The sequence below is a fragment of the Lycium barbarum genome, chromosome 6 (assembly GCF_019175385.1).
Source record: "Lycium barbarum isolate Lr01 chromosome 6, ASM1917538v2, whole genome shotgun sequence".
Lineage (NCBI taxonomy): Eukaryota > Viridiplantae > Streptophyta > Magnoliopsida > Solanales > Solanaceae > Lycium > Lycium barbarum.
In genome coordinates this window covers 121,274,688-121,344,894 of record NC_083342.1, presented here as the reverse complement: position 1 = coordinate 121,344,894, position 70,207 = coordinate 121,274,688, and the positions used below count along the sequence as shown (strand labels likewise).

Genomic DNA, 70,207 nt, shown 5'->3' with positions numbered 1-70,207 from the left:
ACATTCTACCACTAACTCATATGGATAATGAGGCATAATTTCCACTTTCTTGATAACCATTAACGTGAGAATATTGCAGCAAAATGAATTGTGTCATGATGCACTTTAATATAATATTATTTAATATTAAAATGCTTACAAGAACTAACAATCCCCCACTCATTTTAATATTACAATGAGAGTTAACACCAACTTAGTTGAAGGGAGACTATTATGCATAATGAACGTGTGCTCTGCATTGAACCTCCACTTAGTAAAACAGTAACCTTTGCTCCAAAACCGTAGTGGTCTCAGACTTGAACTATGACTGCTTAAGAGAAATACAGTATCACTGCTTATACATAATAATCAAGGTGTTGACATAAGCTTTATTAGCCAGCACATTACGGTCTTGTGCTATCCCGATTTTCATGAGTGCTTTTGAGACAAGCCCAATTCTCACAGGAAGTAGCCTTCTTCCACACTCACATTGGTGAAATCCTGTCAAGGGTGCTCCTGTAACTTTAATACTCACTCATACGAGCTACATATTTTCATTATGAGTTCAGAGACTCAACCTCCACAAATCATTACAGGATAAAGCACTCACACCATAGGGATGGAATAAATAAAATAGTACATTTTCACAACAAGTCATATACGATTCGTTTTTCCCATTGAACCTGGTTATTGGATCTCTAGTCCCAAGTTCGGGCTTCCTCATATATGACTCCAAAATTTTCGGGGTTCAATCCATCTCCCTCGATGTGCTCCAGACCCTTTCTCTTACAAAAGCCTTTGTCTATAAATCTGCAAGATTTAACACAATCAATATTTATGGTATACCACTTTCAGAAATAATATCGCAATATTATACTTTCTCCTCGTGGGTCTGAATTTACCGTTGTGATAACGGCATTGAACTCTACCAATAACATTAGTGCTATCATAATGAATAAATTTCTCAACCAATTCTCTTCTTTTGTAGCTGAAACTAAAGCAATTAGTTTAGCCTACATGGTAGAGTTAACAATAATAGTTTTTTTTATTTCTAACACATAGCAGAAAGTTTTCTCATCTGCATCAAAAAATCTTTGAGTATAACAGGATGTTTTTTACTTTTTTAAAACCAGTCATGAATTTTCTTACCAAATAAATATACCTTGTTTGCTTGTATCTGCTAAGTACTTCCACTGCATAGCTAGTATCAAGCAAATGCAGTCAGTCGCATATATCATATTTAGGCTAGCATACTTCTTTTTGATTTATCACAATTTTTCACTTTGAATTAGAAATAAATAAACACTTAATCAAAAGGAATTGCAACACATGTACAATCCACAAAACTACACTTCACAATTTTCTCAACATAATGTGACTGGTTAAGAAAAAATTTATCACATTTTTTTATATTCTTAATTCTAAGAATGAAATTCGCTGCATTTACTTTGAGTTTAATTTAACAACACCAATGTTAGAGCCAAAGATCAACAAATGATCAACCATTGAGGCAAAAATAACATGTCAATTTTCAAAATTAATACATGCACTTGCCACACTTTTTTAAAACATTCTCAAGGATGCAGAAATCATTTTTCATGATATATAATTTTCTCACTTCTTTAGCCCCCACTATTTTGAGAATTTAAATAACAATTTATACTATTCAAAAGTAGTATCACTTTACTCATAAAAATATTAGGTAAAAAGTTTTTTTTAAACTTTTCTCCGCTTGAGTTGAGTAAGTAGAAAAATACTTTACCCTTCCATCTCTTAAAGAGATCTAGCAATGTCGAAGCGGAATTATATTGACATCTCCTATCTTGATATCCGTGATTTTTCCAACTGCAACAAAAATAAATCTCCTTAAAATTGTTGGTGAATATACCTCAAATTACAATTATAGTTGAAAAAAAAAATGAAAGTGAAGAAAAATAAATAAGTAATCTTCAGGCTGAGGCGCGAATATCTCGCTTTTTTTAAGGAGATTCAAGCCCACTGCGGCATAATCTTCACCGGTCCAGCAGTACAACTCTGACTTGTCCCCTCTAGGACACAATAGCCCTTCAACGTCGTGTGATTCAACCAACTCCGAACTAATTGAACAGTCCAATGCTCCACCATAAGAATACCTTCCTTCAACTATATAAAACTCTTTATTTTTCATGCACTCTATATTTTTTCTCTACCCACCACAATATAAGGATGACTTCTATTTATAGGTAAAAAATTAATCCTTGAATTGAATTGAATGAAAGAGTGGCTTAATGGGGTAAATTGATAGTAATATGGAGGATATGGGTGAATAAAGAGTTGGAGGTTATACGAGTTACAAGGGATATAATTGTCACATTCTACCAAGTTGGATGTTATAAGAGTTACAAGGGATATAATTGTCACATTCTACCGCTAACTCATATGGATAATGAGGCATAATTGCCACTTTTTTGAGGACCATTATCGTGAGAATTATTGCAGCAAAATGAATTGTGCCATGATGCATTTTAACATAATATTATTTAATATTAAAATGCTCACAAGAACTAAAACTTACCGTAACTCCAAGCGAGTTTAAGTTCAATGTATTGATGATGTAAACAAATGAACACAATCATCCGGAATATGCTGGCATACCAATGATTGTCGTCGCTGAATCAGTCTCTAGTTTTGCAACTGTAAACAACCATATATAGACCATCTTGTGAAGCAATTAGTTTAACAAGGACTATAATCTAATCCATAATCAGAAAAAGCATTATAAGCCGCCATGGGTTATAGATGACAGTGTAAGTGTTTGACGTCGAAAAGAATTAACTTGTCTAAAGTCATGATTGTCATGTGGTCACTAAGTACCCTTCAATAAGGATCCATTGTTTCAGAGTTATTTTAGACACATCAAATATATACTCAATTTCAACAGTAATTATCACAAGAAGATTTATTGCCAACTAGGCCCCTGCAACTAATGAAGCAACTGCTCTGCATGTATATATATTACACACTGCATCTATTAATTTGGCTCTTAGCATGTCATAAACCAGATATTATGATTAATTATTATATCTTAATTGCACAACGCTAGGCTATCCAAGTGTCATTAATGTAATGTCGATCTAAGAAAATTTTAATTTTGGGTAAACTCAGACCATCATAAAAATAGCAGCTCATACTGAAATCTTTAAGTTAATGTATTTGGTAAATTTATAGTATTCCGATAACTTAACCCTTTCCAGTCCAATCTCTTTTATTTCCACAAAATAAAAGGGGATTTGGATTCTAGTCGTTTAATTTGCTTCTTTTTTTCTTCCTATAAAGGCATTTGGCAACTTCTTCTAGCCAGTGCCATATTAACAATTGCCAACTTTGAACTAGAAGAAAAGGGCCAACTTTCAGACACATATAAAAATTCTGGACGCCAAATGTATAAAGTTATGCAATAAGTTCTGATCATGGCAAGTTTATATATATATATAAGATGAACCAATTAGCAAATCTCATTTTATACTAAAATGGAATCTTAACGAAAAGACAGAAAACAGGCCAGGTGATGTCTAGGTTAAAAGTAAAAGGGGCACACACAACAATACAGGTTATAATTAGTAAGATAATGATCAAATTAGTGCTCCACTATTCTCATATTATTGGTATCAAATAGATTATTCTTTTTGTAGAATCAAGTGCTAGCTTCTTCAAGCCAACGGGTGGCTGCGTTACAGCAATAAAAAAATCTTATGTCACCACATTGATCCTACTTTATTTGTTCACAGCTTTAAGGACAATATTACCGACTAGGTTGGTTTTATGACTTATTACAAATGTTCTTTTAATTATTATTCTCTATTCAAATTGTTCATACAAAATTATTTTCTCGTAGTTCAGCTAGATCATAGCGGACAGAAATGTTATATGTGGGCAACAAATACTAATTGACATCTTTCCTAAAGTTCTCAAATTCAACGTAAATGCTTAAATCAAAGAAAAAGAAATAAAAAAATCGTAATATATTGCTAAATCAAAGTTGCTAATATCAAATGTTTTTTCAAGTAATCCTTCAATTGTTAAAAATATTAAAGTCTGAAAAAGAATAGCAATTAAAATATCAAAATATTTGATTTCCTAGAGTTTTATTAGTTACCAGATATTTTGATTTCTTATTTAAGAAATCTTTAATTGATTTTAGTTTATCGAAAATGTATTGAGGATGTAATTACCTACCCCTTTGGTGTTTCGTTTGGGTCCGGAACTTTTTTAACCCAAAAAAAAAAAAAATTGGAACCAAACTAACCTGTTAAAAAAAAAAAAAAAAAAACCAAAGTAGGCTTCACGCACAGAATCTGTGCGTGAAACTCTGCCCCCCCCCCTCCCCCCGCCCCAGCCTTTTTCTTTGTAAATCAAACTCAAAATTAAGTCTTTCTCCGTACTTTGACCGAAGATTAGTCACGTTTCAAAACATCGGAATATAAATATTTTATATAAAACTTAATATTTTTTCTAATGTACAATAATATCGACTCATTACATCAAGTATACATATACATTTAGATCGTTGTTTTAGAGGTTGTAAAGTGCTCCGAAGTAAGTTTGAAAACTTGTTATACATATACATTTAGATTGTCGTTATAGGGTTCTAATTAATATAGGACGTCGCACGAGTTATTATTGATCGACAATAAATACTAAAATAACTAATTATCATTAAAAAAATAATACCCAAATATATATATAATATTAACATAAAATGTACATTTTATTTACAAATATACAATCTCCTAAGGCCTAAGGCCAACCCCACCACCCTCACTATCATCAGGATCCTCTCTCCTCCTCTTAGTAACAGGATAATTTATGTCATGATCATCCTTTCTTCCTTTCTTTAGGCCCTGGGTAAAAATATGCTTCCTGCGGGAGACGGCAGAGGTCGAAATCTTAGTAGCCTCATTAGATGCCTCAGGAGATGACTCAATCGAAGGAGACTGGACCACATGAGCAGAAGAATGAACCTGAAATAACATATAAACAATTTAATTTAGATTTATCATAAACTAAACATGAAATAACATATAAACAATTATTTCATTGTAAAAACATAAACATGTGTGTCGACGGCCTCCCGAGATGGCCGGTCAGAGGGCTCCTTAGCTGGCTCCTCAACGGTCTTCTGAGCGCTACTCGGAGCTGTAGCTGGAGGTGGAGACAGGTCAATCTGAACAAGAGGAGACGGGTCCACAGGCGCAGAAGAATGAACCTATAATACATGAAAATAAGTTAGTTTAGATTAATAAAATAATTTATCAATATATTATTTTATTGTAAAAAAATAAACCTGTGTGTCGACGGGCTCCTGAGATGGCATGTGAGAGGGCTCCTGAGCGGCCCGCAGAGCCGGAGATGCAGATGGTGCCGTAGGACGAAGAAAGTACTCATCGAAAATAATCTCCGAGTCTAAGTCCTCATGTCCGTCTCCCATATGTAGATCACTAACTGGCACCTGTGGAAATGATGACCAAGGATCATAATGTGCGAATATCTCTGGCGTATATCCAGGTCTTTGTGAAGTCGACGGCCTAGAAGAAGAAGTAGACGGGATATCTGTAGCTGACGGAGCTTGACGGGCTATATCGTCAGGCTCATCTATTAGACCTCTGCCAGCCCGACTACCTCTGCTAGCCCGACCACCTCTATCAGCCCTACCACCCTCTGGTACAAGCTCTGGAGCAGGCTCTGGAACATCCTCATCGACACGATGCCACTCCTGTGCCCATGTCTTACCAGTGTCGGTAAGCGGAACTATCCTTGCTGCATATGCTGCTATCCTGGGGTCGGTGGACTCCGTAAGGGGAATGCTCTCATGGTGTATCATCAGAGTCATCCGTAGCTGCATATATTTGCAAATTTTAAGAATTGAATAAATTCGCAAAGTAATACATAATAGGACGATGGATTAAGTTTAAGACTAATAAAACTTACCAGCGCCTCATACGCTCCTGAGAGTGATGCATATCCTCGGCCATCAGGACGAGGCGTCGAGGGGTTAGCAATCAAGGAGAGAGTGATATGCATGTACCATGTCATATACTCATGGACTGGAGTGGCATGTCTGACCGCCGCTAGAGTCTTCATCCTCGCGTTCCATGCATCGACTTCCTGGTGCATACGCTCCTGCCATGCCGCATTGTCGATTGAACGCTCGTCCCTGGTATAGTGGGCGTGCTCCCAATGTGTAGCCACTGGTATGTTCTGTACATGCCCAAACTTCCGTAACACGCGGTCGGGCGCGTGATGCTCAACGATGTCCATATGGATTAATGGACACCGTGCCATCCACATGTGCTCACCAACCCTACAAAACGCCTGCAGCTGACCCAAAATCTGATCATACGGTGTCCATATGAAAGCCTATAAAAAGAATTCAACTAGTTAACAATAAAAGACTAACAAAAATAACAAACTAATGTTAAATCAAAAAAACTTACCTCCGGCGCTTTAACTGATCCCTAAACGGGAGAATGACATAGTGCGTCTCCACACCTCTGGTACGGCCTCACGACCATCTCCGCGCGTATGGCATATCCTCAGCAACATAGTCATTGGGAGGGTGAGCAGCTATCGGTTGAAAAGGTCTCAACTTAGTCCACACCCATATCTATCATAATCATCAAAAAAATTATTTATTAGTCGTCGTTTCGAAAAAATATATTTAGTGTTTTATTACACACACTTAAATATATTACCGGAAGAAGAGGGCTAAATGCAGCGACCTCAAGCCTCTCGCCCATAGAAGCTCGATCAAATCCTCTATACATGTAAGCCAGGACAGCGGCGTCCCAACTGTAACATCCGAGCTGGTCTAAATCCTCAATAAAGAGCAGATACCTTGTGCTCATATCCGCACCCGACGTGTTCGAGAACATGATGCCCCCAAATATGATGAGAAGATATAAGCGAGCACGTCGGTCAACATCAGCCTAAGGCGTCGCCTCGCCAATCGGCTGCTGCAGATGTACGAGGCGCAAGTGAGCATGGAGGGAGGACCGCAACAACCGACTCCGTCCACGCATATCCCTCTGCTGAGGCACGAAACCAGTGAGCCTAGTCCACTCCCGGGGATACGACAGCTGCGGAGGCTCCACTCTATACAATGCCTGTCCATCAATATGTGGACCATAAATCACCTCGACATCCTGCAGATGGTAGCCTCGCCAGTGCAAAGATGAAATGTATGGGTCTCCGATCGCCAGCGCTCAATCATGGCCGACACTAGAGCTCTATCGTGCACAAGCCGACCAACCTCGATGCACCGGTAGATACCACCCCGACGTAGTATATCTATGACACGAGGATGTGGGGGAATAGCCTCTAGAATATCCCATGCTGAGTCCCCCGAACGGGTACAGACCACTCTACTAGAGGATACTGGTGCATCCCATACATACTGGGACCTATGCTCATGGTGTAGATAAAGTACCCCTCTGTTGTGGAAGGGCCCCGGTTTTATGGAGGTGTCCTATCTATTTTAGGCATTTCAAATTAATCATTAATACATGAAGTAAGGATTAAAGTGGTATATTTTTTACGCATTTTAAATTAATCATTATTTTTTTAATTAATCTCTAATACATAGTATTAGTTATGTAATCTTTTACTAAGAAATTATAAAAAGGATTGAATCCTTAAACTAAGGATTTTCAATTTCTAATTAGCAAATAAATAAACTAACAATTAAAGATATAAATATTAATAATTAACAAATCAAAAATTAACAATTAGCTAGCAAACAATTTGCATATAATTAATAAATAAACAATTAACTAACTAATCAAACAATTAACAAATTATTAGAATATAATTAATAAATAAACAATTAACTAACTAATCAAAAAATTAACAAATTATTAGCATATAATTAATAAACAAACAATTAACTAACTAATCAAATAATTAACAAATTATTGGCAAATAAACAATTGGCTTACAAAAACTAAATAAATAATTAGCTAGTCTAACAATTGAAATAACTAATCTAACAATTAACAAATAACAAATACTAAATAAACAAATAAAAAATTTTAAAAAAAAATAATGAAAAAACGGGCAGAAACAGCCTCCATTTTGTGCACAAAAATAGTGCGTGTTTCCTTAGTCTTTCTTGTGCACTTTTTTTAGTCTACTTAGTCTATCTGAGTGGGCTTGGTTGGCAGGGTCAGGGTCTTTCGCATTCTTATCTAAAAAAGAGTAAGAGGGCAGTTCCCTCAATTGTGGCATCGCCTTCATCATCCCTCGGACAGGTTGATGAGCTTTTGGACAATTCGATATAAGCGAACTCCAGAAGCATCAGACCATCTGTAATGGCTCGTCCCTAGTGCCTTTGAACGAACTGAAAGACCTCTCTTCAACTCCCTCTGAGGTTGCGTAAAAGTTTTTTTTTTCTTGTCGATATCCGCAAATAATACACAATAGTAATGCTTAGGTTAATAATGTAACAGAAAAATCGTAGTAAAATACCCAGATTGAAGCTTTAATTTTGAGTTTTTGAATTGAATTATACGCCGCTTTATTGCGAAGAAACTTGTTCCTAGACTTCAATATACCAAAAATATTGACTTTTGGGTTGGAAATCAACAAGAAAAACGATGTTTTTGATCACGTGGAACCTCGGAAACGCACCTTTAATGGCTTATTTTTCTTTTGACCTTTAATGGCTTTTTTTTTTGTTTTGATCGTGGGGGACCAGTGGTGGGGAAGATGAAGCCGGTATATTTAAGAGCTTTTACGCACAAAATATATGCGTAAAAAGACTTAAGTGTAAAACTACACTTTGGTCCTTTTATGCACAGATTCTGTTTGTAAAGCCTATTTTTTTTTTAATGGGTTATTTTAGTTTCAAAAATTTATTTTTGAGTTACAAAAGTCTTGGGCTCAGTTTCGTTTCTCTATATGCCTTATGGGTCTGCGCACATGTCAGATGCCTAAAAAGTAAAAACCACTACACCTATAACAAAACATTTTCTTAGGTTGTTAGATTGGTAGCTACCTTGTTATCCGTAGATTCGGGGCTTTGGGCAAACCCTTAGATTTTGTGATGTGAACACCTTTAAAAAATTCAAAGGCTAGAATACATTATAAATTTCAAAAATCATTGCTTTAAGCAAGAATAATGTTTAGACTTTTAAGTATAAATTAAATTTGTTTCCATGTTCTGTTATTCATAAATTCTCCAAGGTCAAATGTGAAATGTCAGCTAAAGTCTATCAATTATAGCCCAATACAATATTGAATGCAAAAACAGAATTAAGTTGACTTCATGATTCAACTCCTTATATAAGGAGAAGTGCCTTATCTCTTAATTTTCTTTATCTATTATTTCAATTCATATATCAGAAGAACATCTAACAGAAAGAAAAAAGAAGAAGATAAATGATGAGCTTAATAAATGGTTCATCTAATATTTCCACCATAACTTATTAAGCTAGAACAATGAATCTGAGGTATAATGAATCATAAAAGCACATGAGATTAATTAAACCGCAGATGATCTTTTAAAGAGACATGTTATACATACTCCGATCTCAATCAATATGAGACTAAGTTGGTGTTTGCTAATAAGCCGGTCGATCCATGGCGTTGTAATTAAGGAGTAAGGTTCCAAGAAAGAGAATAATGGTTATTACTTCTGAAGGAAGATCAAATTAATTTTATTTACCAAGAATTGCGAAAATAATGTTTTTGTTTGATTCACTACATTTGATTCGAAACCGAAGCGATAAAAAATAAATTTGAGTTGAAAATGAAGAAATACAAAATAAATTTGTTGTATTAAATCCTTTAAAGGATGGAAGACAAGGGAATTGGCGTCAATGCTTGCCACGATGCGAGCGCACGTTAAAATAATTCCATCTAACAATAAAATACAAACATTAAAAGGTGACTTGAGAAACTATCTCCCAAATAGATTTTGAATAGTTTATTTGGGAATAAAGAACTACTTAAACTAATCTTTGGCTAGACCTCTAACCTTTATTGTTAGATCCAAATCCTAACTTCTGTTTGGCTAGAGGTAATTATAGTCCTTAAATATCCAATAATGACTTCTGTGTTATTTTTCAAGGGGTGGATGACGATTGACGTGACATATACTTTCAGTCTCTGTTATTGAAATCAAAATTTTATTAGAATATGAGTATTTAAAGATCCAAAATCACATAAAACGGCTAAAAAAGAAAACTCTGACGTTCCAAACTATTCAAAATAATTGTCTGAAATATAGTATTTGGACTCTCAGAGAGCTTAAACTAACAAATTTTGAATGACAAAGAGAAGCAATTTCTTCAAAATATCGTAATATCCGGATCCATCACATCATAGAAAACAAACTGTTCAAACTACTTTTCGGAATTTTGTATTATGTTCCCGAATTATATCCAAGCGGTGATCAATACATCAGCTCATTAATGGAAAAAGAAAAAGAATTAAAGAACCCATTGGCATTGGCTGATTTAGGATAACTTCGAATAATCGAATTATGTTCTTTACATGTACACATTTTTATTTCTTCATATTCATGTATATATCTACATAAAGTACGTACGCACGTGTGTGTATATATGAATAACTAGATGTTGTAGGTTCAACTAAAACCGTTGTGTTGCATCTATTCTAAATCGGTGACTGCATTGAGCGAATAAATAATAAATAAAAATAGTACTACATTAGAAAAGGGACTCTTATATAGGAAATACATGGATTTATATAGTACTTCAACACCATAAGAAATATTCACAACTTAAAGACACGACAACCACATAGACTAGAAATTAAAGTTGCAACATACGTAACATTATTCTCAAATTATTTAGTAGTACGTAATACTCCTGTTTTCATGGACACAATACGAAGAAGTCTTAACGACAACAGGATTTAAGTTACTATGAGAATAATGTTGCCCTAATTTATGTTACTCGGCCTCTTCAAAAGTATAGTCGGAAGCGTGTTGGATACTCCAAAAGTGATGTACCGTTAAAAGATCTAATACGGACACGGTAGCATTTTTTAGAAGTTCGAGCAACATAGGTTGATGCATGCTTAGCTTGGGGGTATCCACTGTAGCTCAATGCCATAGCGCCATGCATTAATAGACTCTTCCGCCTTAAAATTAACCAAAGAAATATAAGCAGTGCAGCCTTCACCCCTAATCCTAATTCTATGGGAAGTCATCGATGCATCTTTCAAGTAACTGCAACACAATGTGTTCTTACAGTTCCTTCCTTTCGTACTCAACTCAAATTTCCTACAAGGGCTGCTCGAAGAACAGTTCAGTGGGGATAAAAGGATATTATCAGAGCAGTTAAATAACATAATCGTGTTTCGAGAAGATACGTTGAAAGGAGAAGTTTCATCAATCTTTAAGCCACCTAAAGAAAGATCAGAAGATTGGCAAGAGTCTTTTTGTATGGAAGGAGGGCTAATAATAAGACTGGAAGTATATGGACTGATATTGAGGATTTTGTAGTAAAATCCTACGGATGACAAGAACTCTAAGTTGTCATTATTGCAGTAAACCTTATAGTTAGGGTTACCACAATTATCACTAGTACTAAGGGGGTATGGTACGCCCATTGTGCCACATTTTGGGCAATTATTAGGAGATGACGAGACAGAAGCAAATGGAAAGAGAAAAAGGAAGAGTACCAAAGCAATCATGGTTAATTTTAAGTAAACTCTAAATTGTAAGAAGTTTTTCTTGATGAATAGCTGGAATACTTCTACACCTATTTATACAAAAATTTAATGGGCGGCTAAGAGCATGCATGTGTCACGAATTAGGCAAAATGGTGAGAATTATTGTTTAAGGAAACATAGAATCCTTGCCAATATTTGAGCATGCTCTTATCTTAATGAGCAAAATGCAATGGTATCCAAGTGTCACGTAGAACATAAGAGGACATTGTTTTTTTATGACAACCTAAGAGGAGATTTTATTGGTTAAATTTATACCATCACTAAAATTAAATTTGTTCGGAATTCCAATTATTGAGGTAGTTAACATCAGCCACTGCAGTTTGTTTCATTTCTTTATCTGACAAACTTTGATATATACAATACGTTTCTGAATTTGCCTCCTCTAATCTATATTTTGATTTTCAATTACAGCCAAGCTTGCATTATATTTAGAGCAACTTGTATTTTTAGTAGTACTTATTTCCCAAGGATTCATTCTGTAACTTCTGTCACAATTTTTCACAACTCAAAGTGGATAGGATATACTTGATCAGTCTCAAGATGGCAAAGGTATGAAATAGACTTTTCCGTAGTCCTATCATTCATTCTTTTTGGTGTTTTAATATTGGCACAAAAAAGTTTGTGTTGTCCACACATAACTCTATTTGTTGAGTCGCTCCTTTTTCTGTAAAAGGTATTGGTACAATTTGTAGCCAATGGTATATGAACAATTGCCAATTCAAAAACGGGAAAGTGGCCAATAATTCAGCTAGATATAAACACATGCTAAAAGGCACCACTACAACACAAGGCATATATTGCTATAAAATACATTGTAGCTAAATATAAAAAAATTCGTGGCTAAACACTTTAGCTACCAAAAAAAATTTCGTAGCATTCGTAGCAATATGTAGCGTAGCTAAAAGTTAGCTACAAACTTTACATGATCCGTGCTAAGGATTAATACTTATTGCTACGAATTTTTTGTGTTGTAGCTATGATGGTAAGAAATTTTTGCCACGAAAAATATATTTGTAGCAAGTGATTTTATTCTTTTGCCACGACAAAATAAATTCTGTGACTATCTTTATGCTTTAGCCATGAAGTGATATATTGTGGCAAATGATGTAATTTATTTTGCCACAAAAATTAAAATATATAGCTATGCATACATATTAGCCTCTTGTTATTAATATGTATTTATGTCTAGCTACACACTCAAAATTTCATAGCTACAAATCGGCATAAGATCCATGGATATATTTTTATTATATATTAAATTATAAATTATTGATATAAATCTATTTATTAGTAGCAATAAAACTTTTCATTGCAAATCTATTGCTATTTTTCCAGATTAAATATTTTCAATGGTTCCATATCCATACATATTATGAACATTAACAACATAATAAGCTTAAGGTATGACTTAATTCATACAAAAAATACACAAATATATAACTAAAGCTCAAGGCATTCATAATACACAATACTTCCAAATCATACATCATGAGATTGTAGAACAAAACTAGATAGGTTGGATAGTAACAAATATTACAAATTATGTACAATATGTTATACATTTCAACCACAATCCGTAAAATTCTAAAGTTTCTCATATCCAAAAAAAAAAGGGGCATTTGTCTGGGATTTGTGATGCTGCAACCCTCCCGATGATCTTCTTGCATTCAGGGGAAGGATGAAGTAGGTTTTACCTACATCAATATGCTGAAAGCCTGAAACAATGAACCAAAAATAGTTTGTCACAAACTTATATGTGAATCATAAAATAAAAATAACGGATATAAATACATTTTATGTATCTCCATACCATTAACAAAAAGGCTAAACGAATGTCTGCAAAGTCAATTTTCCTCCTCTCTAACTCTTGTCTTTAAAATGCATCTGTAAATTCAGAAATTAAACTAACAATCAGCACAATAAGAATGAACCAACCCCCCCCCCCCCCCCCCCCCCCCAACCCAAAAAAAAAAAATTAATACAAAGATGAAGTTTGCTAAGTAACGATAATAGAATCTCAAGAAAAAAAAAGATTATGTCTTGACAATTCTTTTACAAGAATCTTAACATATAACAAAATGAAAAAACAAAAAGTACAATATACAGATCTTTGTAATTGGAAGAGAGAAGCGCCGATTATCGCTAGTCGAAGACAAAAAGGGAAAAGTAATAGAGGGGGTGTGGAGGCTGGAAAGGGAGAGGATTGGAGGAAGATGTTTAGGTTTTGAAGATTTTATTTTGGACAATTGCCCTAGCCTTTATGGCCATTTAACTTATTCACTACTATATTTTACTTTTCTTTCCTTCTATAATAGTGTACGTAAATGAAAGTAAATGCAAGTACTAACAAATATTAGTAAGAAAATTACTTCTGAAGATATCATAAATAATAACTACGTATAGTTTGCATTATGTAAAATAGGAAAAACCAACTACTATATGATATCGTTAATCTTTGCATAGGGTCCTATTTCAATTATATTAAATTCTTAATTTTATATTCTTAATTAGATTTATAACGATTAAGTTTTAAAATAGTACTTTCCTTCTATAATAGTACGTAAATGTAAGTAAATGCAAGTACTAACATATATTAGTAAGAAAATTACTTCTGAAGATATCCTAAATAATAACTACATATAATTTTCATTAAGTAAAATAGGAAAAACCAACTACTTTATGATATTGTTAATTTTTGCATATGGTCCTATTTCAATTATATTAAATTCTTAATTAGATTTATAACGATTAAGTTTTAAAATAGTACTAGAAATCCAACCTTTATTCTTATTTAAATTGAATATAATTAGTAATAAGTATAAAAGATACATGGAAAATAGTTAATTTGATATCTTAGTTATTCAAATGTAATTTAAATTAATTATATGGAACATATATAAAAATATATATAATTTGATTAATGATAAATTATTGAAATAACAAAGGACCATATCATTATAACGTTTTTTCTCATCTAGATCAAATATAATTAGTTGTACAATATAATTGGGTACAAGCTTCTAATTGTTTAAATTCTAGTATATAATTAGTTATAGTTGTTTACTATCAGTTAGATATCATTCAATTTTTCTTTTAATTATAATTGGAACTTACGTGTAATACTTATTTAATAAGAATTTATAATATAATTTATGTTTTGATTACATGTTTGGCCAAATTTCTAAAATACTTCACTTATTTTTTAGGAATGTTTTTGTCAAAATAGCTTTTCAAAAGTATGTTTGGAGACAAAGTTATTTGTATTTGAACAATTCATTTGATAGGTGCTTTTTAGTATGTGATAAAAATATTGTGTTTGACGAATCTTTTCAAAAAGTGATTTTACGTATTAAATTGTGAAAATGATACTAGAAAATGATTTCTAGAAGAGTTTAAGGAAGTTTTTTATTTATTTAGGAAAAATTTAACACATAAATTAAAAAAAAAAACATGTTAAGGTATTTAATCAAATATAAATATAGTTAAACCCAAAAAGGGAGGAGAAAACAATTTGTATTTATATTTGAGAGATATATTAGCTATATTAATGATATGTAGTTTTACAAATATAATTTTCTTGGACGGATAATTTTGTCTTGAAATAATTAACTTTCTGCTTTGCTTTAAAAAAAATTATAACTTTTTCCTAAAATAAGAAAAAATTGTTTCTATTGTTACTCCAAAACACTTTTTGATTTTGGCTAAACACCTCAAATCTCTAAAAAGAAAAGTGTATTAATATCAAAAAGTACTTTTGGCTCGCTAAAAGCAACTTGCAGTAATTATTTAGAGATGAGTTCTTAGATAAGTGAAATTACTTTAAATTATTTAAGATAATTAAGGTCGACCCATACATAAATTTATCTACAACTAATAAAGTCTTCAATATATAAATACTTGTCTAAAATAAGTGCTTAGACATATAAAGTTATTCTAAATACTTATTTAAAAATTATAAAGGACTAAGAAATACATAAATTTATAGATATTAATAACAATTTGAATTTTACATAGAAAATCATAGAAAATATTAGTAATTGGAACTTAGAATTAATACCTATTTAATAAGAATTATTATATAGTTAGTTTCTTATATGGACTTAGAGATTAGCCATATTAATTTCGTAATACTTAGTGTAAATTAATAAAATAAAATTATGTAAGAATTTGTATAAATAAAAATATGAGTGATAAAGAATATTGATGAAAAAAAAAAAAGATATTTCGTCAATATTTCGGCATGCGTTAACGCAAAAATTAGCAATAAATTTCATTTTAGTCGTAAATTCCTCATTATTTTAATATTTTTAATTTTTCTCTCTCTATTTATTGAGTGATGCAAATATATTCAATATGCAACTATGAAATGTCAATTAAAACTTATTACTATAAATTTAACAAAACTAAATGCACCAACACCATCACAAAAAGTTTCAATTGTATGAGCACTTATTTAAAATCAATTTTTTTTATGTATATGAAATTACTTTTAAGTGCTTATTAGGACTAATTAAGGATCATATACATAATATCTCTACAACTATTAAATCTTCAATACAAATATACACTTTTTTGAGAAAAAGTGATCACACGTAGGAAATTACTCTATTTTAAAATAATTAAATACCAGATATATAAATTGATTTTACATGTAAAATTATAAATTAACATAAAAAATAACAAGTTACAATGAAATAAAATATGCATGATAAGTTTTGAATTTACAAGTAGGTACAAATAATCGTTTAATGAAGATTAATTTTTTTCATTTTATTTTTTTTATTTGAATGTTAATTCATTGTTTAATTTATAGACAGTAACTATTTTCTATCATTTAGAAAATATCTAACTTTTATGTTTAATTTCTTTTCATAACTTAACCTTGTTAGACCATCTCTTATAATGATTTCGTAATCAATACAAACATATTAATTTTGTATAGTTAATTTATTGTGGTTAAAATACGACTATTGCAATGGTTGTAATTCCTGTTAATCAATCTTGTAATCTGGTCATAAAGTAAAGAACAATATATTTATTTCGAGCCCACAGAAAACTGTGTTTCCTTAAAGAATTTAATCCCCTCACAGTTGCCAAAGGTTTGGATTAATTCTTCCCAGGATAGAACGAAATTCTATTCTGCAATACCGGCAATGGAAATTGCAGAATTTCAGCGAACTCAACGAATGGTAGTAATCACACGACACTTACTGATTTTTGGTTTTGAAAAGAATGCAGTATGAGGGAAAAGGAATTTGCGTTTTTTTTTTTTTCAGAGAATTTTCAGTGTCTAAAAAAAATGAGGCGAAGCCTCTGAAAATTTAAGAAAATGGAAATAAAATAAATTTGGTCCAATCAATCAGATCACTTGACCAAATCCGAAGCCGAAGCCGAAGCCGAAGCCGAAGCCGAGCCGAGCGACGACGACGGCGCGAAGGGTGGTCCTCTTCTCAACCCTTTATGATCTAAAGAATGTGTTGCTTAATATAAGCACACACATAACACTTTCAAACACCAATATGGGAGAAGTGTTCACTTGAAAGGTTGTATTTTTCAAACTTTCATTTCCCGCCACTTTTGTTTCCCTCCATTTCTCAATTCATACTTCACCTTTAACGTCCCTCACTTAATGCATTTGTGGACTTTAAACTTAACAATCCCCCACATGAATGGGGAATGGCTATATATGCAACATGCCAAAAAAAAAAACTTGTGTGATTACAGGTAAGGATTAACCGCATCTGGGTAAGTAGGTTTCCCTTTGAACTTTCCATAGTGAACATACATCAGATATACTCAATCAATCGGTAGATTTGATATCTTTGAACCGTCTATCTTTAATGTATATCTAGACAACATATGTCACACACTTAACCCTTAACCATTCTTGGTTCTCATTGTTGTGTTCGTTTTAGCCTTGAACACCGCCTGGTTTCATCAGTGTGTAGAGAACTGGCCTTATTCTAATTCTCCTTGAAGCGGCTTCTACTTCACGCTCATATAGGTGATTCCTAAACGTTTCATCCTATAGATACACAATTTGATATACTTCGTATCAAACTTAGAAACCATTAAAAAGCCTTTGCGCTTTATCTTTGCTCCTGAACATTGTCTTATCATGAGAATGGATTGAGTTTGACGACAATGTTGAACTGTCATTCATAACTTTGTTTGATCTCCTTGAACCTAGATCTTGGGATTTCCAGTCAACTAGGTGGAGTTACCATTATTATGACTTGTTCTTGGCCATAATCCCATTCCCTTTGATAATTTATCAACCGTCTCTCTAGTTAGGCCTTTTGTAAGTGGATCCGACACATTATCCTTTGACTTTACATAGTCAATTGTGATAATTCCACTAGAGAGTAATTGTCTAACGGTATTATGTCTTCGTCGTATGTGACGAGATTTGTCGTTATACATGACGCTTCCAGCCCTTCCTATTGCAGCTTGACTATCACAATGTATGCATATAGGTGCCACTGGTTTAGGCCAAAACGGAATGTCTTCCAAGAAATTCCGTAGCCATTCAGCTTCCTCACCAGCTTTATCCAAAGCTATAAATTCTGACTCCATTGTAGAGCGAGCAATACATGTTTGCTTGGACGATTTCCAAGAAACTGCTCCTCCTCCAATAGTGAAAACATATCCACTTGTGGATTTGACTTCAGATGATCCGGTGATCCAATTTGCATCACTATATCCTTCAATTACCGCAGGATATTTATTATAGTGCAAAGCATAGTCTTGGGTGTATTGTAAATACCCCAAAACTCTTTTCATTGCCATCCAATGAGTTTGGTCAGGATTACATGTGTAACGACTCAATTTACTTATTGCACAAGCTATATCTGGTCGTGTACAGTTCATAATGTACATCAAACTTCCCAACACTCGAGCATAGTCTAACTGAGACTTGCTTTGACCTTGGTTCTTTGTAAGAGCAAGGTTCACGTCAATTGGAGTCTTTGCAATGTTAAACTCTAGATACTTGAATTTTTCAAGTACCATCTTAACATAGTGAGTTTGTGACAATGCTAGACCTTGTGGAGTTCTATGGATCTTAATTCCTAGAATTAAATCAGCAACTCCTAAGTCTTTCATATCAAACTTACTAGCAAGCATACGCTTAGTGGCATTTATATCGGCAATGTCTTTACTCATTATCAACACATCATCAACATACAGGCAAACAATGACTAAGTGATTTGGAACGTTCTTAACATAAACACATTTATCACATTCATTAATTTTAAATCCATTTGCCAACATTGTTTGGTCAAATTTTGCATGCCATTGTTTGGGTGCTTGCTTAAGTCCATAAAGTGACTTAACAAGTCGACACACCTTCTTCTCTTTTCCGGGAGTTATGAACCCTTCGGGTTGATCCATATAGATTTCTTCCTCTAACTCTCCATTCAAGAAGGTTGTTTTTACGTCCATTTGATGGATATGGAGTCCGTACACCGCAGACAACGCTATCAACACCTGAATGCATGTTATCCTTGTTACTGGTGAGTATGTATCAAAATAATCAAGACCTTCTCGTTGTCTGAATCCTTTGACAACGAGTCTTGCCTTATATTTATCAACAGTGCCATCATCTTTCATTTTCTTCTTGAAAATCCATTTGGAGCCTAAAGGTTTGTTTTCCGGAGGAAGATCAACCAGTTCCCATGTATGATTGTTTAATATGGATTCTATTTCACTATTGATTGCCTCTTTCCAATATTGTGCTTCGGAGGAGGACATTGCTTCTTTGAAAGTTTGAGGCTCATTCTCTACTAAGAATGTCAAAAAGTCTGGACCAAAAGAAGTCGATGTTCTTTGACGTTTGCTACGTCTTGGATTCTCTTCGTTAGGCATATTTTTCTTTGTTTCTTCCCGAGGTCGTTTAGGTCTTTCACCAGACGACTCACATTTTATTTTATACGGATAAATATTCTCAAAAAATTCAGCATTATCAGATTCCATTACCGTATTAACATGAATGTCGGGATTTTCTGACTTATGAACCAGAAAACGATACGTTTTACTATTGGTGGCGTATCCTATAAAAACACAATCAATGGTTTTTGGTCCAATTTTTACCCTTTTGGGTTTAGGAATTTGTACCTTGGCTAAACACCCCCACACTTTGAAATATTTTAAGCTAGGCTTTCTACCTTTCCATTGTTCATATGGAATGGACTTTGTTTTGCTATGGGGCACTCAGTTAAGTATTCGGTTTGCTGTAAGGATAGCTTCGCCCCACAAGTTTTGCGGTAAACCAGAACTTATTAATAAGGCATTCATCATTTCCTTCAACGTTCGATTCTTTCTTTCCGCAATTCCATTGGATTGTGGGGTGTATGGGGCAGTAGTTTGATGAATTATTCCATATTCTAAGCATATTTCTTCAAAGGGAGATTCATACTCTCCACCCCTATCAGTTCTAATCATTTTGATTTTCTTGTTCAGTTGTGTTTCGACTTCATTTTTGTATTGTTTAAATGCATTAATAGCTTCATCTTTGCTATTAAGTAAATACACATAGCAATAACGAGTGCTATCGTCAATAAAAGTTATAAAGTACTTTTTCCCACCGCGTGATGGTGTTGACTTCATATCACAAATGTCGGTATGAATCAAGTCTAAAGGATTGGAATTCCTTTCAATAGACTTATAAAAGGATGCTTAGCATACTTGGATTCAACACATACTTGACATTTGGACTTATTGCATTCAAACTTAGGAAGTATTTCCAAGTTAATCATTTTTCGCAATGTTTTATAATTAATGTGTCCCAAACGTGCATGCCATAAACTATTTGACTCAAGTAAATAAGATGAAGGAGAATTTTTATTCATATCAACTGAGATTACATTGAGTTTGAAAAGGCCCTTTGTGAGGTAGCCCTTTCCAACATACATATCGTTTTTACTAACAACAACCTTATCAGAAACAAAAACACATTTAAATCCATTCTTGACTAGTAGTGAAGTTGAGACTAAGTTCTTCCGCATTTCTGGAACATGAAGGACATTCTTGAGCATCACAATCTTTCCAGACGTCATCTTCAAGGCAATGTTGCCTATTCCCTCGATTTTGGCAGTAGCAGAATTGGCCATGAAGATCGTCTCATTGGGGCCAACTGCATCATAAGACGAAAAGAATTCCTTGTTAGAACACACGTGGCGAGTAGCACCCGAGTCTATGACAACATGGCACATAGATTATCCACTTCATTGTTCATTTCAACCATATTGGCTTGACCTTTTTTCTTCTCCTTATCCTTTTTCGGAGCACGACAGTCTGAAGCCATGTGTCCAATTTTGCCGCAGTTGTAACAACTTCCTTTGAATTTCTTCTTGCTTGGAACATTCTTCCCTCCAGAAGGCCGCTTCCTTTTCTTTGAACTTGTAGAGGCAGTTTCAACGATGTTTGCCCCCATTATTGCTTGTTTGCCATTGGCCTTCAGTTCTGTTGTCTTCCTCAATTCTAAGACGGACGATTAGATCTTCTAATGTCATTTCCTTACGTTTGTGTTTTAAGTAGTTTTTAAAATCCTTCCACGAAGGCGGCAATTTCTCAATAAATCCAAATCCAAATCCAAATCCGAAGCCGAAGCCGAAGCCGAAGCCGAAGCCGAAGCCGAAGCCGAAGCCGAGCCGAGCGACGACGACGGCGCGAGGGGTGGTCCTCTTCTCAACCTTTTATGATCTAGAGAATGTGTTGTTTAATATAAGCACACACATAACACTTTCAACCACCAATATGGGAGAAGTGTTCACTTGAAAGGTTGCTTTTTTCAAACTTTCATTTCCCGCCACTTTTGTTTCCCTCCATTTCTCAATTCATACTTCACCTTTAAAGTCTCTCACTTAATGCATTTGTGGACTTTAAACTTAACAATGGTAACCTCACGTGCATAGCAAAAATTATAGTTAACTATGGAATTTTATTGTCACTCTAAATTTGTAGTTATTCATTTTGTCATGACAAATAATTGTAATTATTAAGCAAATTATTTTTACTTTTTTCAAATATAACTTGAAGAAAAAATATTTATTTAGCTACAAGATTTTTTGTCAAATAATTTAATATGGCTAAAAGATTACTATTGCTACAACAAATTTCAACTCGTGGTAAAAAATAATGATTAGCCGGAAATTTTATCACAACAATGAATTCCTGGCCATATCATGTCGTCATGATAAATAATTGTAGATATTAAGCCTATTATTGCCATGGTTTTTTAGTACTCGAAGCAAAATTATCTATTTAGCTATAATATTTTATTTTAAATAACTCTTTGTGGCTAAAAGGTTACTATTGCTACAGTAAGTTTCAACTTGTGACAAAAATTAATGATTAGCTATGAAATTTTATTATAGCAAAAGGCCCGTGGCTATATAATTTAGCTATTGCCACAATTTTTTAGAACTTGAAGCAAAAGTATCTATTTAGCTACAAGATTTTGTTTTAAATAATTTATCGTGGCTAAAAGGCTACTATTGCTACGATAACTTATATCGCGTGGCAAAAACTTATGATCAGCTACAAAATTTACTGTAGCAATAAATTTTGTAGCTATTTAGGTAAATATTGCCACGATTGTTAGCAATTATAGCAAAACTGACGAATTAGCTTTGTCAATTAAATTTTCGTGGCTAAGATATTTTACGAATTTGTAGATAGCCATGGAATTCAAATTTCCGTGGCTATTACTAGGTATTAGCCACGATTTTTAAATTCATAGCTAAGATTTTGTAGCTATACATACTTAAAATATGTTAAACTAACATAAGATGAATCAAAGAAATCTTGTGTTGGATTAAATAATGTCTTAACAGAAAGAGAGATTAGGCTAGAAATGTTTAAAGTGAAAGAACAGCAAATATAGTACTCCTAAGTTAATGAAAGTACTGCTCCACTGAAGTGGTGCATGAATCGGATATTCACTACTGCTGGTCTCATACAGACAAGAGACGCTTTTTTCGTAGAGAATCAAAACCCATCCACCACTACACACCTACCCCATCCACGACCCACGACCGCTACAAAAAGCATTTTCATCATTACTAGCGAAAATAAATATATATATTTTTTTATCAAATGATATTTTTATTTTATTAAATTTGTATATATTTTCTAATATTTAGTTATTTTTTTTATTTGAATTGTATATTTATTATGTTCAAATAAATACTTTATGCCCATTTAAATGTTGAAAAACAAACGGTCTTAATCATTCAGTATTCAGATCTAGAGACAATATATAATCATTCAAATGTACATTTAGATTCAGACGTCTTAATCTTAATGAGAACAAATGAGGCTTAATTCACCACATAAATACCATCTTATCTGCTCACAGCTAAATTTAAGGATGATTTTACCTTTTAGGGGTGTTTAAGGAATCAATTATTTTGTGTTGGGTAGTAAATAAGAAGCAGACTGAACAGTACAGAAATGTTAAAAAATGAAAGTGCTCCAACTCGCATGCTCCCTGGCCTACGAGAACATATCCTTTACGTAAAAACGCTAAATGACTGAGATAACGACCCTACAAATTTCTCTCAAGTATGAGAAATAACCAACCCCAAAATATAGTTTTAACTTCCACCATCGTCTCCGTGTATGTGAAGGCTATATGCTATTTTCATGAAGCATAAGAAATAAGTGATGGATCGGGAAAATTAAGCTTCTATTGCTGTCAAAAAATAGAGAAATTGGCAAGGCTGGAGATCGAGATAGAAGAGCTGAAGAAGATAGAAAGACCTTTAAGGTGTGGCATAAGCGCAGCACAAACAAAATTTAACTATTATATACCCCATCATCGATAATTGTTATCTGAAAAGAGTATGCTGCCATAAATGGCCAAAAACAAGATGAATGTAGGTTTTTACTTAATAACAGGCTACTGGATGCTGCAGCTTTTACAAACAGAAGTTTTAACACTCCATTTAGTGCCGTAGTATCAACTTCATACAATAGAAGGGGATAAAAGATTAACTATGAATTAGCAGCCACCACTTCATTCCACAAGTAGTTCTATTCTTTCACAGTTACACCTAGTTATTTCAATCATTTGAACAACATTTTACACAGCTATGGCGAATGAAGCAACTACCCACAAAATAATGTGGATCCAAAAGGTACATCTCTCCTGCTTCTGAACAAAATACAAGCGAGAAGATGGATACTAGCCGTTGAAGGAAAACTAGTAACTAAAATTTTTCAGGTTACAGATGGAAATAAGGAAACTTTTGCGTTACTGCAGAATATATTTCAACAATAGGTCACTCCTCAGCTGCTTCGTTCCCTCTCACCCCCTTCCCGCCAACCTCTCCCAACCACCTACTACCATATTTTGACAATTTACCAATGAGCTTCTACAGCAATCCTTCTCCTGCCAATAACAGGAAAAGTACAAGTCCAATAAAACCAACAGAGGGGAATATTTCATGGAAAACAAATGCGGTACAAGAGGGATCTGATTTAGGAAATAAATCTGGTACTATAACCCAAAGTTCATAAATTTCGAGAACAGAAAATTTTATATAACAGAAGAAAACTTACGGAGCTCATCAATAGAGATACTGCTGACACTTTCACCACCTTTTATAAGCCGAATCCTCCCTGTGAGAAAATTACATAACATTAGAAAATTATGATGCTTTTATCATTGGTTTCACTGACTAAAAGCAGTTTTTCATACAATAGTAATATTACATAATTATTTTGCAGTATTTTTTATTTTTTTTAAAACTGGTAACTTAATTATTTTGCAGTATATTTTTGAGTCCATTTATCTCATATCTACAAAACTATCAGGTTAACGAATAAAGAATGAATCTATAACAGAGCAATATCTCATAGCTGTTTAGCACATTTACTCCCTCCAACACGATTATGCTTTCTACTTTACTGGTACCAGTTTAAAGACCACTAAACTGAACAGAATCTCCCGCCACAGATTATTGGTATGGTTGATTCCCACTTTCACAATTTCCAGATTGATTTAATGAATCAACTTCTAATTCCCAAAATAAAAATAATGAATAGGAGGCTTTATCACCGTTTCTCTTGACTTACCTACCATAAAACCAATCTATTTATTTGAAGTTCCAACATAATGAAATACATTATGCTAAAGAACATGTAAAATCAATCATACATGCAAGTTGAACTTGGTCATGAGTATTAATATTATAGGGGTGTTTTTATTCATTACCTAACATATGTTATCAAGCATTTCTTGCCTTCATCTTTTACATTGTTTTCCTTGAAAGGTTCAAATTTGTACATAAGACTTCTCTTTTTTCGTCCACACCCAAGAAATAAAATATCAGATCAGCATCAAGCATAACTGCAAATCACCTTTCAATAATCAAATAACTCGGACTTCACTGTAATTAAAACTTGTTAATTTTTTTCAGTCCCCTAATTGAATTCTTAGTTTTTTGTTCACTTCCTCACTTCAAATACCCAAATACTGTTCCTGTCAAGCAAGCCCGGAACTACATTGCATTCCTTTAATGGCGGTGATTGGAAAGAAAGGTGTAACAACAGGAACTAGTTTCGGGTTTGGTGCCAAATTCCAACTTAAGCAGTGCCTAGAGAAAGAAGAAAGTGAAGCCGGCTGTCTGTTGACTGTTGAGGTCCTTGAAGACCAATGGAGGAGCTGATATAGGTGGGAGTACTTTTAACTCGGCTCTTTTTATCTTCTTTTTTTTTTTTTTTTTTTTTTGATGAGTCTCTTTTCTCTTTTTAACTTAAAAAGATTCTATTTTTTTTTGTAAGGATCTTTTTCCTAGTAGTATATCAGTGCCTCTGTAATCGTACTAAATTAGAATGAGAGCAAAATGAACTTGAGTTCGAAATCTGGGATGAAGGCCAATTATCCCAAATCGTACGGGAGCAATAAATTTTACTAATTTGAACAGACCTTACTTTTGTTACTAATTTTGGTGAAGCCCAAAGGTTAAGGTTTTGGAAGTAAAGATCTATGCTCCCCGTCCTTCCACACTCTCTCTTTTTGTGGTTACTACTCTTGGATGCCCATGATATAGGTGTGGTTGACAGTAATGATGAGTACCAAACTAATGAGGCACAATCCATACCTATAGCAGTGGGATCTCAACTGTTGCTCCCCCAACTTAAAAACTTGGTACATTTCCTTCTTCTTGTTAACAGACTTCCTATACTCCACTGTCTAAGTAGGCGTTTGGCCATAGATACCAAAAACAAATTCACTTTTTTTGGAATTTTTGAAGTTGGAGTTGTGTTTGGCCATAGTTTTTGAAATTGTAGTTTTTGGTGAAATGTAGTTGTAAAAAAAGTGAAAAAATTTTGAAAAACAAGTTTTTTGAGTTTTTGGTATTCTGGAATACAACTTCAAGTTGTATTCGGAATATTTATGGCCAAAACGCCCAAAAGTGAAAAAAGTGAAAAAAAAAATCCGGAAAAAAGTGAATAATTTTTATGGCCAAACGGCACCTAAGTATAATAAAAATCTGTCTTGACCCTTGTGTTTTGCATCATTTTCTTACTCTTCTGGCAATGCATTGTCCTTTGGTAGGTATAGCTGCAAGGATTGAATTTGGCGAGTATAGAAGTATGAGTTTACTAACTAACTATATCTTACTCTATAACCCTGCTTACTAAAGCTTATGAACAGGGGAAAAGATATAAGATGATATAATGAAATGGCAGCTCTAACTCGCAAGACAGCCTGACAAGTTAACACTCCTTTTATTCAAAAATTTCAGTAATGCGTCTTCCGTCTTCTAACACCATAAAAAAAATTGACAACACCTTCGAATGCATACAACATTCAAAATTTAAAGATATAAGAGAAAATTGAAGCTAAAGAATTATTTGGTTTTTCCCTCAAAAAGAAAAAACAATTAGCTGAAATCTTTCCTTCAAAAAACAAAAGTAAAACATGCGAGTCTGATAAAAACTTCAAAATCTGTTTTTCTTAATTAGGCGTTTGGCCATGAAAACCAGATATTTTTCACTTTATTTGGAATTTTGAAATTGGAGTTGTGTTTGGTTATAATTTTTGCAAAGAATATTTGGTTGTTTGAATGTACTGAAAGTGAAAACAGGTTTTTAGGCTTTTTTCAAATTCCAAATACAACTTGAAGTTGTATTTGGAATTTTCATGGCCAAACATTGATTTCCAAATAAAGTGAAAGTTTTCCGGAAAAAAGTGAAAAATTCTCATGGCCAAACGGGTCCTAAAAATCTGCTTTCAATGAAATCATCGCATGAAATAGGGTGCAATGACTACCATTTAATGCCAAACTCCCAAATCTTCAAATATGACAAACCACGGGGGCTCACAATAAACATAAGGACGTACCATCTCTGCGCACACAAATTTCTGGTATGCTTTTAACTTCGCCGCTGAGACTATCATTATAGACTCTGGTTTCAATATCACCCTCTACGTAGACCGAGGAGCTGATAGAATGTATATATTAGAGAATAAAAGAGAGATAAAAATGTGGATTAAAGGGAAAAACAAAAGGTTCTTACTTTTTGGTAAGTTGCTGAACAGAGTACTGCCCAAGCATATCATTATGCACCGCGATCCTATGCCACTGACCAGGTTTAGGCAAGTCTCTGTCTCCCGGGATTCTCTGATCGAACATGCCACCTGTTCCAACTGTGAAGATAGTGACAGTTCGTCCATTTCTCAATATCTTCTGCACAGGAGATTGCCCGACTTTGCCACATATAATAGCCTGTCAAAAACAAAATCCAGTCTTTAAGTTGCTCTCTCCATTTCCACCACCACCACCACCACCACCCCCCCCCCCCGGAAAAAAAAACAGACAAATAATTAAAAAGATACATCATTGACATTTTTGGCTAAAAAATTAGAAATAGATAATCTAACAGCTTCCTTTATTTGGCTACGGTTTTGGAGTTGTGAGACTCTCAAAAAAAAAAAAAAGTAATCGCATTACGATTCCCAGATTCCACCATTCTGGTCCTCAACTATCTTTAACTAAATAGCTTCATTCTCAACCAAGTTCTCAACAACTTCTACAAAAAGTTTGCGCTCACCCAAATCTCATTCTGCATATGGAATCAGTTAAGACAATTTAGCAAACTCAGAATGATCAGAGAGCAAGACAAAGGTCAGCGAAATACGAGAATGGAATAAATCAGTTTAAAAATATAACCAACACCATCCAATCAAATCCAAAATTGTTCAAGAAACTAAATATTAACTGATACAACATGTTGTCAGCCTTCTTGTCATTCTTTCCTGTACAAGTATTCCAGTTACAGTTCAACCTTCAATATGCTTTTAGGGCTTTGAACAAGAACATATACCTTATGAACACCCCTAAAATTCCAACCCTTTCTGGGATCCACACCTTGCAGCTGCAAGTCAGGTTTTTCGGGAAGAAAATCATCATCGTCGATTCGTACATCTTCATTATTACTTGCAGGCTCATCATCACTGAGAAATGTACCAGTTGAATAACACAACCTAGAGCTTCCTTGCACACCCATCACTGTAATTTGCAATAAAACAACCTTAATCATAACAAAAACAATTTTATTTTTCAGAATGCACACCAGTTGTTCACTCAAACGCCTCTACTTAGAACCTATTAGTTCACTTCCAATCAATATGACCAGTACCACAAAAAAGAAAGAATAACTCTGATACAACAAAATAATTACATAACCTAGAGCTTCCTTGCACACCCATCACTGCACTTCGCAATAAACAACCTTAATCATAACGAAAACAGCTTTATTTTCAGAATGCCCACCACTTGTTCACTCAAATGCCTCTATTAAGAACCTATTAGTTCATTTCCTATCAATATGACCAGTACCATATTAAGAGAATGACACTAATACAACAAAACTAATAAGTACCTGGTCTGGTGGCTGGTGATAAGCGTAATAATTTGACAAGTTTAGCAGCCACTGAATTCATTTTTGCAGTGACGGAGAATTAGGGGACAAGGAGGGTTTTAGCGCTATACACTCTAATACGGGTCGGGTTTGCACCTTGGGCCGGAGTTTGTTGACCCGAGTATATATATAATTTGTATAAGCAGCAATTTGCTTCCGTTTGTCTTTGCCCTAATTTTATAAGTTTTTTTTTCTTTTGAAAATGGTCCTTCAATTATCATGGTGTAATAAAGATCTTTTCCCCCTTTTGGGTCTCAAACGTATAGTCCAATGGTTGAGATGACAATTTTAGTAGTGCATGAATTTGAATCCTACTCTTTGCTAAATGTGTGATTTTTTTTTTAATTAAAAGCCTTTTTTTTTTAATTCAATAATGACCAATACTTAACTTGTTATGGATAATGGAGGCTGCATTAACAAGTCTTAAATTCAAATCTTAAGGAATAATAAACTAAAACTCTAATTTATCTCGGTTCTATGCGAGAAGAGCTTGGTTGAACTTGAACTCTACTAATAATTGAACTCGATGTTAAACTCTACTAACCTTGGTATTGTAACAATATTCATTGAACTTGATGTTGGCTCAGCTCCATGCCTAAGTCAAACAACATAAACTAATTATGGTAGTGGATCCAAGAACATCACATTGCCATTTTTTCAAAAAAAAATAAATATATATATATATATATGCAGTAAATACATAACATCATTGATGCAAAATTTTCTCGACTTATTTCCCTATGATATTATCATCATTCTTAAGCCATGGTTACAAAATTTTAGTTGCTATAGATACTCCTCGGTTACATTTTTTTTTTTTTTCATGAGCGATAGTTGCTAGAATAAAACAAACTAGGATAAAACAAAGTGGAGTTGTTGACTCTTATTGGATAATGATGAAATCAAATGCTATTTGCTTAACTACCCATTGAAGATTGAAACAGCGAGTCCTCTGTTTGGAAAGAAAACAGTAGTAGAGGTTAAATTTCTATGCCGTGAACTAATCAATCACGTTTAGATGAGTTGATGAGAAAATATGTAACCAACTTTATAACTTAATTCCCTTTATATGCTATAATTTAACCATTATAACCTTCTCGAAAGGATAATTGAGGGCATCCTTGGGGAAAAAGTAACAAAAATGTGTGATCCCATTAGCGTATGAATAGAACACTCCCATAATCCCATTACCCACGTCTACTGAAAACAAAGAGATAGGTGTGCTAACAATGAAAAGAAAAGAAAAGTATGGAAAAACCCCAACTCTTGTAAATTTTGGGATATTCTGTTTGCCAAGAGCAAAGCCAAATTCTTCAAAGAAAATGAAAATGGAGAAAGGAAGTTTACATAGTATGAGAAAATGGAAAAATCCCAGCTCTGTCCTAAAGTATTCACAAATCAATGGTTTGGCCATATCCCTCCAACAAAAGGTGAGAGTGAGATTACCCAAGTGTCTTGTTGTCAAGAACCGTATGCAAAAAACTGAAAAGGGTGCCAAGGGGAGAAAGAAGAAAATCAAATGGGCTAAACCTGCAGGATTTCTGCCAAAGGAAATTGGTTCAATTTTCTGTAATGCTTCTCGCAACAAGAAACCATTTCAAAGTGACACTTCAAGCTCTAAAAATGACAGACATGATGAACCTGACGCTTTGGACGAATGCATGGAAGAACGAGATCAACTGATCATCTCCGGGAAGAAAGGCAACATGTTTAAGACTTTGTTGGAAGATTCAGTGGAGCGCCTAACACTGAGTAAGTCATGTTCATTCAAAAGGATATTGAGCATCATAGATACAAAGGGGAAGCAATTAAAAGTGAATGATGAAGAGAATTCAGAAATATCAACTGGCAGTGGAAAGCAACCATGGATTTTACCCCGAAATCTTTCAGGGCTCTTCAAGTTCAGGTTCAGAAAGAAGATCGGATTTTGCTTCACAAACTGGAAGACCAACAAATCAGATCCTGGAACAGACTTTGAAAGTGCAGACTATGGTGCTGTAAATAGTGCAGAGACGGAGGCAATGTCGAAAACCATTAACTGGGAATCAACCAAGAGGCAGCCTGCTGGTTACTGCATCATTAGAAGACTGAAATCCATACACAAGAAAGAGGTGAAAAGGGAGAGAGAATGCAAACATGAGGATGAGGAAGAACAAGAAATAGTTGAACTGGAATTATGCAAGAAAAGAATACTCATGGGAGGAAAATGTCGACCACTGAGTGCATCCGGCAGCCTTCACTACGATCGGAATGGCATTCTGTTACCAGAACTTTCATATCAAGAGTTATTACCATTTTGAAGTTGATCGTGCGGAGCTCATTTCTGCACAATTTTAGGTTATTTGTAAACTCTTTTCTCCTCCCCGTATGTCAGCTGTACTGCACATTTGTGAAGTTTAGACGTTATTGTAATTGGCATCTGTAAAGGACACAATTGCTGTCTACCTATTTCTTTAACTAGATGAAGGAACGCCCGTGCTGCGCACAGGCCCACCATGACGACTACGAAATTTATTTCATGTATGAATATGCAGAACCAATAGGAAAAATTTCATTGATTCCCTTCTTCTCTTTTTTTTTTTTTTTTTTTTTTTTTTTTTAAGCAGTATAAGGAAAGTGAAAAGGATAATGAAAATATTTAGATGCGTTCGCAACAAAATACTTTCAACATGTGCCTAAAACAAGGTAGGCAATGAGGCTCGTATTAATGAGCTACAACTCTATACAATTATCAAACACCAAAGGTAACCCACAGCTCTTTAAAAAATATATATATATATTAAGGAGAACAAGAAATAACAGAAACCAAGAAAAGAAGCAAGCTAGGCATGTTCGAAATATGGAGCAGCTTGTAGTATTGTGCCGAGCTTGATGTCAATCTTTTTCGAGTCCTGTCAAATGTTTAGAATTAAATTACAAAATCTTAACATTGATCAAAATCTCTGCGACATCAATAAGCAATCATTTTAAAAATCAAGGAACAGCGATGGGAAAAATGGAAGACAGTTAAGGTAGCTCTCAGAAACACATAGAACTGAATTAAAAAGAATAAAAATCCACCACAAACTACGAATTGTACAAATAGCATAAGTAATAATTGAACAAATAGCAATGGAGCACAAGGAAAACATAAGAAACCCAAATAACCGCCAAATAAATTGATAAAAAACAGTTCATACAAATTCAGCACACAACTGAGGAAGGAAGAAGCTCAGAAATTAAAGCAGGAAAGGAAGAACACAGAGCCAAGAAAGAAGGATGCAGACACTCCAGTTCTCATCGCCAAATTGCTCTAGGGCTTCATATGTACAACAAAAAGCAAAAAAGATAGCTAATAAATTGACAGAAACAACAATAACAGATTGAAAGCTCAACTGCGAAAAGAAAAATGAGAGATTGAACAAGAAAAGAAGGCAGAATAGCGAGCAAAGAGAGTACCAAAGCAGACAATTCCACAAACTGAAGCTCAGTTTCTCGTTCTCATCGTAAGGCATGTGTGCGAGTCATACACATTCAATTCAATACATATTACAACCAATTCAATACATATTACAACGACATACAAAGCGGGACACAAAGAACTATAATTAGACCTAAACGACACAGATACTGCTTCCCAAGCGGTCAAATGAAATTAATTTGTTGGGACTTTTAGCAACGGCTAATCAATACTAGAGAAACACAAGGCACGAGGAATTTGCGAACAGTGAAGTAATACGGGACAAAGCTGGCAGCTTACAGTAGTAGATTAGTACACTGGAAATGAGCAAAAAGAAAAATAGTAAAGGTTCTACAAGGCCAAAAGATCACACATCACCAAACATATCGAAAACTACAAAAGCAGATGTACATGCTCATAGCTTCAACAGTTCAAAGGCTTTAATCCGAGCGATGCCCTAAGCCTGTTGGCTTCTGCGATCTCTGGATCTGGATGATCTGTTCCATCAGCTTTCTTTTCTTTCTTCTCCTTCTTGTCCTTCTTCTTCTTAGGTTCATCCCGAGCAGGACTAGCACTGCTGCGCCTTTTACGACGGTCATCCTCACGATCTTTACGGTCTCTGCTTCTACTTCTGCTCCTAGAGTAACTCCTACGTCGACCATGCTCACGGTCACGGTCACGTCTATCACGTTCCCTGCCCCTTTCTCGATCCCTCTCGCGTCCATAGTCCTTATCGTCCCTGAGGCGAAGACGGTCCCGGTCCCTGTCTCTATCCCTGTCACGCCTGCTGCCACGTTCCCTGTCATAATCACGCTCTCTGTCATAGTCTCTATCATAATCTCGATCTCTGTCATAGTCACGATCCCTGTGCAAAAAAAGGCATAGAAGCTCAAATCAGAAAAAAAAAAAAAAAAAAAAAAAAGGACAAACCGCCACAACCAACAAAGCAAAAGGCATCAAGCGGATCATGTTGTAAATCAAAAAAAGAATGTTCTAATCATAAATTTGGTCACTAAGAGGTGACATCAATAACACTACACTACTGAAAACGTCAAATCACAGAGTGTAATTCATTACAAGAGGCCCCTACTCGGTTAATAACACAGTAAATAGCCAAACCAATCACATTACCGCCAACTGAAACAATTGGACAGTGGAAATGTATGATCTATCATACTTCTCTACTGCACACTGTCAGTGCAGAGAAACCTGGCAAGATCACAATTTTTTTTATATAGGAAGCTGTGCTAAATGCTAATCACCAAAGGGCTTAAAATGCCATATTGGTTGAAGACTTGAAGATGTGAACTGTGCGCTTTGTAACAGTTCCAGAGTATCTCTGGGTGCTTCAACAGTCAGCTTCCACTCAAGCAACAATCAATGAAGTATGACCAAAATTTCACTTAAAGTCTAAGTCAGGATCACTTTCAACCTGAGGGATAGCCCCTAGCCAAGTCCCCCCAAAACAGGAGCTTGACAGGCTACAGTTTAATGAAGGATTTCAAAGTCATTAAAATCTCTTTCTTTTTTTTTTCTTTCTTTTTTTTTTTTTTTTTTTTTGAGACTGGTAACATTGGTGTTGATAGCACTAGGGCAGTGCAAAAGCCATATTTTCAGAGGGTCATTAAAATCATATATACTGATGCAGGCGCTCTGGAATGAACACTGCGTACTGGTAACAACTGGAGATGGGCACACTATATATCCAATAGGAGTCTTCGCATTTGTAGGACCCATGTCCATGTCATTTCCACTTCACACGAGTGAGTTGAGGCATTAATTTAAAAAAATAAAAGGGGGGGGGGGGGGGGGGGGGGCGAATCAGCTCTACCTATGTCTGTGACTATCTCGTCTTCTATCCCGATCTCTCTCCCTAGTTGGACTTGCCCCACGATAGTAATCCTGCATTATTACAAATCAATAACCAGAATAAGACTTTTTTTTTTTTGAGAATGAAATCAATAACCAGAATAAGACTTAAAACAATGATGTCCATGTAAACTAAGCACGTCAAAAAATTGACCTTTTCATGCTCATCATCTAATCCAGTGGCAAGTGGTTCATCCTCATCCTTTTCCTCTTCCTCTTCAAAGTCATCTTCCAACGCACTTCTCCGAGGTTCCAACGTTTTATTCTGTTCCAATATCCATCTGGTGGCAACACATGATACATGGGAGACTATATGAACACACATAAAGCGTAGAGGAGAAGTAGGGAATTAGAGGTGCATGCACTGTAAAATATATTTGGAGGCAATAGCAGCCAAGACAGACATCTAACAGCACTAACACTCAAAAACAGGAAAAAGACCAGACAAGATAAACAATCAAGGAATTGGACGATTAACGAAGTCTTTTTCTTTCTTCAATTGATATTAGTGTGATATAGACCATGTGTTTCAGGCTAATTATGATTGTCCTCTGTGTTATCATCTTAAGCAAATTGTTCCTTCAACTAACCCATACAAGATTGGCTTAGACCTCCATCCAGCACATCATCCATTACGAAATATGAACAACCAAAAAAATAACAGCCCACAGCCCCAACTTCCCCCTAGAATAACAAGCCTTGTTTGGAGCAAGATAATCCATCACAACACAAGCTTAAGTAGCAAACCAACAACAAATTAAGTAATCTCATGATCAAATTATAGTCTTTATTCTCACTCAACACATACAACTCCAATTGGATATTCAATTAATTAATCATGTTGTGCATAAATATATGATCGTCCATTTAAGTGAACATGTATTTCGTCCAGAGTATCCTCAAAGTAGCTCTAAATCTACCAGGAAAAGGATAAAAATTGCAAATTCAAAAAGACAAATACCTTTTCTTGATGCGGGGCAAAGCAATATCACAAGAGTAATCTGTCGTCAATAGTTCATCAATATACTCATCCACATGTGTCAATGCATACTCTAGAAAAATAAAACAAGAAAAATCAGGCTCAAATCACAATTCCATTCAATTAATCCGAAAAAAGGACCAAGAAACTTACGGCCATCAGCTAATTTACGCCTAAGCTTGCGATAATCATTATACAAGGGCTCAAGATATCGATAAATATCAACATCAGTACCAGTAAGTCTCAAATAAAAAGCACCAAGAACACGAACATACTTATAATCTTCATTCTTGATAAACTCAACAACAATATCTTTTTCAGGTTGGATTTGAAGCATCTTCATTACAAGACAAATAAAAGGTGCAGGTTTTCTATTACCACCGAATGTTCCACCTAAGTGGTCAAGTTCCATTGCTTTATCCACTAATGTTTCTGCTGTTAATCCGAAGCATTGTTCTTTCCAGTATGTGTTTTGGTATATTTTGGAACGAAGGATTTTTTCTACTAAGTTTTGTGGGTTTGTTCCCCTAATGCTCTTTGCTAATGGGTCGGTTCGATTTGCCATATCTGAAACCCTAATTGGAACTGAGGGTTTGCCGTATTTTTGACCCAAATATATATAATTGAAATTGAAAAGGAAGGGGAGCGGAATATTTATAGTTGGGCTTATTGGACCTTTGAGGCGGTCGTCAAGATTGGTCCAGTATATTTGAGGTATACGTTTTATATATAATCATGATACAAATATGATTCCTAATGTATAATAGGATTATATAAAAAAGTTTCCTATTAATGGTCCTTCAGATCTACAAAGTACTCGTTTAGCCATGAAATAACTATTTCATTTTTTATTTTTTTTTGTTTACAAAAAAATCGCTATTTCATTATTCAAAAATTAAAGCCATATGTCGATAGTGTTTAGCCATGATGATATGAATATGTGGCTCAAATTACGTTAAAACAAAAAAAAAATCCTATTAAAAGTCCTTGGAAGTACACGTTTAGCCATGATTTTTTTTTATTTTTTTTTTATAATTGTGGTCTTCGGGTCAACTTACTGGCACCTCGACCAATTACATGAGATACATATTACCTTCCACCAATAAGTACCGAGTATCTCTATCCACCAAGGATAGAACAGATGGGAAAAAATCACCTGATATTTTGTCTCTGCTGAATTTGAACCTGAAAGTTTGTGGTGCTCAACCTACTTCATTGACCACTATATCACACTTTTGGATGCACCCATGAAATAATTATGTTGTACCAATATTGTGAAATGATTTTCTTAAAATTTCTTTTAAGAAAAACTAATTTCATTATTTCAAGAGCTATATGCCGATACCATTCGACTATGAGTTTTGGGTTTCAGGTGAAATAATTATTTGAACTTCAAATAAAATACTATTAAAATAAAGGTACAATTGCGTGTTGGCTTTAAACCTCTTATTTTTATGTAATGCAAAGAATAAATTCTTCTGTCTTTGGATCATTTGAACCAACAGGAACTCTAATCTCTTCAAATAAGCATCAATTTCCCTCCTTCAGTGAGACTTATAGCAGGGTTGTAGAATTTGATCAACTATGTAATCAGCTCAGCAACCCCTCTAATAGAACCCTCATTGACATTAAGTGGCATCCTCCCCTATAAATAAATTTAAGCTTAACACTTACGGTTTTTGTATCGGCAACCTTGGGATAGAAGGAATTAGGGGTGTGATTAGAAACAACAGTGGGGGAGTGGGTTATTGGATTTATGCAAGACATCCCTAACTCTACTAATAACTTAATTGAATTGCTAGCCATCTTGGAGGGCCTTAAACTAGCTTTGGGAAACAAGCCAGTACCTTTGGAAATCAGCTTTGGCTCTCAAGAGGTAATCTCAATGTTAATGCATGGGCACATTAGTTACAGTGCTTTCATTTCTGAATGTGGATCACTTATGGAAATGCTAGAAAATTCAGAGATAAAGCATAGCTATCGAATAAAGTCGCAGACTTATTAGCAAAGGAGGGAAAAAATAAGAAAATGCAACAAAGAAGGTTATTCGACCAAACATTTTTTCTCGTTGGTTGAGCTTTCTACAAAAAGCATGGCAAGAGCATATTCTTTTTATCCAAGCTTCTTCCTCGTTTATTAGCTGAACCCATCGTAGACGGTTCAACCACCCTGATATGACGAAATGGTTGAGAATTACAACGGAGTCGAAATAACTTTTTTTCTTTGTATTCAATAAGTATATTGCATGACCGAAATTCAAGGAAGGGCGGACAACGAGGAGGATCCTTTTTAGTAATTGACTTGTTTGTCAATTGGAGTTGGACTTCTTTGGGGAAAAGAACGTCATGAACTTCTCAAACATAATTGCATAAAGTGTCTTTCTTGTTCAGTGATCAGTCAATGAAGTCATGTTAATCATTGACTTGTCTCATATTGAGTCTTTCGCCTGTTTGACATTTGGTCAAATATGTCATTTGGGCATTGTCCCTTCTCTTGATCTACTTCGTTTACAACTCGACGGTAAGTTTTTGGGTCAAGTAAGGGATTGGGTTGGGAATCTCATAAAACCTATGGAATAAGGGTTGATCCTATTTATGAAGATTCTGTAATTATTCCAAAAATGGGAAGTTCGATGTAATTTGGAAAGTTAGAAGGGGTATATCTAAGGCGTGTTTGGTATAACAAGAACTCTCACTTACACCATATGGTGCACATCTTTTGTGCTGGAGTTGAGTTACCGAAGTTTGTCACTCATACAAATTTGATCTTGTTATTTAAGAAGAATGTTGTTCAGACCATTTCAAATTGGTGACCTATCAGTCTGAGCAATTTCACAAAAAAAAAAATTATATTTGTTCAAATAATATGGCTGAAGCCATAGCCAGGGGCGAATTTAGCTATAGAATTTTGGTCACGTGAACTCATGGTCACTCGACTAAACTCGATATATTATGTGTATAATTCTGAATATGTCTCTAATACTAATTGAAGGAACCCATGTTCAAACCAGACCGAGTGGAGCATTGGCTAGGGATTGTGTTTATTTCCTCAAGGTCACAGGATCAAACTTGAGCTCTTGCGTTTATGTTTTTTCTTTTTTCTTTTTTCTTTTTTTTTAAAAGCAGTCTTTTAACTTTTCTTTTTATATTATTCTAAATCCTTTTTCTTCTATATTTGTAATCACCCAATTTTATTTTATTTTTTATATTACATCTAATGACTTTTTTTCCCTTTATTTCTAATTATCCAAGTCCCAAAACCCAAAAGAAATCAAAAAATCCCCTAGGCGCTAAGCTGCAACGACAAGATAAAAGAAATGATCAAAAAATTCCGTAGCTAATGGTGAACCCATCCTCTTGAAATCCTGGATTCATCTCTGGCCATAGCCATCTATTTTGGAGTTAAATGGTGCATTACTAATGGTTACCAAGAGTCCATGTTGACTAACAAATTTAGTCAAAACAATCAACGACCTCTCTTTCCCCTTGGAAAACTGCACCATAGTGGATCAAATTATTGAAATGAAAAAGGAGGACAATTTTTTTCCATTAGAAAAGCCAACTGAGCATCTAACATTTTAGCAAAATTGGAGTCTACAAAAAAAGAACATCAACTATCTCCGGGAGCGGCTCAACGAAATTAGTGATTTAAAGCCAAATTAAAATAAGAGGCCTTAAATTTATTAATAAAATAATATTTTTCGTTAACAATTTTGTACATATCTTTATTTTTTGATGGATTATCTGCTAACTCCCTCCGTAACTTTATTTACAAATGCTTGTTTACTATTTTCTTTTAAAGAAAAACACTATTTCTTTATATAATCCGCTTACTCTAATAATATCAATTCATTTATCATTAAGTATATGTCAACATTATTTAATACATTTGTAATAGTTGTCCATTTAATTTGAAGTGGATAGTGACTTCAAATTAAAATAATCAGTACTAAAAAGATACTACAATTTATTTTATTTAAAAAAAAAAAATCTTTTATCAATACGGTCATCAAATTAGTCATTTTTATATATACGTGTTTGTTATGAAATTTGGGTTATTTATCTGAAAATCCTCTATCACATTAAACAAATATATATCTTTTTATTAATAATGTTTTTATGATATATAAAAAATATATAAAACAATAAATTTTGGGGGCCTAAGGCAATTGCCTTAGTTGCCTCCCCATTGAGCCGGCACTGGGAGACTGTCACCTTACCAGACAAGGTGAGAGCCGCCCTGAAGAATGAAAATAGATCAGCTGGTTTTATTTAGGATCAAAGCAAAGAAGAATTTGTTTAATATATAAATTCTTTTTTTAATATGTGGAACACTCTAAAGGAACAACTACTGACACTCACCCATATCTTTTCTATAAGGCAAACCCCTCAAGTAGAAGTAGAATTCCCCTCAGCTGCCTTTTCTTTTGCATATCAGAAGTAGACAAATTTTTATCCCGCGTAATTTTGCCTATTTGTTATTAATATATAGGTTAAGGTCCTTGCCAAACCTCTCATCATAATGGTCAGTTGGTCACATTAACTAAAGAAAGAAAAAAGTAATTATAGACTAGTAGATAGGAAAGATATTTAGACTACCAAACGACCTATCAAACTCTAAGAAAGGGTATCCACTCATGTACTAAATACAAGCTTATTGATTTTTAAGCGAAGCTTGAGAATACTTTACTGTAGGAGTGGGAAGTGTACGTTCTGCTAATGTAACTGGTGCATTGGCACTTGGAAGTTTCAATAGAGATCACCGAGCATTCTTCTGGAATTGTTGGATGCCCTCTCACTTCACGTAATTGAAACTTATTAAAACAAAGTTATATGGTCTCTTTGATTAAATTTTGAGCTCAAATCGAATGGAGTAGTTTGGAAAAAAGGTGATAACTATCAAAGCTTCATCCCCGAAGTTTCGTTTGGCCCTAGATATTTGACACATCATTCATTTGAAATGTCTCTAAGAACTGCTCAACCTGCTTGTACATCTTCAAAGGGCAAAAAATGACCCTAAAAGGATAAAGATTAAACAAACGAACAAGAGAAAGAGTAGGGCTTTTTCTTCCTCTTCGGAGAGAAATAATATGTAAATAGCAGTATGTTTTCCCCTTCTCTTACTAGCATTTTTTCAGTTGACGAGATACGTAACAACTTCTCTCAAGCTTCACGTTGAACTTATCAAACGAGACTCGGGACAAAAGTTAACCAGCAAAAGATTACAATGAGCAACATTCCATTTACTAAAACAACCAGGTAATTCTGTTCCAACACAACTATTTATATTAAAGTTGGATACCTCCATTAATTGTGTTACATTAGTAATTAACTGGGATTTTGCAACTTTAGGAAATACTCATATATTGAGTCAACTCAATACAAAATGCATTCAGGAGAGACGAGAATTACCATTATGACCTACCATAAAAATGATGAGAATAGATACAGGAAGTGCTAAAACTTCAAAGTTACCATAAAAATGACCAAATAAAAGAAAGCTTATTACAAACCCTAATAATATCAATCGATATCTACAATGCTAGCCTGCTAGGCATATATTGGAGAAGGATTATAACTAGCACTAAAAAAAAAAACATAAACGACGAGAACTACTGAGAGAGCGAGAATGGAGAACTTCCATTAACTCCTTTAAACTGAGGTATTTCCTGTGACATTCAAGACCTTCAACCAAAAGTCACTGGCTGAAAGAAGAATATCCCCTAATATTTTAACTATCGAGAAAAAAATATAAATAAAAAAACACATAATAAACTTTAAAAGTATCTCTCTAAGAGTAAGAGGTGTGCCATCACAACTTTGAAAAGGGATACAAGAGATGTGAAGGACTAAAACCTATACGGATAAGATACACAAAAAGAATGTCACTGACGAACTACAGCATGTTTCATCTTTGAACTTGATCAGCTACATGGTTGTTAGCGGTCGAAGAGGAGGCCGCCCTGCCATTCAATACCCCGTTATCAACAGGTGGACTTACGCCCCACTTCCCTTCGGATTCCAGGGGTTCAATCACTTTGACAGTTCCATCTGTCAACCCAATTGCAAATTGGCTGGATTCCTGTGGATGTGCTGCAACTACTAGCGGATACACAGCTTGACTTCTGAGACATAAAACACGTGCATTAGCCATGACTCTTTTAGCATCAAGATCATCACAAGATAATGAGATTGGAACTAGTAAAATTAGTACATGAATCAACACCTTACAAAGTGCATGACACTTTAACATGTTAGCTGAATGACCAAAACAATTGGATTTGCAGAAGTGGATAATATAAGACAGATTCAAAAGACTCATGCTATATCTGTTCTTACCCAGTCAATGCTGCCTGGGACAAGTAAGCTGAGGGAGCAATACGACATCTGAGTCTTAGGGTATCGGCATCAAATACACCAACGTTGCCGTCAGAAAAGGAAGCAAAAACTAGTTGACTGTTGCAGGAGTAAGCCGCGTAGGTTATTGGTGCAGAAAGTGCATCTTGAGGAACCCACTGCGAGAAACAGAATTAATAAGAAAACAAACTTTCACGTGTCTATAATTTGAAACATTTAGGGATTTGTCTTACCTGGCGAATTCTTTCCATCTTTGATGCATCATAAATTGCTAACTGTGTTTCATGGCATACTAGCAAGCGGACTTGGTCCGCGTGAAATTGTACTCGAGTGTCACCACTAGGTGTTTTACCAGCAGGCAGCTGAATAGGAACTGTTTTTCTCTTGTCCCATGAATCAATGCTCCATAAACAGAGCTGCAATGGTTGAATTCCCATGTTAGTGCATAAGAATAGGTATCTATAGCATGTCAAAGCACTACTAGATATGCACATGCTGCAATAAATGAAAACAAAATACAATAACATATGATTGGCAGGTGCATTCAATTCCAGGCTTCAGGCCATAGATCTGTTCATTATCAAGCTTCAAAGGGGAAAGTAATGTTTGAATCATCTTCACAATCACATTCCAATCAAGATTGCTAAAAATGGTGTATTTGTCCTCATACAAAATAAGACACAGGGCCTCTGTACAGTTCACACAGACATTGGAAAAACAAGCAACAGAAACCCCCCCCCCCCCCCCCCCCCTCCTCCAAAAAAAAAACACAAAATAGGCTGGCACTAAGAGAAGGCTAAGTGGGAAGTCTTCGTGTAGCATCCCTCCTTTGGCAGAAACCTAATTAAACAAACTGTAGGTTCTATATCTCTTCCTCTATCCTTTCACGGTTCAAAGGAAATAACACAAGGTATTGGAAGGAATACACCAACAACCACCCAGTGAAATCCCACAACGTGGGGTCTGGGGAGGGTAGAGTGTACGCAGACCTTAGGTAGGATGGCTGTTTCCGAAAGACCCTCGGCTCAATAGAAAGCATAAAGGTATTGGAAGGAATATATAAAAGAAAAAGAACAGTGACTTACCTGAGCATCAGCACCTGATGAAACCAAAATGTTGAGGTTGGTGGAGAAAGCAAGACCAGTTATGCGCCTCTGATGGCCCTTCAACTTAGATTTTACCTATGGATCAAATGCAGTAAACATAAAAATGGGCCATTTAACCAACTCACAGATGTCACTGAATATTGAAGCAGTTGTATAAATTACCTCATCAACCCTAACGTTGTAAATGTGGATTGTTGAATCCTCCATGCCAATGGCGATAATGTTGTTATCTTGAGGATGGAACGCCAAGAAAGTCGAAGCCGGCGGAGGTGGCATGAATGTTGTCATTACCTATACATCTCAGTTATTATCAGATTCACATAGCAAACCACTCAAATAGCATGTTAAAAGAACAGGACTCTTCTATAGACTTACCTTGAATGTCATCATATTGAATAGTGAAACTTTTCCACCAGCAGCTGACATAACGTAAGAGTCGTTCTTTGAGAGGGCTATGCAAGGAACAGCCTCTTCCAAATTGACACCTGAGACATCATTAGTCATAAGAAGACCACTGTTCGGTTGCCAATATTGCGGAACAACATTAGCAGTGGCCTTTAAGACACAAGACGTTTCAGTCAGTTTGTTTGTCTAACATTTTGAAAATATAGATGTAGCTAAGACAGCTGTCACTTAACATTTATTACCTTGCCACTTGGATTTTGTTCATTGCGAGCCCACTTCCACAGCTTTTGAATACCATTCGAACCAAGTGCCAGAATACCAACACCGGAATTTGTATAAAGAAGCCTTGCAACCTAAATAGAAGTGGAAGTTAAACGATCCAGTTACATGAGAATTACAATACAGAAGAAGTACACACAAATTAGATAACACACTTTGTTACTTGAATCTGAGCTCTCAGGCATGGTAACCATCCTGCATTGAGCTTGATCTAAAATTTCAGTCAACTGCCAGGGTTTGGCCTTATCTGAAATATCCTCCAATATTCTTGGTTTCTCCATGCTTCGGGGAACAGTATCAGCTCCATTCTGCAAAGTAGTAAAATTTTATAAGAGGATAAATTCACTAAGCTGCAATACACTTGAAGCTAAAATATGCTCTTCGTTAACAGATTGTAGGACTACCATCTTTCATGCAGACTGGAAAGATTTAACTGAGAAAGAAAAGAAAAGAAATATTATTACATACAAGGATGGGAGACGGCCTGATAGGAGAGCTTCTTTCAACTTTACAATTGATAGGAGTTACATTTGGAACAGAAGAGCCAGAACCCTGCTAACAAAAGCACAACGAGATCTTTATACTTTTAACATAATATAACTAGAATAAGTGGGAGAAGCAAGCAACCATTAATACCTTAATAGCAGCTGCCTCAATGGGTGATCTTAGTGCTTCAAAAGGTGGGGCTTCAGCTGTCCTTAAGGATCTCAGACCGGCAGCGTTTCCCAGTATCTTGATCCCATTGTCAGCAGTAGTAACAGCAAGAAGATTCCCCTCCTTGTTGAATCTCAAGCGTGGAAGACTCTGCAACAACCAGCACACTTCAAGCCATCTTCAAAATATTCCAAATATTCAAGGGAAGGTTCCATTTTTGTTAAGTAGTTTTCATTTTCCTTTTCTTTGTCCCTTTTTTTTTTTTTTTTTTTTTGGTGTATCTAGGGGATAGTTGCTCAAATAACACAATAGAACTGGCATACGCACTAACCGGGAGACCACCATCGGCGTCTGTAGTTGTAAGAATGTTAGTGCTGTCCATGTCCCAAAATTTTATCTGGCTATCTTCACCCACAGCCAAGAAGTGATTTTGAGTAGTGTCAAACTGCACAACACCAGCTGATTTCTTTCTAAACCCAGAATAAGTCCTCTTTATGGCTCCTTCACTTTCATTCCATTCCACAAGGAAAGAATCACCTTCCTTACCAGTTCCACAAGAGAACAATCTATAAGCATGAAAAGTCAACATCAAAGAGTTAATCAAAGTCCGTGGAGGCAGCAATACTCGTACAGACCAACATACAGTAAATAATGGTTTCTCATGCAACCCTACCTAGTTCCGTCAGCACTATAAAGCATGGTGGTACACCAATGACCAGGAGCATCATAGTCAACTCGGGATCCCATATTGTCATACAGCCAAGCTTTTATTTTCCCATCTATAGCAGTAGAAAAAATGAACTGCATATAGAATCCAAATCAAGATGTTATTCGAGGATGCGTCAAAGGCAAACACCATTACAACCTTAACGTTCTTTCCTTTTAAATGGAATTGCATTGAGTACAAAGCACTACTTCCTAAACATAAAATTAAAGCTAATATGTTCTTGATTTAAAAAAAAAAAAAAAACTATTATGTTATCTACATTTTCTGAACCATCAACAACAATACAAATAATGTCACTGAATCTCCAAGTGCACCCACACCTCATATAGACGTGGCCTAAGATAGGCAATAGCTTCTCAGATGGTACGTTGGAACATCGGCACTAAGATAATTTACATTTTGACTAGTTCTGTGATCTGTGAGGCCAATGTTCAACGGATTCATGCAGATTCAGACAAGTGGTCTGGGCTTTCCGAAAGATGACAATTCCCTGGACTTGCTTGGAAATTTTACAAAATGATCAACCAAAACCCTATTTAAGTTTTTCCAGTTTCCACCAATAACCATATGGTTTATGCTATTTCCTAGCACAATGAATCTAGATAGAATGTAAAAGGTTGCATGATGGTGATAACTGAGTAATTAAACAAAAGCACTTCCTCGTGACAACCAATTGTAATGAAACAGCAAAAAATAAAAGAATGCCAATGAATGTTCCCTAGCACTAGCAACAGTAAATAGTCAATTTTTACCATATTTCGTAATAGTTAATGAATGTTCCCTAAACAGTAAGCTTTGCACATACATTGTGTATAACTTCCCAAATACCAGAGGGGATAAGTAAAGTGTTATTCAATCCTGAAGCAATGCCAAGCAACCTATGCAAGTTCTTCCATATTTGTAAATACCTGAATGTTCTCCTTCTGATGAGGGCATATGGAGTATACAGGAGCTTCATGTCCTTCAAAATTAAACAGCTTTCTTCCTGTTATATCCCACACCTGTTTCAAATATTTCATTCAGCTTTTTTCTAAACGAGTTTGCAGTTCCAACTGAAATAATGAAGCTTCAGATGTTACCTTAATCAACTTATCATCTCCGCATGTTACTACACATAACTGTTTGTTTGGATAAGCGAATGCTAAGTCGTTGACACTCCCAGCATGGGCATCCATCTTAAATCACAATGGTGCAGGTAAGATTGAGTCATGAATTTTAGCTTTTAAGTTCGCCACACATATGGTTCAACTTGTTAAAAGAAAAAGAAAAGAACAACAGACGAATCTACCTCCAAATGCTGGCGCAAGTCATTTGTTCCAATAGTGCCATACAGATGGACTAAATGCTTAGAGAATGCAACTCCTGCAATACAAAGTACAGTTATGAACATCCACAAGAACATATATAATAACAAAAGTAAGGAAGAGCACACACCAACAAAGGTCCCATCTGGACTCCATGCAACACGGCTTACAGAAAATGGAGCATCCTTGGAAGCAGAAGCCTGTGAAAACTTTCAGTTGTCAGGAAAGGAAAATAGTGTACCTACCATTCGAAATCTTAAAGACATCAAACCAGAGATTCACTCACAGCACTACATATTTGTAAAGAAACTAGTCTCTCAAATTACAGAACTACTGAAGATTTTATTTGAATTTACAACTATATGCATATATACAGCAACCATATTGAAGAAAAAACTAAAACTCAAAACTTGAATGTTTTCTTCACTTTCAGAGAATCAACTTTCAAGGAATCTTGTATCGATTAACCTGAAATGTCAGAGTGCACGCTTGCATATCCCATATTTTAAATGCTTTCGAAACCAACTTCTCTCGGGTTGCTACTTCCCAAAGCGTTATTTCACCATTGCTGGATCCAACTGTTCAGCACACTCCATAAGTTAGAGGAAGAAGATATCTTAACACTATTGAGTCTTCTATCAGTGCTGGTCCGTGCGGCATAGGCACAACAGCACTAGGAAACAACAAAAATAGGTTACATGGACAGAAGATCTAAAACATTAATATACCGAGCAGATATGTATGATGAGAAGGATGAAAGTCCATGCTAGTGACCGAGGATCCTTGAGGTAAAGTAAAAGCTACTGTCCTTGGTAAGTCCTCGAGGGACCAAGAGACTTGCTGACGAACCGTAGGATACGTAACCTGAAAGAAAATAAACGCATTTCATGAATTTGATATGATCTGATATGACAGAAATAAATTTGAGGGTGAATTCGATGGGAGGAAAGAAAAAAAGAATATATCATTTAAGAAAGATTCATCTTCAGCAATACCTCCTCCACAGACTGTGCAGGTCGTAAACGTTTCATTAATTGCTCATGATCAGCGTTCTGATAGTCAAGCATACCTAGTGTAGCTGGAGGTGTGAGGGGGCGCTTCAAAATTGAAACTGTTCAAGAGAGCAACATACTATCAACAGAAGTTGAGGATATCATATCTGGACCAAATACTCATAGTAGTATTGTCTGCTTCATGTCCAAACCAACTAACCCAAAGTATTTAAAGTCATATTTTGCAGGACCTAGAGATTTTTCTTCAGAAGGCGAGCAATATAGTTCTCAAACGCATCGGTTTTGAGCCCTATTTAATGATATCAGACTATTGATGAACCATTTTGATCCTCAAGTAAACAAGAGCTACTTTTCTATGTTTTTAAAAAATAGGTAAAAACAAGTTACTATTATTTCTTCCAGCCTTGTTATTTGGTGCCTCTTTACCATTTACATGTTGAAAGAGATGCCTAACTATTGAGTAGAATACTATTGACATTCATGCTACAATAAATATTGAGAAATTTGGTAATCGAATTACGCTAGATACATGGATTTCTTTGACCTCTCAAAAGATGAGTTGTTCTAGTTAAGTTCTAACAAATATTTGAAGCATAACTGATGGTGTCCAGCCAGGCCCCTAGTCGTATGAAGAAAACTAGTTAAAACTCACCTTGATTGGGTGGAACAGGCAGGGATGATGCTGTAACAACAGCTGCTTGGACAGATGAAGAAGCAGCGGCATTCGCCATCCAACCTGCTAACGCATTAGCATTTGCAGCAGCTGCTGCTGCGGGTGGAAAGGGCTACAAGCAACAAATTAAAATACATGATTCGACCGAGTGATATAAGCAAAGACGTGGTCATTAAGTAAATAAGTTAAATTACCAAAAGTATCATAACTAGAGTAATCACAAATAATCATACCCCATGTGCACCAAGTGCTGTAAAAGCGGCAGGTTTTGCAATAGCTCCAGGTGGAAGATTAACGGGTGCAGGTGCAACAGCCCCATTTGGAGGAGTGCATGTATGATCAGTAAACAACGTCTTAATATCAGGGTTTGCCCTTGGGTTCTTACAAAGCTGGTGCTGCCAGTTGAGACTGCATAGAATGCCAAAGTGAAAGATCAAATCAAAAGACACGATTCCAAGTACAACTGCCAACATGAACAGCAACATGTTCAATCTCCAGAAGCATACTACAGTTAATCTTCAGACAAACGCAAGAAAGGTATTAATCACGAGAAGTATACATGTGAGAAGACACATCTAGGTTATCTTGCAGTCTAAGAACTAAGTCAAGGTGTTAAGAAAATATACCACTTTTATAAACTGGCACCCACGTCCCCTCATTATACTTAAGGATTCAAGGAACTCGAAAGCCAAAAGAGTAACAAGGTAATTCACAATTTTCTTTTTTACAGGGAAAAAAGACAAGCAAAGCATAAGACAAATTGCATCTGCCATGCATGTTTATTGACTCGATTATGGACAAAATTAGCATGATTCAGTCCTCTGCCTATGCAAGGAACTGTAAAGCCAATAGAGCTTATACAAAGTCCACAAACGCCAGTATGTTAACTGAGCAGTCAGCACTAGAATATCTTCTTGTTTCCATGAGGTAAGAAAATAAAAGAAATGGGCACCAAATATAAAAGCTGATATTATCCTTCTTGATAGATTAGTATTAGAAATAACATATGAGATTCTTCACCTTTGATTGATTAATGTACGCAATCTCGAAGATCTCAGAGTCGGGAAAACAAGTTTTTCACGGAAAAGAGGATTTGCTTCGATCAATTTCTTCAGCTCTATCAACATTATGCTACGTGCTGTCTTGGTGTCACCATACTTCGAAAGCTGCTCGTTCTCTCTGAAAACAAGTAACCAGACAGGTAATTCAAAAGGTCATTAGATGACTAAAATGAATATCAAGCATGGAGAAAAAAACTACACAAATTAAAATAGTCATTCTACAAGCATTCAGCACAGAATCCTCATTCACAAAAACCCTATTGGCTCAAAAGAAGTTCCAGCAACTCAATAACTCAAAATAGGCAACTTATAGCCTTAGGAAAAACACTCAAAGGTTGTTTCCATAAAAAGATACATGTACATAATATCCTAGAAGCCTTGGATCTCAGAAAATCTACTGCTAAATATGAAGATAATACCAAATTCTGCATTTTGCCTCTTAATTTAAAAATCAAGTCTAAAATTTACTTCCTGTTTGGTTCTCAGACAACAGAAAAGCAACACGACCAAAAAAGGAATTCCAGTAAATATCATGGTAAAGCCATAATCATCTCATCTGATTCTGTACAACCTTACCTCCACAGTACTATATGTTGAGGTGAATTATTGCAACTACAGTTGATTTATTAGTATTCATTAAGGGAGCAGAGGGCGCAAAGACATACCATTGTGCATTTATATCTTCTCACCTTGTCCTCCCAATATAAAAGCTTAATAGTTTATTCTGAAATCTTTCCCAGTTGAGCTACTACTAAAATGCATTTTGGTTATTAGTTTTACATTACAATTGAATTAACTCGTAAAGTTAATTTCCCAATCTGGTTCAAGTTTCAGCATATGAACTTCCAAAACTGCAAAAAGAATTGTCAACTTATAGAGATTGCTTGCAGAGAGGACAGTCCATCAGTCAAGTAACATGATCAAACAGCAATAAGTGGATTGGATTATTGGTCTTCTCGAGAGGTATGCAAGCCTTGTCGAAAACGTTACCAGCCATACGATGGCTTTAGAAAAAAAGATATTCGCCCACATGAAGAGACATTTTAGCTACCACCTAAGGGGCCAATTTTCAAAATTTTACTCTATCTACGACATTTAGGACTGAATTAATAGTTCTAAAGAGAATTTACTAAGGTCCGCCAATAAACAGGAATTCTATCTCTTTGTTCTACTGCAATGAAAATTATAGGCAGATATCAACTACTATTAAACCGCCTTCCATTTTTCTCATGATTTACCTAAGACAGTAAGAGAAACACTGTAACAGTAACCAGTTCCACAAGATTGCCAGAATCTCAGAACTGACACCAACGAGAATTTGGAGTTTAATTTTGCAATTAAGAATGAAAAAGCTGTTTTTGTTTATTCCCTCTCATTGTCTAATTATATGTACTTTAACAATGCAAAAGTGATTTCTTCTTTCAACGTGGCTATGCATGGATATTCCTTTCACATAACATGAGAAAATAGCTACCTGAAATTGGTAAGTGTCAACAGCTGAGTGATCTCTTTGTAAAGGTCCTCATTGAATGTAGAGAACACTTTCAAATCACTCACAAGAATCTCAACAGCCTTTGCCTTGTCTTGCCTGAAATAACAACATACCACGCAGAAGAAAAAATGTTCAAATCAAAACCCTACAGCAGAAATGTATCGAAAAGGCACGGTAAAGTAACTACAGGAACATACTTATCAAGAGCTTCAAGATACTTCTGCTTTCTTATCTCAAAAAAGATTTTCATGGAGTATCTGTTGTCATCAACTTTAGTAAATCCAGACAGGTATTTCTCAACTTCGTCCCATTCACCCGCATGTACTTTCTCCTCAAAGTACTTCATATTGAAGAAAAATCCTGATTCTTGCTCTAACCTGCAAACAAAATGATACATTTTTTTTGGTGAGGTCAATCATTTTCAAGAACAGAAATTCATATAAACAGACATTTGCTTGAATGGAGCAAAACTCTAAACTCTATTCTTACACTTACAAATAAACAACAAGAAGGAAATAAAATATTTAAAGAACATTTAATAGTTGAACTTTTCAAGAACAGAAATTCATATAGACAAACATTTGCTTGGATGGAGCAAAACTCTAAATTCAATTCTTACATTTATAAATTAACAATAAGAAGGTAAAAAGATATTTAAAAACATTTATTTAATAGTAGAAAAGATTTCATTTACCCCACATTGGAAAAATCGATGTCAACAGAAAAAGAAAGAAAGAAAGAAAGAAAGAAAGATTCAAACACCCTCATTTACACTTGATACTATCAGAGTTTTCATTAACCATAAACAAAATGGAAAGCTTTAGACACCCTCAATTGCACTTTGATACTAGCAAACTGATTAATTGATTTCAACCAAAAAAAAAAAAAAAAAAACTTTTCACTTTTTACACTCTTACAAATAGATTTCAACCTAGAAAAACTAGAAGTTGAAACACTATCTGCAATTGATGCTAGAAAAGTTAACATTTTTTACAAGATATAATGATGCCAGAAAGTTTTCATTCCTCAAATTAATCTCTTTACGAACTTTAAACCTCATCTTTTAATAAATCTTCATTCCAAGAACACAAAATAAATAAAAACGAATAATAAAAAGGGGTCATTTTTTTATCACTTTAAGGCACATTAATTGTATCTCATTAACTCCGAAACCAGAATTTACAAAACTAATAAACAAAAACCAAAATAAAAATAATAGAGGAAAAAGCATATATATATATATATATATATAACAAAAGCAAAACATCAAAGCAGAACTAGCTACATCAAGTGGTTTTTCTTTTCCTTTTTTAGATAAATTACCAGAACAACCTCAAACTAAAACCCATAATTAATTAAAATTTTCACCTTCAAGAAAAAGAAAAAACAGAGGTTTTTCACTTTCAAAAATAGTAACAACTAACATGACAATAAAAATCCAAAAAAAAAAAAAGGAAAAAAAACACATACATGTGTGTGTGAGAGAGAGAGAGACAGAGAGAGAAAAAAAAAAAAGAAACACCCAAAAAAAAATTAAAAAAAAAAAAAAAGAAGCATACTTGTGAACAGACTCTTTAAATTTCTCCTCTTCGAGAAACTGGAGTATCAGAAACACCAATTCTCTGCTGAGAGATGACATTTTTTCTTACAAAAAAACCTAAATCAAACAGATCCAAACCCTAGATATCCACACGCGCTACGATTTCTAGGGTTTCAGCTCCTCTTCTCTTACAAAAACAATAAAAAAATCACTGACTGCTTTTCAAAGGCACCGAACAGAAGAAAAGAAATAGAGAGAGAAGAGAGAGATGTCTGTAGAGAGAGAAAGAGGAAGATGGGTTCTATTTGTAGTGTCGATGAGAAGAGTAAAGAAGATGGGAAATATGTGGGTGCGTGGGGAAGGACTTGGTCTCGCTATCTTCGATGCGCTTTGCAGTTGCCTATCCTTTTTAATATCACCTATCACTGATAACCTAATGCTCCTATCATCTTTCTTGATAAGCTGGCTGTGATAGTTACCTGCACTTATTAAGATAACTCAGTTGCCTTATTGATAAGGCGGGTGTGACTAGACTTGCGGATTTGAAATGGGGAATTCAAATGGAGTTGAATATTCGAATTGAATTACGGTTTTAGAGCGTCGTGGGTTACGTGTTGATGAGAAACGGTACTTTCTTGGTTTCGGCGGCATTTAATTTATTCGTCTAATTTATCGCGATATTATTGATTTCTCCTTCTTCTTCTTTTTTTTTTTTTGGGTATCGTAAATGTATCACACACACCTCTTTGTGGAAAAAGAATTAATTTTGGTCATGTCAGAAGAAGAAAAAGAAGTTTGTTTTGAAGTCTGAATGAATTCAGACGAACAGCGCGTGTTCACGCAATTGATGAGATAAGGTAGGTCCCTTTGTTTTTTTGTCTCACTTGAGATGTGCTTCTTTCTACTAATCGGCGCGTGATCTCGGCTTTTTTAGCTCCCTTTTGTTTTTTAACGGAAAACTATATTGATGATATAAAAAATTCAAATAGTTTTTTTTTTCATTTTTGTATATTTTTTTAATAAGAATTTATTATTGTAGGAGAAGAGAAAAGAAAATGAGTTTAATAGGAAATACAATTAAAAGTAACCACATTAATTAGTTGCATTTCCTAAATAGTAAAGGATAAAATAAGTAGAATATCTATTCCTCGATTTACTTCATAATGGAAAGAAAATAACTTCTTTCATTTTTGCATCTTTATTTTAAAAATATCTATTATTCTAGAAGAAGGAAAAGAAAAAAAATACAAAGAAAATGAACTTAGTAAGAAATCCAGTTCAAAGTGACCACAATAGTTGCCTTTCCTAAACAAACAGGATAAAATAAGTAGGATATCGATTGGCCAACTACAACAACAATGGAAAGAAAATAAATTGCATTGACCAGATTTCTTTAATTTACCTGAGAACTGACTAGCATAAAACAATAGGACTTTTTAAGTAAGTCAGTAAATACCCAAATAGCTGATTAACCAATAGAATCAAGAGCATTCTGATGAATTAGGTAAAAAATTGATTTTTGAGTACTTATTTTTAATTGTATATGACCAAAATAAGGAAATGCTTTTGTGGCCAAAGAAATGGAAGGAAAAGAAAGTTGTTCACGTCGCTGGGTCTGTGTGGATTACGATCGAAGGTTCATTCGATACTAACCTTTTATGAAAACTAGATTAGATACTTAAGTCACTATACTTGTCTAATTTGAAGTTTATAAATTCAATGAAAATACTAGGGAAATATTATTATGGCAACTTGAACAATGAAAATTCAGGCGACTTAAATGAACGACGACATAATCACGGAGTAGAGATGTTTAGTTTTCAAGACACGTATTGCCAACTCTTAATTATGATTTTTATGTAAAAGCTTAATACACAAATCGACATTTGTACTTGCGCGATTTTGCATACCAACCTCTTAACATGTGTTTTGAACTAATTACCTCATTTTGGATAAATTGTACTATGTTTTAAGCGTATTTGATGTTGACTCTGATTGAACAAAATGCATGTAGTTATTGTAGTCACGCAATATTTATATATAAGAAACAAATTTATATTTATATTTATACTATATTAGAGGCATGAGTTGGGCGTGGTTTCGTCGTCCACCTCCAACTCATGTTAAAAAAAAAGTGGATCCCATATTAAAAAAACAAGCCATATCAAAAAAAAAAAAACGTGCACCATATTAAAAAATCAAACAATATTCATGTAATTCCCAAAGTATCCCCATTAATTCAATAATGGTAGATTCATTGCCACATGCGTATCAACTCATTAGTGGGAGTAAATGAAATTATTGTACAGCAAAAAACGTGGACCCCATATTATTGTTTTTCTTCAAAAGGTTAAGTAGCCAAATCATATAATTTTCTTTATTTTCTTATATTAGCCTGAGATCTAATCTAGATATTTAGCTGTTATATTTGTTATTCCGCCATGTCATTTATTTGTTATGTTTACTAAAATAAATATACTTAAAATATTTATATTTTAAAATAATATAGAATTTAATTACTTTTTTATTTTTATTCTTACTTTAATAAATGTGAAAATATATTAATGTCATAAAAGAAAAAATAATAGTAAATGGAGATCAAATAATAAATAAGGTAAACTAGTCAAATTATAATTCTAATTCACGTTTCCTTAAAAAAAACGTGCAAAAGACAACATGACAAGTAAAATGAGTTAAACCAAGAATATTCACCAAAAATTAAAAAATAGTAGTTCTTTGTTTAAATAGAAAATCAAATTTCTACTTTGTTTCGTTTTAAACATGTAAAATTAATTTAAAAATTAGAATTATTCAAATCAAAATTTGATAAAAAAAAATAATAAGTAGTGTTTAGGTCTAATCTACATACATTAACAATAGAAAATTTTACACCTTTAAATTAATCGAATTAAAATTCAAAGTATAAACTAATGCTTAAATATTGTTATTGTTTTGTCTCAAATAGAGGAAAATAGTTTTTTTTTAAACAAGTCTTCTCTTTTAAAAAGTATTAATAAATTAAACTTTATATTCGTAGCAAACACTAAGATAATAAAGTTTTGGATACGGAGCACAAACTATAATGTTATATTAATCGTGTTTTGAACATAGTAATAGTAAATGGAGATCAAATAATAAATAAGGTAAATTAGTCAAATTATAATTCTAATTGACGTTTCCTTAAAAACGTGCAAAAGACAACATGACAAGTAAAATGAGTTAAACCAAGAATATTCACCAAAAATTAAAAAATAGTAGTTTTTTGTTTAAATAGAAAATCAAATTTCTACTTTGTTTCGTTTTAAACATGTAAAATTAATTTAAAAATTAGAATTATTCAAATCAAAATTTGATAAAAAAAAAAATAATAAGTATTGTTTAGGTCTAATCTACATACATTAACAATAGAATATTTTACACCTTTAAATTAATCGAATTAAAATTCAAAGTATAAACTGATGCTTAAATATTGCTATTGTTTTGTCTCAAACAGAGGAAAATAGTTTCTTTTTAAACAAGTCTTCTCTTTTAAAAAGTATTAATAAATTTTTGTAAACTTTATATTCGTAGCAAACACTAATATAATAAAGTTTTGGATACGGAGCACAAACTACAATATTATATTAATCGTGTTTTGAACATAGTATATATATATATATGCATAAAAACAGTGCAAACTTATGTATGTTTATTAGCAATATAAAATATATATATTATCACTACCCAAACACAACTACATACATATAGATACACTATAATCCAAAGTGCGCACGGGCATACGCCATCTAGTTATATTTTATATTAGAAGAGTGGGTTGGATCGCTGTCCACCCCTCTTCTAATATAGTTAAGTTAAAATAAATAATATAAATTTAAGGTGGGGCCCACTCTTCTACAATAGTAAAAAAAAAATTAAGGTGGGGTTCACGTGAATAATTAGGAGACAATTGCAAAAAAATAAAATAAAATAAGGTGGGGTTCACGCGAAGAAGTAGGAGACAATTGCAAAAAAAAAAAAAAGGAAATTTAAATAATGATAATAAGTTTAGAAAATGGTAAAGGTACGCTTAGAGAAAATTTAAAGAAGAGAAATTCATGAAAAAAGAAATAACGATTTAAATTGAACACAAAAACCGCTAAAGAAGTCATAAAACCAAAAGATTTAAAACTTATACCTTTGGATATAAGTTTAGACACATACGTCTCACACAAATAATGAGGAATAACATCAAGCAAACGAAACATAAACGGTCAAGAAATGTATACACATATTTTCTTGAAATGATGAAGTTAGTCTATACTTAAAACTTTAAGACTACAACAGATGCTAACACATGAAAGCGCTTTTCAGTGTTGTTGAGTAGAAAGAGATGATGACATGAAACTCAGTACGAGAACTCACTCTTCTAATATAGTAGAAAAATTAAAATAAAAATAAAAAATTTAAGGTGGATCCCACTCTTCTACAATAGTAGGAAAAAAATTAAGGTGGGATCCATGTGAACAATTAAGAGACAATTGCAAAAAAAAAGGTGGGGTCCACGCGAATAACTAGGGGACAATTGCAAAAAAATAAATAATAAGGTGGGGTCCACGTGAAAAAGTAAGAGACAATTACAAAAAAAAAAAGGACATTTAAATAATAATAATAAGTTCAGAAAATGTTAAAGGTATGCTTAGAGAAAATTTAAAGAAGAGAATTTCATGAAAAAAGAAATAACGATTTAAATTGAACACAAAAACCGCTAAAGAAGTCATAAAATCAAAAGATTTAAAACTTATACCTTTGGATATAAGTTTAGACACATACATCTCACACAAATAATGAGGAATAACATAAAAAAGACGAAATATAAACGGTCAAGAACCGTATACGCATTTTCTTAAAATGATGAAGTTGGTCTATACTTAAAATTTTAAGACTACAACAGATGCTAACACACGAAAGTGTTTTTCAGTGTTGTTGAGTAGAAAGAGATGATGACAAGAAACTCGGTAGGAGAAGGTGTATTTCTCAAATCAGGAAAGTCATATATGAGAGAAGTGGCCTAAGTAAAATAATTTATTGATATTTTCAATTAATTGAATTATAATATTTTCTATAATAAAAATTTCATAATTATATTACTAAAAGGTACTCACTCTATCCTAATTTATGTGACATAGTTTGACTATGCACGAAATTTAAAAAAGAAAGGAAAGATCTTTGAAACTTGTGGTCTAAAACAAGTCATAAATATTTGTGTGGATTTAAATCATTTCATTAAAGGTAGAAGGGGAAGTTTCAAGTTAAATGATTTCTAAACATAAAAATATATCATTCTTTTTAAGACAGACTAGAAAGAAAAGTTTGGTACTATTTTTTGTGTTGGGCCCGTGCTAGCACGGGCTTTCATCATCTAGAGCCTATTTGGATGGGCTTAAAAAAAGCAGCTTATAAGCTGCTTTAGATAAGCTAAGCCAAACGGGCTCAATTAATTTTTTGAGCTTATTTTAAGCACAAAATGGCTATAAGTTGACCAGCCAAACACTCAAAAAAGCTGAAAACAGCTTATAAGCAACTTATAAATCAATCCAAACGGGCCCCTAGTTACATGAAGAGAACCGACTTATACATACATGATATCGAGCTTTGTAGGTATTCAATTTATCTCAACGGGATGAAATTTCTAGTATAAGTTTATGTACTGACGTCACGTATGATTAAAGCACCATCTAATAGCAACTCGAGAACAACAACAATATTACTAGGCTACCGTCCACGAATGTCAACTCACTAGAGATCTCATCACGTCAAGATAAATCAAATACCTAAAACGCTCAATATCACTGTGTACAAATTGTCTCACTTTATTTTTTGTTGCTTTTAACTCGTACGTTCATTAGAAATCATTTAAATTACGTGTTTTTTTAACTATCATAGAAATTATTTCACATAATTCATGCTTCTTAGAAATTATAATGTCAATCTATGCATTTAGTTCAACTCAGACCACATCATGTTGGCATTCAGCAATTTAGTGGCGGAGCTAGGAATTCAAACAAGGGGATTCGAAAATCAAAATTCGTATGCCAAGAGAATTCAACGCTTTATATATGTGTGAAAAAAAATATTTTTACCCTATTTACATAGTATAATTTTTTCAACGAAGGGAGTTCAATTGCACTTGTTCAGCATCAAAGGAGCTAAAACAATATACATTTTATACAACTTGTGGTGCTTAATTTGGAATCCATGTTAAGATGTTGGCATACAAAATTGTGCAAGTACAAATGTCAATTTATTTATTAAGCTTTTACTTAATGAACAAGAATAAGAATTAACAATATAGATCATGTGTTGTAAACCAAACATTGCAATCTTATGGGATTATCTCGTTCCTTGTTTAAGTGACTGAATTTTCTCTCTTTCCAGTTGTCATGATCTTTCTTTCATCTAGGTTACTCTTTTTCTTAGGACAATCTATCGTACACTAGTCACACTTAATTGTGTCAATTTGTCCTTAAGATGTTGGTGTGATGGTGTTATGGTTATTATGGTCAGCGATGTGTCGTGTGTTGATAGTGGATAGAGTGCCGGCGACAAGTAATATTAAAGCAAATAACAACAGGATGAGTAAAATTTCGTGAAAGATGTGAACAAGGCTGAATGACCTAACACCCAACTAAACTTGCACCAATTTTAGAAAGAGGTCGTGTTTAAATATAATACATGCGTTCTGATCACATAGAGGTGTTAAGATGGAAGAAGTAAAAATTGAATAGTCGGCCTAAAAAGTCATGCAAATATAGGGGCTGTTAGGTCATTCTAGCTATAACAACAACAACATACATAATGTAATTCACAAATGGGGAAAGTGAGTTTGTTTTCGATAGACTCTCGGCTCAAAAAAATAGTAACAACAACATATATGAAAGCATAAGCAGCAACAACATGATAGAATGAAAATCGAAACAAAAGAGATAACAAGTAGTTTTGATAGGGAACCAAGAATAAGAAATACGAAAATAGTAAATTCATAAAAAAAAAAATGAAACTAATACTACTGGTAAGTAAAGCCAAATGGGTAAGTACATACTATGAACTTTCTACCTTAATCCTCGACTTCCACACCCTCCTATCAAGGATCATATCCTCGGTAAGCTAAAGATCGATTTGCCATCTCGTGCCTGCTTACCTCTCCTGAATACTTCTTCGGCCTACCTCTACCTCTCCTCAGGCCCTCCAACGCCAGTCTCTCACATCTCCTCAGTCCTCACAGGGGCGTCTGTCCATCCCCTCTTGACATATCTGAACCATCTCAATCGTGCTTCCCGCATCTTGTCCACTACGGAGGCCACTCCAACTTGGTACCTAATATATCTATTTCTGATCATATCTCTCATAGTAAGCTCGCACATCCATCTCAACATTCTCATTTTCGTAACTTTCATCTTTTGCCTATAAATAAATCCGATTATTTTAGAGTAAATAAAAAGAAATATATTTAAAGGTTGAGGTAGGAGTGTCTAATTAGATTAATTAAGACCCAAATAAGTGAAAACAAGCACGGTTTAAGTATCTCGCTAAATGATATGCAAATGCAGGGGTGGATGTAGCTCTTTGCTAAATTTAAAAAAAAATAAATAGTCAAAATAATGATGTATCAACTGTGTACTTTATATTATTTTTCCCTTACATGCACTAACTATTTATTTCGATCATGTACTTTATTTTCGTGGGTCAAATAGTAAAAAAAACTTGGCTAGAGCTCTATTATGTTTCGCCAAATTAAAAGTGCAACCAAAATAATAGAGTTGGAACTGTATACTTATTTTTTAGATGTAATGACTATTTATTTCAATTTTTTATCCTTTTCAGGTCAAATCCGTAAAATATACTTGGTTAGAGTTTCATTATATTTATCCAAATAAAATTGTTTAGTCAAAATAATAAGTTCTGATTATATATTTATGTTTATATCTTTTTTATAGATAAAATGACTATTTATTTTAATTGTGCATATATTTTTTTGGGCCAAATTTGTAAACAATATGTCTGGAACTCCATTACTTTTTAGTCAAAATAATAATTAAAAAAAAAAGTTAGCATAAGTAATGAAGTTTCTGCCATTTTTTTTTTATAACTTTGACCCGAAAAATATGATTAAAAAATAGTGAATTTAAAAAGTACAAAAATATCTTTTGTTTTAAAAAAAAAAAAAATCTAAATAGCATGTGAGCGTATATCATTTTCTTGAGATGAGAACATTTGGAGTAAAAGCTATTAAATAGCCAAATTCAACGAATAATTAAGACTAGATATAATTTAAGGAAGAAACTAATAATTCGAGTCGAAGTTTAGAAGTATTTTGTAGGTATTCTACCTACAAATTATATTCCTTTTTAGTTTATTATCCCATGATAAAGTACATAAGACCATCTAGTACTTTGAAAAACTACTATTTGGGGGAAAAAGACCACTTTAACCGATTTTAATACTAGTACGAATTTGCAAGACTGGTGGGACTCTGTATATTATACGTAGTTGCCTGGGTGGGGATAGCTGTCCACATTGCATCAGGCACATGACTTGGACACTTTGCCTGAGTTGCATTGGTCTTGTTAAAAAATGATTAAATTATCAAGCACAAGAAGCTCGAGATGAGCATTATATTATTTCAAACTGTTCATTAATTAAATTAAAATGCTCCATTTTTAACCTATAAGGTCGGAGGGAATTCTGCTTACCTCATTTTGGTTCTTTATTACAATAATGCAAAAAGTTTTCTGTCCTCATTTCACTATGGAGCCCTCCGTTCATTTTTATTGGTCAACTATATTAAAAGTAGATGCTTACTTTTACTTGTTCAATTTGAAACATTGAGAGATAATTTATCATTTTACACCTATTTACCTTTATTACTAAGTACTATTCATTTTTCAACATTTAGATGACTTATAGTAATTAAGGGTGATAGTAAAATTATCAATTCATTTATTATTTCTTTAGAGGTGTGTCAAGTCAAACATGAACAAGTACATATGGATGTAGAAAGTATATTTTAAAACCCTGGAAATCATTCGACTGACTAATTCAAAAACTCGAGTTGCACAAAGTTTTTAGCGCTTCCTATTACTACATCCGTTTACTTTTACTTGTCACAATTTGCTTCTCGAGAGTCAAAACTACATAGACTTTGACTAACATTTTAAGATGATTTTTTAATTATATTAAGTATGAGAAGAATTGCAGAGTATAATATTTTTCGTATAGTTTTGGGATATCTAAATTTTAATTTTAAAATATTGAAATAATCTAATTCAGTTTAGCTCTCGAAGATTAGTCAAATTAACTATCGAAAAGCGAAACGTGACAAGTAAAAGTGAACGGATGAATTCGGGGAGTAAAAGCCTTTTCATTATGAGGTCCGAACATGAAATCTCTGGTTAAGGGTGTAGGACTCTCTATCCCACTACACCTCTTAGTGTCATTTAAGTTTAATTAATTTGATTAGGATTAGGTCATGTTGAAAAAATTATAAATCTGGAACTCAATTTTTTTTTGTTGAGTTCAATTAGTGATCCTTTCTGCACAAAGTTGATTTAAACAAACTAAAAAGAATTCAATGTATACCTTAATCTATCAATAAAGGACAAAATGTATCATGTGTGTGTTGTTACTTTTGCCACTATTTTAAGGAAAATTGAAAAAGAAGGAACAATAATTGAGGAAATTGAAGGTGTTGACATGAAAAATGTTGACGCTTGAGCTACCAAAGCTTGCTAGAAATAAATTTACTCATATATATATATATATCTTAGGATCTTTTCACAAAAGTTGGCTTTTGCATGTGAAAGCCACTACTGATCAGTCAAAGGTGTGATGATACTACAACTTTCCTTTTCTAATCCTTGGGCATGATGGCTAATTACTACGTCATCTTAAATTAAACGTATAATTTTAAATAATTAGTTTTGTTTTATATTATATACATTGTTATTATTTAAGAAGTCAAATAGAATTTTATAATTTTTAAGATAAAAGTTATGAAATCTAAAAAGTTTAAATTTTTAAATCAAGAATATAACACAATATCCAAGTATTTGTGAAAGAAAAAATAAGATGTCTAGATACATAGTACCAAGGAAAAGAAAAAAAAAACATTACGTAAGGGGTTGGTTGGAGGAATAAGTATATTAATCCAAATGTAAAATTTGGAATTAAACTATCCTACGTTTAATTGTTACATTTTCATATTTTTTTATTTATGTTTAGTTTAATAAGCATCACACTCCTCCACCAGAATTGTATTCAGTTCTGAACCAAAAATAAAAGAGTTATATTCAATTGCACGGACAAAGTTGTTACATGATAAACTAATCATCAATAAGAATATTATTTATTGAATGATATTATGATTGTTATTATTTAATTTTTAAATTATAATCTCCGCACTGTATTATGATTCTAATATAATTTGTTAGTAGAATTAATTGACCCCTTATGTTTCTATTCTGTACTACGAATTCTAGTTCTAGAAAAAAGGAAGAACCTCGTACCCTATTCAAGGGATATCTCAGCTTCGCAGTGGCCAACAGTCTTTAAGATTTTAAGCCCGGTCAGATAAAATCTCATGAATATTACGGGAGTAATTGGTACCAAGAAAATGTTTTTTATGGAAAAAAAAAAAGTTTTCGAAAATGTTTTTCATGATAATAAGTGAGTTTTTTATTTATTTTATTGTGCTCGCACATAAAAATATTATCTTAAAAATGTTTATATATAATCTCGACAGATTTTATGAAAAGTGAGGGTTACGGGTGTGGGAGCTACATGGAAGCGATGGTAAAGAGGAGGTGCGTTGGAAGCTGGGCAGGATACAATCAAAGTGAATGATATTTGTGTAACTTGTTTTTCTACTTCTACCCTTAAAGTTATTATCCTCAATTTTAAGAAGTTTATTTTAAAAAATATACTCCCTCCGTATTAATTTATGTGAACCTTTTCAGAGTACGAGCGTTAAACTTTATAACTTTGACTGTAAATTTTGACATAAATTTTTCAAGTTTATAAAAATAAAATATATATATTTACCAACTACATAAAAAATTATAAATCATGATAATTCATAGTTCAAATAATTTAGACAAAATGTAAGGAAAATATGATCAAAGAAGTATCTTGCATACGCCAACAAGTAATAGGTCACATAAATTGAAACAAAAAAAATATACTTTAAAATTTTTAACTAACCAACCATTAAAAAATTAGGAAATATTTTCCGATTTCCAGCCTGCCGAAGACACCTACGTCTCTTGTACTTTTCTATTTTCGGTTTAGATTTCTTGTGGAGACAAAGTAATGAGATTTGAGAAAAGTATCATATCAAAACAAGTTCTCATTTCGCTAAAGTATCGCGAGATAGGGAGGAAAGAGGCAGTGTCGAGATGTGCTTCTATGTCAGGTGGGCCCCATCTTCAGCAGCCACCTGTCTCCTTCATGTTTTTAATACTCTTTATCCCGTAAGATGGTTTATTTGGACAATTATATTACGTATTAAATAAGTTATTTCTCATTTCTTATATATTACTCCCTCCGTTTCAGTTTATGTGAACCTATTTAATTAAACACAGAATTTAAAAATAAATAAGACTTTTAAACTTATGGTGTTAAATGAGTCACATATATTTTTTGTGGCTATAAATCATTGCATAAAGGTAAATTTGTTGTTAAATATAGAAAGATGTCAGTCTTTTTGGCACAAACTAATAAGGAAATAAGTTCGCATAAATTGAAACAGATGCAGTATATATTATATTTAAGTAGCAAAGGAGGACTAACACAACATTGATACAAAAAGTTATCTGAGTTGTAGACTAAATTTGAACTTATTTCAACGGTACTAGCTTCTTTCCTTTTTTTCAGTTCTCGGTCTGCTCCATTTAACAAGCACTGCTACTGGTTTGCCACTTATTCTTTGTACATGTATATTCCAATTTTACATTATCATATTTTCTTTACTTCTACATTTTATTTTATTACTCTATTATAGAAAGCACATGAAATTGTACTCTAAGCAGAGACTAACATGTGTACATTTCAAAAGTTTAACGTTAATTCTATCCGTAGTGTCTCAATTGACCTTTCATTTCCTTTATTTAGCATATAGTCCCTCTATCTCAATTTAAGTGTCTTGAGTGGTTCTAAATTAAGAATATGTATAATATAATAAAATATCATTTAAATCTTGTGATCATAAACTTGACATGTAGGATGTTTGAATTGTCAACTTACTAAATATAAAAAGAGGCAGACATAACCAAAATAAGACAAATATTAATAACAGTTGAGAAATTAAGGAGAAAAATAAGAACAAATGAAACAAAATATGGAGACTCACTAAGGAGAATCACGATATCGTTTGCAAAATATACAAACCATAAAGATTAACTAAAGTGAGTAATACCTTTCTTCTTCACTGCTCTGGTAGTCTCTCAGGCTTTCTTCTACTTCTTGGGTCTTCACTCGCTCGATCTGATTTTTTCTTTGGGCTGCTTGGTGGTTCATATAGTTGGCACTCTAAATTTGAGATTATGTTTTAATTTTTCCTATTTAAATTAGAATTTTGCTATTGATTTTGGTGAGTTTATTCTACAAATTTCTTTGTTAATTAGATCTAACGCAGTGTCTCAATTGTCCTTTCATTTGGCATATACTCCCTCCGTCTCAATTTGAGTGTCTAAGTTTGACTAGACACGGAGTTTAAGAAATTAAGATAGATTTTTTAATCTTGTGGTTCTAAATTAAAAATATATATAATATAATAAAATATCCTTTGAATCTTGTGATTATAAACTTGACATGTAGGATATTTGAATTATCAATTTAATAAATATTAAAAAAAAGGCGGACATAATTACATTAAGACAAATTTTAATAACAATTGAGAAATTAAGAGAAAAAATAAGAGGAAAAGAAACAAAATATGGAGACTCACTAAAGAGAATCACGGTATCCTTTGCAAAATATACAAATCATAAAGACTAACTAAAATAAGTAACCAAATTAACCATGTTGGGCCCCGTGCGCGCGCGCACACACACACACACACATATATATATATATATATATATATATATATATATATATATATATATATATATATATGGGGGGGGGGGGGGTTTGTGTGTGTGTGATAACGTTTAATTAGACGTAAATTAAAAATAGAAAGATTTTTAAAATTTGTTATCTCAAATAACTTATATATATTTGCGTTACAAATCTACTCATGGGTAAGATAAAAAAAATTAAGTTACATTACTACTATATATAAGAGCAAACTTAGGGACTTTTGTAGTCCTCACAAGAATTTTCAAATTTTTTAAAAACTTTTTAATTAATTACTTTTAGGTCCTAATCTTATTTATTTAAGTCAATTTTTTTTTAAGATCTACTTTTCGAAAGCTATCGAACCTCCTACCTCATTTTTCATGTTTTTTGGTTTTCTGTTTGGTGCTCGATATCTGCATTTGAGCCCAATTAATTTAGATGATTCGCACTGTATCGCGCCTATTTGGGGAAGCGCTCCCTCCAAAGATTTTTTCCATATCCATGTTCAAACCCCTAATCCCTAATTAAGGGAGGAGCAGCTTCATCCGCTGCACAAGTTAAATTATGTATTTGTCTTAAAAGTTCATTAACTATGTATAGATTATTTATTTAGAACTAAATAACTTCAGAAAATTAGAATGCATAACTTATAAATGTCAAATTATGGCTCCACATTTGATTTGAAGTAAATAGTTTCATCAAAATGGAAGTTAAAATATTAAAGGAGTGTAATGAAAATTTTGCTTTCATATATTGAAAATATACTTATATGAAATTTAATTATTACTAACGTAATTACTCACTTGTGGGACTCCAATGGGTATATGGTTGTTGTACACTTGTACTAACACAAATTATATTTCTTTAATTAAAATATCTACTTTATATCTTGAGTTTGGGTCTGGGCTTAGTAAGGGCCTCACATAACTAGTTATATAAATATGTATTTGTTTTGAAACTAACTAAAAGACAGTAAATTTGTGAACTGAAATATGTCATAATTTTAAAAATACTTTTCAGCGAAAGTAAAATGAAAAAGATTAAGTTATTTTAAGATATGTAAATATACTATTCCCCCTGTCCCAATTTATACGACATTTTTTCCTTTTTAGTCTGTCTAAAAAAGAATGTCACATTTATATATCTAGAAACAATTTAACTTAATGAGATGATTACAATCACATAAATATTTAAAGCTTATTTTTGGACCACAAATTTCAAAAGTTCTCATTTTTAATCTCCATGTCAAATCAAATGGTGTCACATAAATTTGGAGTGAGGGAACACTATTTCTTGAGAATAAATTAATACTCCCTCCGTCTCAATATATATATATATATATATATATATATATATATATATATATATATATATATTTGTTTACACACCCCTTAAGAAATACTATTAATTAAGAAGGATATTTGACTAATTTTATATTTATCTATGTTAAGTTATAATCTCTCTCCATTAAAAATTTGCTCTGTTTATATATTATCTCCATTAATAAAAAAATTTACTCAGGATAAAGTGGAAAATAATAATTAATTGTACTTTTAAATTTTAAAACTACAGTACAAATAATTTGAGACCAGTAAACACGATAGTTATCAATTTGACACGGATGGCGTAATGAAATAAAGGTCACATAAATTAATACGGAGGAAGAGATTTATTCGTTACACTCGCTAGTCTGATCGCGTGACTTAACGCGCTGGTACTTTCTGGGGGGAAAGTAAAAGGAACTTTAAACTTATGGTGGGCACGTCATGAGGATAGAAGAAAATAAAGTGCGATCGCTATCGTTCTTGTTTTCGGTTACAGCGCGTGGGAGTTTTATTAAGACGCAAGGTTTTGTACTTTTGTTCCAAGTATCCAAACCGATGAAGAAAGAATTCCAAAATGAAGAAAAAGGACACGAGATATAAATAAAAACTCAAATAATGACTTGTCTAATCTAACTACATTTTCAATCTTTTAAGATTATTCACGTTTTCTCCGGAAGATATTTAATATAATAGTACTAATTATAGATTATTTTGTTTAAACTCTTTATCTTTCATTTAAAGTTTAAATGCTTCACTTAAACACCCCATTTACTAGAGCAAGCACTAGTAAAAAATCACAAATTTCTCACTGAAAATGTACAGTGGATATTTCCATAGAAATCAGTACGAAAAGAAAAAAAAAACAGTGATGTTTTCATACGGAAAATCCTAGATTGTTTCCAGCATTTTAGTGAGAATCTATTTCACACCACGTGTTTTCACAGTGAGCTGGTTTGGTGAGAATGAGGTGAGCAAAATAATTGAAGAACAAATTTCTCACTGATTCGCGATGAAAAAAACCTCTGATTCTAGTAGTGACGTCGACTCAAGAGAAAAAAAGTAATATTACTTCTTATTTTTCTTGAACGAGAATACTAAATAGTAATTCTCTAGAGTACTTTCATTGTTACATACTATACATCCAATTCTTGGTCTCTAGAACTTATGTTAACAGTGGTGGACTCAGGATTTAATGGGCCTGAGCGCTCACCTTAAAATCAACAAAAATATATTGCTTTGAGTAGGATTCGAACTCGGCTCCTCCATGGCTTAGCCTAAAACCTAACACCTTTTATCTAGAGCACCAAAATCTTTTATTATTTTTGGATGCTATTTATTATTTTATATCAAAATTTTAATATTTTTTATATGTCTACATAAAGTATCAACCACGATTAACGGGTGCTCGAGCACCAAATATTACTATATGGGTCCGCCCTGCTTATGTAGACTAGATTTGTATAAAGACATATGGCGATTCCGATAAAACAGATAAGAATTTTAGAAAGTAGGCATTACCTTATTAGATTCCACAAAAAACAAAAAAAATTATTATTTGAGATTTAGTCATATAGAGGAAGAAAATATAGTACTCTATTTAAATTCTCGAGCCTATAATGCAAATGAATATGGATCTATTATGTGATGATGTAGCTGCATTAATTAAAGTGTTTTGAGAGTGACGTGGGTAAATAAGTACTTTAAGAACAAGATAAGTTGCAAAATAGAAAAAGAAACAAAAAAGGATATGCGAAACTCTTATTTTATGAGAATTTGGTCTAGTTTCAATGATTTTGTTAATCCGATCCTTTTGTGATATTTGTTGGTGAAAATATCACAGTTACGGTTAAAGAATGAAATGAACAAAAAATAACTAAATAAATAATGGGCTAAGGCGAATTTGCAGGATTGTCGTGGTGGTCTTTAATTTTTACCTCTCAAAATGGTGGTATTTAAATTTTGTCTTTCAGGCAGAAATTCTACCTTGCATGGGTAGATTCACGAAATTCTGCCTTGAGATTTTTTTTTACTGAGTTGGGATTCAAACCCACAACCGCGGGGTATTAGGCGAAAGGCAAAACTTAAAGACCACCAATTTGAAGGGTAAAAATTAAAGATCACCCCAAATGAAGGGCAATCCGCGCAAAAAAAGTAGGTATCTCGGTCTCTTTAAGAAAATTTAAGCCCCATTGCGGTATAATCTTTAGCGGTTCAACAATCGTAGTCTGACTTGTCCTTTTCATGAAACAACAATCCGATAACGTTGCATGATTCAAACAACTCCGGACTAGCTCAAGAGTCCAAAGCTCCTCTATTAAGAACACATTCCTTCAACATCAAAATACTACTTCCTTTTGTAATGAGTAAGTTGGAGACTTAATTTTTTTTTTTGTTTTCTCAACGCTACACCAACCTCACTTTTTCCATGAACACTACGGTATAATATTTTTCCCACACTTCTCATATTTCTCATGCACCATACAATATTTCTCATTACACAACTCTCGAAAGAAACACCTCTATAGATATAGGTGTAATTTTTTTTCATAGAGTAAATTAGAGAGTAGTAGAGTATTAAGTGAGGTAGAACATGTATAATATTCAAGTCTTAGTGGGATAATTAGTGGTGAAATATGTCAATTGTCAGTGATTACATAAGTTACCCCAAAAAATAATGCCACTTTCACCACTTCGCATACAAATTAATATTAGTATTTTGATATTAAAATGCATTTTGCTCCGACAATATTTGATACAAAATTGACTATTTTACCTAAAACATGTTGAGCAAAGAGAAAAATCACTACGCCTCAATAAGAATTGATATTTGCAATATAAAAATTATGACTATTTTACTGAGAACTCACGGACACGGTGCGAAGAAAAATACTAGTGCTACTCAATAAGCATTGACATTCGATACAACTTTTTTTGACTATTTTACAGCTGAAAACACATTGTGATAAGAAAAACATTAGTGCACCTCAATAAGTATTAAAAAAAGATATTCATACAAAGTTTTTAAAACTATTTTACTGAAAACACGTTTTGCCAATAAAAAATAATTAGTGCACATCGATAAGCTAGCACGGCAACGCTGGAAAAATGTTAAAAAGATGGGAAATTTGAAGGCCAAGGGCCTATCACATCGCGGTGCTTTATAGTGCCGTGATAAAACCATTTTGACCAATAATTTTAGGGTTTTTGTGCTTTTTTTCTGTTCTTTTATCTTACTTAACTCCCTGTCTAATAATACCCGTCGCTTTTCATTTTACACGTCACTTAAGATATATTAAGTAGGAGAAGCTTCTAACTACATTATCCTTATTTATTTATCAAAGTTATAATTTCTCTTCATTAAAAGCTTGGTCTATTTATGCGTCATCTTCATTATCGACAAAATTCTACTAAGATTAAAATGAGAAAAAAAATTAATATTGCATTTATCTTTTAAAACGACAAATAACTTAATACATCTATACTTAGTAGCCACAACTGGTAATTTGAGACGGAGGGAGTATAACATAAGTGTCCATGTTCAAGTTTTTGGTGGTGAGAATATAATTGGGACGGCTTGAAGAGCCCACTCCATATTCAAAGAATTTGTGCCCACTCCATATTCAAAGAATTTGTAAATATTCTCATAAAGTTATTCACTACGGAATGCAAGTTATTTTTCTCAATTGATCTGTCAATTTGTTAGACCAACATGGGACTTATTGGGAATCAACGTCACCCTCGTGGACACATATGTATTATTTATGCATCATCGTCATTTATTAGTTCCTTTTAAAGTATGGAATAGTTTTCAGTTGCAGTATAATTAGTGTGGAGCGAAATTTTCATTTGTAAATACAAAGTGAAGAATCAAAGGTGGCTGCGAAAACTCTCAAAGAATGAAAGAAATAAACATGCATAACAACATTCTTGGATCAATTGATTTTGTAGTTCTTTACAAATATATTTTTAATTTATATACATATTACATATGATCTGAAAATAACATATCAATTTTTTTTAACAAAATAATTTTCTTCTATTCAAATTGTAAAGTCTATTTTTACCCACATAGTTTTGCAATCTCCTTAATCCTTACATACACCAAAACTATTCTAAATTTCTAAAATGCTACCATATCCATACGTCTTAGCGTTATTATGGTTCTATATTCTTTTATTTTACTGTAGAATTAAGTAAAGTAATAGATTGACGAAAACAAGAAGTAGAAATTAAACACGTAGGC

The 70,207-nt window shown here is 33.6% G+C and overlaps 5 protein-coding genes across 7 annotated transcripts; 1 reads left to right on the top strand and 4 right to left on the bottom strand.

Annotated features, from left to right (window-relative positions):
• Positions 1-11,058: 11,058 nt before the first annotated feature.
• LOC132645903 (wall-associated receptor kinase-like 20) lies at positions 11,059-11,676 on the bottom strand. Its single transcript, XM_060363158.1, has one exon. The coding sequence runs from the start codon at positions 11,674-11,676 to the stop codon at positions 11,059-11,061; it is 618 nt and encodes a 205-aa protein (XP_060219141.1).
• A 12,025-nt stretch (positions 11,677-23,701) lies between these two features.
• Positions 23,702-28,889, bottom strand: LOC132646005 (single-stranded DNA-binding protein, mitochondrial). Its single transcript, XM_060363317.1, has 6 exons — positions 28,612-28,889; positions 28,054-28,238; positions 27,247-27,455; positions 27,071-27,171; positions 24,280-24,339; positions 23,702-24,109 (listed from the first exon to the last, which is right to left on the bottom strand). The coding sequence occupies exons 1-6, from the start codon at positions 28,670-28,672 to the stop codon at positions 24,093-24,095; spliced, it is 633 nt and encodes a 210-aa protein (XP_060219300.1). The 5' UTR covers positions 28,673-28,889; the 3' UTR covers positions 23,702-24,092.
• Positions 28,890-29,781: 892 nt separating this feature from the next.
• Positions 29,782-31,285, top strand: LOC132646003 (uncharacterized). Its single transcript, XM_060363316.1, has one exon. The coding sequence runs from the start codon at positions 29,880-29,882 to the stop codon at positions 30,948-30,950; it is 1,071 nt and encodes a 356-aa protein (XP_060219299.1). The 5' UTR covers positions 29,782-29,879; the 3' UTR covers positions 30,951-31,285.
• Positions 31,286-32,346: 1,061 nt separating this feature from the next.
• Positions 32,347-35,571, bottom strand: LOC132646002 (pre-mRNA-splicing factor 38). Its single transcript, XM_060363315.1, has 5 exons — positions 35,091-35,571; positions 34,920-35,010; positions 34,113-34,239; positions 33,921-33,991; positions 32,347-32,954 (listed from the first exon to the last, which is right to left on the bottom strand). The coding sequence occupies exons 1-5, from the start codon at positions 35,500-35,502 to the stop codon at positions 32,513-32,515; spliced, it is 1,143 nt and encodes a 380-aa protein (XP_060219298.1). The 5' UTR covers positions 35,503-35,571; the 3' UTR covers positions 32,347-32,512.
• Positions 35,572-40,557: 4,986 nt separating this feature from the next.
• LOC132646001 (topless-related protein 3) lies at positions 40,558-51,914 on the bottom strand. Of its 3 annotated transcripts, none has more exons than XM_060363313.1 (25): positions 51,567-51,914; positions 50,205-50,384; positions 49,990-50,103; positions 48,475-48,633; positions 47,688-47,862; positions 47,434-47,566; positions 46,764-46,879; positions 46,497-46,632; positions 46,237-46,346; positions 45,899-45,968; positions 45,753-45,826; positions 45,544-45,639; positions 45,373-45,465; positions 44,411-44,538; positions 44,069-44,303; positions 43,720-43,887; positions 43,552-43,638; positions 43,239-43,391; positions 43,047-43,157; positions 42,775-42,954; positions 42,562-42,690; positions 42,379-42,474; positions 41,527-41,709; positions 41,276-41,451; positions 40,558-41,061 (listed from the first exon to the last, which is right to left on the bottom strand). In XM_060363313.1, the coding sequence occupies exons 1-25, from the start codon at positions 51,644-51,646 to the stop codon at positions 40,845-40,847; spliced, it is 3,399 nt and encodes a 1,132-aa protein (XP_060219296.1). In that variant the 5' UTR covers positions 51,647-51,914; the 3' UTR covers positions 40,558-40,844. The 3 variants fall into 3 exon arrangements, with proteins under 3 accessions (XP_060219296.1, XP_060219297.1, XP_060219295.1); XM_060363314.1 differs by having other exon boundaries at positions 43,552-43,635; positions 51,567-51,913; XM_060363312.1 differs by having other exon boundaries at positions 43,552-43,635; positions 45,753-45,968.
• Between the last annotated feature and the right edge of the window lie 18,293 nt (positions 51,915-70,207).

Excerpts from the sequence above, each read along its gene's own strand:
- LOC132645903 (XM_060363158.1), bottom strand. The coding sequence starts at position 11,676 with ATGATTGCTTTGGTACTCTTCCTTTTTCTCTTTCCATTTGCTTCTGTC.
- LOC132646005 (XM_060363317.1), bottom strand. The coding sequence starts at position 28,672 with ATGAATTCAGTGGCTGCTAAACTTGTCAAATTATTACGCTTATCACCA. Across the intron at positions 27,172-27,246 it reads GTTCAGCAACTTACCAAAAA|CTCCTCGGTCTACGTAGAGG; the intron begins GTAAGAACCTTT and ends ACATTCTATCAG. Across the intron at positions 24,340-27,070 it reads AATTTGTGTGCGCAGAGATG|GGAGGATTCGGCTTATAAAA; the intron begins GTACGTCCTTAT and ends ATTTTCTCACAG.
- LOC132646003 (XM_060363316.1), top strand. The coding sequence starts at position 29,880 with ATGAAAAGAAAAGAAAAGTATGGAAAAACCCCAACTCTTGTAAATTTT.
- LOC132646002 (XM_060363315.1), bottom strand. The coding sequence starts at position 35,502 with ATGGCAAATCGAACCGACCCATTAGCAAAGAGCATTAGGGGAACAAAC. Across the intron at positions 34,240-34,919 it reads TTGCCCCGCATCAAGAAAAG|ATGGATATTGGAACAGAATA; the intron begins GTATTTGTCTTT and ends TGTTGCCACCAG. Across the intron at positions 33,992-34,112 it reads TAGATGATGAGCATGAAAAG|GATTACTATCGTGGGGCAAG; the intron begins GTCAATTTTTTG and ends GTAATAATGCAG.
- LOC132646001 (XM_060363312.1), bottom strand. The coding sequence starts at position 51,646 with ATGTCATCTCTCAGCAGAGAATTGGTGTTTCTGATACTCCAGTTTCTC. Across the intron at positions 42,955-43,046 it reads AACAAAATCCAAGTGGCAAG|GCCACTGCTAATGTTGTTCC; the intron begins GTAATAAATGTT and ends TGTGTCTTAAAG. Across the intron at positions 41,710-42,378 it reads CATCAGGTGCTGATGCTCAG|CTCTGTTTATGGAGCATTGA; the intron begins GTAAGTCACTGT and ends CAACCATTGCAG.